We start from the raw sequence: 70246 nt of genomic DNA on the forward strand, positions 1-70246 counted from the left end.
GCGAGTTTGAGCCCCACGTTGCGCAAAAAGAGGTTTGGACTAGATGACCCTCCTACGCTACGATTCTTTGATTCTAGGTAGGCACAAAAATGTGCATGCTTGTTCTACGCTAAAAAAACATTAAACCTGTGTTTGAAAACATCTGTGGTTGCGGTCCCACTTGTTCTTGCAGGCATTTTAGAGGCATACAGGGCTGTCTGTGGACTGCGCATATTGCAGTGTGTGCCAGGTAATGTGTGAACAGGGGACAGGTTGTGGCTCAGTGCTGGAGCGTCAACAGGTTGTGTGCAGAAGGTCCTTGGTTCAGTCTCTGGCTTCCCCAGCAAAGACTTGCAGCCGTAAACATCAGAGGGCTTTGCTTTCCTTCTGAGACTCAGCGGCGCAGCCCCTGTTTTGTCTGGTGCTGGGTTCAAGTCTCCCCATCTCCAGCTGAGACTGGCTACCTATTATCTATTAAATAAAGCAAGAAACAAAAATATAGAGAGACAGCTTGCACTTTGGTTACAGTTTCTTCCAGGCAATCACCAGCGACTATGGGATCATTATTTCCCGTTTCAGATGGGTGTGTGTGTGTGTGTCTCTGTGTCCAAAGGTCTTTTTACGAGATTCTCCAGTCTCAGCGCTTTCTGCTGAATCACCCAAGCAAGGAAACAAACCAGTTGATCCTTAAAAACAACACAGCAGGCTGAGGGGGAGTCAGGAACAGAGCTAATTTTTCTGGCCTTCCATTTCAGGAGTGATTTTCCTTTGGGTGCGCGGGTTTAATTTTTTAGAATTCTAGAACGGGCACACTTTTCAGACTCTCCGCTTGAGCCTCACACCCTAGAGACCCCGCAGCCGGCCACAGCAGGCAGTCCTGAGCTCCAGCAACATTTTTTAAAAATGTTGTACATCGCCCTGGGATCTTTAGATAAAGGGCAATATATAAATTGTATTAATGCAGCAGCGCAGTAACTCCAACTCTGTCGAAGGCAGCTCCTCCAGGCTCTGCCCATCCGTCCTGGCAGGGTGTGGGGTTGTGGGAACCAGGAGAGCCAAAAGCCCCCGGCGCGCCCTGCCGGCTGGGTGGCGACGCAGCCCTCTGCGCGCGCTCAGAGACCCTCTGGCGCGCCTCGGGGCTGGGCAGGAAGCGGCGGGCGAGAGGGAGGCGGCCTCGGCAGGCGGGCCGGCCGGCGGAAGGGGAGGGCCGGCGAGGGAGGAGCGAGCCAGCAGCCAGGCACGGAGCGAGCGAGCGAGCGAGCGCCGCCGCGCCAGCCGCTCCAAGTCCTTCCTCGCCGGGGCCTGAACTTTGCGCGCCGCCGCGATGCGCTAAGGCATTTTTGCGCACGGCGGGCGCCCCCTTGGCAGCCTCCCCGGCCACAGATCGGCGCCCCCCGGCTCTTCGAAGGAGACCAGCCCCCCACCTGGAGCCCCCGAGAAGCCCCCGCACCGCTTCGCGTCGCGCTCGCCCGCCATGGCCGCCGGGGAGCCCCGGAGCGCCCCCAACCCTCTCCGGAGCGCGCCAGGCAGGGCCCCCCAACCCTCTCCGCACGGGCGACCCTCCTGAAATCCCGCCCCGGAAAAAACTTGCCTGGCTTTTTTCTTTTCCCCATTTTCCTCTTTCCTCCCCTCCCCTGTTCTAGTTTCTTTCCAGGACCCCCTTTTTAACAAAACCTTTCCAAAACTTGGATACCCCCAACCCCTCTCCAACACGTTCCCCCCTCGATCTGCAAAACAACTTTGGGGAGGGTGTCTTTTTTCAGGGTCCCAGTTCTCCCTCTCCTAAGACTCCCCCCAAACGTCATCCCCTTCTCTCCCCCCCCCATTTTAAGGAATATTTTTTACCAGCCCGAAGTGACCTGGATTTAACTTTTTTATCTTTTTCTTTTTTTACGCTTTCCACCTTGAGCCCCCTAACCTGGGCGCCAGGCTGGTGACCGCTGGCTCCCTCCTCCCACGAAATTGCCCCCCTGAAATTGCCCTTGGGGGGGGGGAAGCCAAGGCTTAATAACAACAATAATCATAATGCTGGTGGTGATCTATTAAGGAGACATTTTTGTGCCTGACTTCGCCGCCGCCGCCGCCGCCTGGAAGGAGAGAGCGCCCCCAACCCGCGGCTGGCGGCCGGAGCCGTGCTGGGCCCCCACCCCGACCCCTCCGGCCCCCCACCACGGACACCCCCACCGCACCCCTCTCCCCCCCTCCGGGGCGCTATGGCCATGGTGACCGGGGAATGGGGCGACCCTAACGGAGGCGAGGCCAACGGCTTGGAGAAGGGCTACCCCCGGCACTCGGAGGACGACTCGGCCTCCCCCCAGGGGGGCACCAGCGACCAGGAGCCCCTCGACGACGACAAGCCGGGCATCCAGGTGGACTGCGTGGTGTGCGGGGACAAATCCAGCGGGAAGCACTACGGCGTCTTCACCTGCGAGGGCTGCAAGAGTTTCTTCAAGCGCAGCATCCGCAGGAACCTCAGCTACACTTGCAGGTGGGCCTGGGATTTTGATTTAAAATAAAATAAAATTTGGGGGGTGGGGTGGCTGGGGAGTGGGGGAAATGGGGCGCACCTGGGCATCACCTCCATCCACCCCTTTATTTAACATCACGTTTCTCTCTGAATCCCCCCTAAACCCCCCTTTCTGTCCGGCCTGGCCTTTCCGGAGAAGTCAAGAAGTAGGGGTGCTTTTCCACGCATGAGACTGGGAGAAGGGGTGCCGCTGCACCCATGGGTGAGAGAGGGTGGTCTGCCTGTTTGTGAGATGGGGCGGGGTGCTCTGTCTGTTAGAGGGGGTGCTGTGCCCATGGGTGAGAAGGGGTGCCCTTTCTGTTGGTGAGAAGGGGGTGCCCTCTCCATCTCTCCATGGGTGAGGAGGGGTGCTGTGCCTTTCCGTTTATGAGAAGGGCATCCTCTGTCCATTTGTGGGGAGAGGGTGCTGTGTCTGAGAAGGGGCGCTGGCTGACCCCCTGTTCCGCCTCTGGGGAGTCGGGGCCTTCTCTGCTCTCTGGACTTACAGCCTTGGAGTCGCCTCAAAATCCAGGCCGCCTTCGGGGTCTGCTCCTCTGCCTGCTCCTCCTCGGATTGGGGCTTTTTGCTTTGAGACGGAGTCAGGGACGTCTTTCGATTCCCATTGTTGGCGTCGCTGGAGGTGGGTGGCAGGAAACGTGCCCCCATCTCCTGTGCACCCCCCTCACTGCCAACCCCCCCCCCAAATTATTTCGGATTTCCTTTCCCAAGTCCGCCTCTGTATCCTATGTCATTTCCTTCGCTTGTATCCACCCCCTTCCTTCAAGGAGCTTGAGGCGGTGGGCACGATTCTCTCCCTCCCTATGCAATCCTTACAACAAGCTACAAGGTTGGAAGATGGGCACATGGTGGAATTTGAACCTTGGTCTCCAAGGCCCTAGCCTAGCCCGACACTCAAGGCTCTGGTGAACCTGTGTAGTCAGTTCCTGGTGAAAACTGGCTTTCCGCCTTGAGAACGCAGCTTGGCTCGCTGACTCGAGATGTCTGGATTTGTGAGTGTGACTTGCTGTCTAGTTTTGCGGTGCCCTGAGATGTTTTGCTGTTGCAGGCGAGCTGGTCAGGGGGTGCCCCTCTCAAGTGCCACCCCTGTCTCCTTGACACCCCTAAATACATCATTGCTTCTGGCGGCTGTGGCCTTCGCTGCAGCATATAAACACTTAAGCAGGTGTGTGGTTTAGAGTTGAGGCTCTGTCATACTTTGGGTGTCCCCTTTTGAGAGGAGAGGTGGCGACAAGAACATTTTAACAATGCACAGCACTTGTGTGTATGCAGGAGACCAAATGCAGTTCCTTCTGATGTTATGTGGCAATCATATCATAGAATCGTACAGTTGGGACCCCAGGGTCATCTAGTCCAACCCGCTGCGGTCATTCCTTTGCTTGATGTTTCTGCAGGCGGATTGGGTTTAATGCAGCAGTCTTGCATTTTAAGAGTCATAGAATCGCAGAATTTTAGAGTTGGAAGGGACCCTGAGGGTTATATAGTATTGTGTCCTGTTCATTCTTATTTTAAAAAATGGATTTTCCAGTGTTAGAAACTCAAATATATAAGCTAGGGGCCAAGTGACTCCATCAACCAAGCTTGCCAAAGCCAAAACACAATGCCTGGTTGCGCTTTTGGGAAAGACGGCTCTAAAGTCTTATTTTCCAAATGATGGACTGACTGTGATGGATTCTCAGTTAAACATCTGGCTAGTTCAGAGGACAGCCTTGGGCTGGTTAAGAGCTTTGAGAATTTAAAAGAAGGAAAGTCACTTAATTCAGGGACAGACTGCACATCTATTGGCCTATTCCGACCTCTTTTTCTTAATGCGAACACAGACCATTCGTAACATAGGGCTATTCTTCCTAAATCTGAGCAGGGCAATGGGGGAAGCAAAGACAAGTGACAACAATTCACTATGATGCTCTTCACTGCTGCTGCTCAGGCTGCACAGAAAAAGGCTTTTGGTTCCTGAAATTCATTCCGATTGTGCAGATAAAATATAACTGATAGAATTTTACAGGATGGAGCCTTAGTGTGTGAAAACAGGTCCAGATCCAAGGATCCGCAGATGGGGGAGAGGTCAGGTGCCATCCTGGCTCCAAGGCATCTTCACTTGGTCACGAGTGACCGATAGCCAGGTGCAAAAAGCGCCTGGCTAATTTCGAACACTGGCTGGAGTGTGTCGAATCCCTCGCTTTACCTGAAGAGAGAAAGAGAGATATTGTGTGTGTGTGTGTGTGTGTGTGTAGAAATCAGCAACTTTTAAAAAATATGTATTTTATTAGTTTTTTTAACATATCATTTCGAACAATCATATAACATAACTTCTTAACTTATACAATGTTTTAGACTTCTGTCAACACCTCTGATGATTTTCCGTTCTTTATCACCTTATCCTGCATTTCTTAATTTCTCTGTTACACTTAATTATCTCAACTCATAATTTTCCTCATGGTCTTCCATGCAATATTTCAAAAAGTCCCCCTTACAAAACTTCTTGCAATCCTACTAGCGTAATCTGTTCATTACAATTGCTTTTCAAATAGTTTGTATATTTACTCCAGTCTTCTGAGAATCTCTGGTCCCGCAGGTTTCGAACCCTTCCTGTTAGTTTATCCAGTTCTGCATAGTCCATAGAAATCAGCAACTTTTTCCTGGCTTTGTTGTCTCCTCAACAAAGGTGAGAGCCCCTTCTGTCGCCCCCCCCTCCACTTTTTGCCCCTGGTCCTGCTCACCAGGACCCCCCCCCCTCCGCGAGGTCCCCCCCCCCCTTCCCTCGGTCCCGGGTGTCAGTGAAACCGGCTAGCCGCAGATTCCCTCAGTCCTCCTTAAGAGATTCAGCTTTGAAATGGGACTGGGAATGAGAGCCGGCAGTGGGGATAGTGGTTAGAGCGTTGGACCAATACTTAACATGGGAAACCAGGGTTCAAATCTTGCTGCCCAGCCCATGAAGCTCAGTGGGTAACCTCGGGACAGTCGCTCCCAAGGACTCCCCTTCCTAGCAGAGGTCAGTTAGGGGTTCATTGCCTGCCGTTCCTGCATTTCAAGGGGTTGGACTAGATGACCCTTAGGGGTGTCTTCCAACTCTACAATGCTAGGATTCTGCAAGGATGCTAATGGTCTGTCTTGCAGGACTGCTGTTGCAAAGATTTCAAACAAACCCCTGTGTTGCAAAACGTCAACAATGTTTAGGCAACACGATGACATACGTAATAGACAATCTTTATAGAATTCCTTCAGCATGGTGGGAAAATATAGAATTGTTTCGTAAACCCATCTTATATATTCAAATGAATATATGTGAATGAAAATATCAAATGCTGTGGAGCAGCGCTGACGAAGATCTACGAAACAGCAGTCAATATCCGGAATCTCTGTTCAGTGTTGGACATTATATTTGCTGAATACACAAAGCTACACAGCTTATCTTTCGTCGTACAAAGTTTGGTACCTCGCTTCATTTAAAGATTTTCAGAGACTAAGATTTCATTTTGAACTTGTTACTGTTTGAAGGGATTCTATAAAGATTGTCTATTATGTATGCATATGGTCATCGTTGTTGCCTAAACGTTGCTGACGTTGCAAAGATTTCAGCAGTCCTTGGAGTGATGAGGAAGCGTTCGGAATCAAAACCAGGATTTGTTCTTTTCTCAGCTCTGCTTTCCAGGAATCCTTGGAATGAGATTTATTGCAAGAACTCTGGGACGGATCCTGAACTGGGGGTGTGTGGTGTGGTGTGTGCCTCGTCATCCCCTTTGTGACACCCGTGAGAGGTAGTCAAGCCAGGGCTTGTGTGAATCGCCCATGTTGGGGCTTGTGGTGCTGTTGTGATAACCTTGGATTTTTGCTCCGTTCAAAACAAGCGCTCAAGTTACAAGCCCTCAAGGCTGTTGAGAGTTGGCCGCCTCCACCGCACTCGGTGCTCTGCCCTTCCCCGTGAGTGGGAAAAAGCAGACGATGCCGTTGCCAAATCCTTGCCAAATTTGCTGCAGCCCTCAGGGAAGAGGGGTTGGGTGTGAAATATTGGCTGCCTCCTTTAACACCTGGCCAGTTTTCTCACTGGGAGTCGGGTGTTTAATCCTGCGGCTTGGGGATTTGGCGTGTACGTATAAATCCTCCTTTGGGGGTTTGTGGCGTGAACTTCCTGCGATCCGGAGTCGTGCCTAGCAGGTGATTCGAATCCAGGACCAGAGATTGACAGGTGCTTTCCCTTAGTTTGGGGCAGCCCATGTTTCCCCCCCCCCATCCTGAAGTTGGACTAGATTTCCCTGGAGGTTCCTTCACTTCTATGTTTCTGTGATTCGGATCTAACATTTCTCTAGCAGTTGCAAATAGGCTACCAGACAGTGTTAGAAACTAAGATATATAATAAGCTACGGGCCTACCCGAAGGGACGCGGGTGGGGCTGTGGGTTAAACCACAGAGCCTAGGACTTGCCGATCAGAAGGTCGGCGGTTCAAATCCCCGCAATGACGGGGTGAGCTCCCGTTGCTCAGTCCCTGCTCCTGCCAACCTAGCAGTTCGAAAGCACGTCAAAGTGCAAGTAGATAAATAGGTACCGCTCCGGCGGGAAGGTAAATGGTGTTTCCGTGCGCTGCTCTGGTTCGCCAGAAGCGGCTTAGTCATGCTGGCCACATGACCCGGAAGCTGTACGCCGGCTCCCTCAGCCAATAAAGCGAGATGAGCGTCGCAACCCCAGAGTCGGTCACGACTGGACCTAATGGTCAGGGGTCCCTTTACCTAGGCTCCAAATGGCTCTTTAAACCAAAGTTGCTGGTGCCAAAACGGAAAGCCTAGTTACCCTAAAGTCTTACTTTCCTAATGATGGACTGACTGTGATGGATTCTCAGTTAAAACGTCTGGCTAATTCAGAGGACAGCCTTGAGCCAGGTTAAGAACTTTGAGAACTGAAAGAAGGAAAGTCCCTTGATCCAGGGACAGTCCACAAATATTGCCTTATTCCAGCCTCTTTTTATCAACAGTGACATGGATCATTCATCACGTAGGAATATTCTTCCCAACTCTGAGCAGGGCAGTGGGGGAACTGAAGACAAGCAACAACAGTTCGCTATAACGCTCTTCACTGCTCCTTCTCAGGCTGCACAGAAAAAGCGTTTTGGTTCCTGAAATTCATTCTGATTGTGCCGATCAAATATGGCAGGATGGGGCCTTAGTGTGTGAAAAGGGTCCAGACCCAAGGATCCCCAGATGGGGGAGACGTCAGGCGTCATCCCGGCAGCCAGACATCTTCACATAACTGTCAAGCGTCCCTTATTTGGCGGGACAGTCCCTTATCCCAGCGCCATGTCCGGCTGCTGTCCCTTATTGATGATGTCCCTTAAATAAGCTACTGAAGGTAATGGGGCCCTTTCTATGTCCAGCTGTCCTTTGTCAACAACAAATTGTTGCTGTTTTTTTGTGTTGAATATATGCCATATGGTAATTTATGGACCTAATAGGTATCTAAAGCCATTTGCACGCAACAAAATATGTATTTTATCAAAGTAATTGTTGATCCCTTATTTTGGCTGCTGATCCCTTATTTTCGAGGCTGCTGGTCCCTTATTTTCAAATCTGTAAGTTGACAGCTACGGATCTTCACTTGGTCGCAGGTGGCCAATAGCCAGGTGCAAAAAGCGCCTTGCACCTGGCAAATTTCGAACACTGCTGCCATCCAGGTTTGAGTCATCAAGAGTCATAGAATTGTAGAGTTGGAAGGGACCCAACTCCCTGTAACGCAAGGTTCTTGCATTAATCCACAAAGCCCAAAGTACCTGCAGGACCACCTTATTTATTCCGGCCCATATTTACTGGCATCTGAGCCTTGTGCCCTGTGTAACTCACTGCCACTGGAGGCTGGGAAGGAATTGTACCTGCCTTTTTCGTTTTTGTTTTTTTACATCTCCTAAAAGCTGCTTTAGTCAGATGGGCCTTCTCACTGTGGATTTTCTTTCTTACCAACCTGTACTTATTTGTTTATTGGGGGGGGGGCTTATTTAACCAAATGTATACAGTCGTACCTTGGAATTTGAACAGCTCAGTTCTCAAACGTTTTCACTCTTGAACATCACAAACTTCCTGCAGCCAATCAGAAGCCACGCTTTGGTTTTCGAATGTTTTGGAAGTTGAACGGATTTCCGGAACGGATTCCGTAACAAAACCTCTTATTGATTTCAGGGGGTGGGGAGGAACTATCAGTAGAAACAGTTAAAAGTTAGTATTTTAAAAAATCCAAAAGACAGTTGTTGTTGTTGTTGTTGTTGTTGTTGTTGTTGTTGTTGTTGTTGTTGTTGTTGTTGTTGTAATTTGTATACCACCCTGTACCTGCAAATCTCAGGGCAGTTCACAGGATAAAATAATGATTTAAAAACACGAAAAGCATAGTCAAAATAAAAACAAATAAAAAAGAAACCCAATAACTCACGAAAAGGATAAGATTAGCGACAAAAAAGCAGTTTCCAACAGGTATTTTAAAAAACATTCAGGAGGTATCTAAAAATCAACAGTGTATTTATTTAAAGAACAAAATATCATGAAAAAGCAGTTAAAACTGGTATTTTTTATTTGATCAAATGATAAGTACAATTGGTATTTATTTAGCATAATTCTAAGCCCTTCGCTGATGTTTTTATTGATCTGATTGCGGTTTTATTTGCTGTGTGCCGCATATACCACGCCACAGCCAATCAACCACCACCACCATCTCATTTTTTGGTTTTTCTTTAAGCGCTTGGACTTTCCATTGTGATGACCGTAACCCAGGCTTAAGGTTGCCATTTGGCGATTAGCTTATACACCTGAGTTTCTAACACTGCCTGGGAGTATTCCCTCCCTCCAGGTCTGACCTTCTGCACTCAAAGCAGGTGTCCTAACCCCGGGGTTCCCTAGTTTTCTTTTGGGCCAAACCACCACCTCGCCTCCATAAACGTATCCCCGGTGTCCTCCGTTACAAAAAGCAACAGTCGCAAAGAGATTGCCAGCAATTAATTGCGCGCTTATTCCAAATCCAATTAAAACCCCTTCGTTAAATTAATGCAGCAAGACGCAGGGACTCGCACCCGGTCCCCGGCAGCGAGGCCCTTTGTGTGACATTAGGAGGACTTGCGACTGCCTCTCTCTGTGCCTCACGCTCTTTGTGGCCGGAGTAATTGAACCCGTAATTTATTTATTTCCCTTGTATAAAACGGGGTGTGTTTGTGTCTCCGTCGCCTCCACAAGGGAGCTTTTCATGCCTTTTACGTTCCAACAGTTGGACGGTGCCCAAAGCCTTCCTTATTTGCCTGTTTAACACACGCTCCACTTTGGTGGCAAATTAACTGGCCCCCTAATGACATAATTAGCGGGACCATCGCCCGGCCCATCAGACCTCATTCACATGGGCATTGGTATCCGTACTCAGAAGCTGATTTCTCTAATTTGCAGATTTCTCTTACAGTGGTACCTCGGGTTACAGACGCTTCAGGTTACACACTCCGCTAACCCAGAAATAGTACCTCGGGTTAAGAACTTTGCTTCAGGATGAGAACAGAAATCATGGTCTAGCGGCGCAGCGGCAGCGGGAGGCCCCATTAGCTAAAGTGGTGCTTCAGGTTAAGAACAGTTTCAGGTTAAGAACGGACCTCCGGAACGAATTAAGTACGGTACTTAACCCGAGGTACCACTGTATTTGCTGAACGTTGGGAGATTCAGGGTAGATTTTTCCTCTTTTAATTAAAAAAGCACACCCTCCTCTTCATTTGGCACATGGTTAAACTGTGGAACTCTCTCCCACTGGAGGCAACTGAGATGGCTTTAAAATAGGATCTGTCACATTCATGAAAGAGGAGGAGGAGGAAGGGAGGGCTATCGACTCACCACGATGGCTACCCAGACCCTCAGCTTAGTGTCTTCAGATGACAAGAAAGGAAAGTTTGATAGCGAAACGGACTTCTTTGGAGGGTGGCGGAGTCTCCTTCCTTGCAGTTTTTAAAGCAGAGTTTGGATGGCCAGTCTGGTCAGGGATTCTTGAGCATTGCTGGGGGGGCAGGGTTGGACTAGATGAGCTTTGGGGGTCCCTTCCAGCTCCACGTTTCCGGGAAAGAAAAGGGGAAAGTGCAGAAGGAAGTGTGGAAAAGGCTGTTGCTTAAGGCACATCTGCATTCCCAAACTTGAATCTTCAGATTGTATGGGTCTTTTGCCTTTTGCAGGTTTGATGAGCGCGGCCCGATGTCTGCAAAGGGTCCATGGGGCTGGGGGCTTTTGCGCCTTCACCTTTGCTCTGCCCCTTGTATCGCGTAGACTTTGGACCCGGCTGTTTAGAATCATAGAATCATAGAGTTGGAAGAGACCACAAGGGCCATCGAGTCCAACCCCCTGCCAAGCAGGAAACACCATCAGAGCACTCCTGACATATGGTTGTCAAGCCTCTGCTTAAAGACCTCCAAAGACGGAGACTCCACCACACTCCTTGGCAGCAAATTCCACTGTCAAACAGCTCTTACTGTCAGGAAGTTCTTCCTAATGTTTAGGTGGAATCTTCTTTCTTGTAGTTTGGAACCATTGCTCCGTGTCCGCTTCTCTGGAGCAGCAGAAAACAACCTTTCTCCCTCCTCTATGTGACATCCTTTTATATATTTGAACATGGCTATCATATCACCCCTTAACCTCCTCTTCTCCAGGCTAAACATGCCCAGCTCCCTTAGCCGTTCCTCATAAGGCATCGTTTCCAGGCCTTTGACCATTTTGGTTGCCCTCCTCTGGACCCGTTCCAGTTTGTCCGTGTCCTTCTTGAACTGTGGTGCCCAGAACTGGACACAGTACTCCAGGTGAGGTCTGACCAGAGCAGAATACAGTGGCACTATTACTTCCCTTGATCTAGATGCTATACTCCTATTGATGCAGCCCAGAATTGCATTGGCTTTTTTAGCTGCCGCGTCACACTGTTGGCTCATGTCACGTTTGTGGTCAACCAAGACTCCTAGATCCTTTTCACATGTACTGCTCTCAAGCCAGGTGTCACCCATCTTGTATTTGTGCCTCTCATTTTTTTTGCCCAAGTGCAATACTTTACATTTCTCCCTGTTAAAATTCATCTTGTTTGTTTACACCCCCCCCCCAAACTTTGTTCCAATGTGTGTAGAGGAGCCCTCTCCTGTCTCCCTGGCTTTTTCTGCATATAAAATATATTTCTGTTTATGGCATTTATAGGTGTCGAGGGCTCTTGCTTTTGCCGCCTCTGCAAACCCGGAGTTTGCAGAAGTTTTTTTGCTTTTAAGCAAATAAGTAAAAAATACAGACATGGCATGTGAGGGAAAAGGGAGGGCAAAAGACGATGGAGGTGTTGGTGCTGACCTTGAAAGCCCTAAATGGCCTCGGTCCTGTATACCCGAAGGAGCGTCTCCACCCCCATTGTCCATCCCGGGCACTGAGGTCCAGCTTTGAGGGCTTTTTGGCTGTTCCCTCCCTGCGAGAAGTGAGGTTACAGGGAACCAGGCAGAGGGCCTTCTTGGTAGTGGCGCCCGCCCTGTGGAACGTCCTCCCCCCAGATGTCAAGGAAATAAACAACTATGATTTTTAGAAGACATCTGAAGGCAGCCCTGATTAAGGAAGTTTTTAATGTTTGATGTTTTATTGTGCTTTTAATTGTGTTGGGGAAACCCAGCCAGATGGGTTGGGTATAAATGATAAATTATTACTACTACAGTGGTACCTTGGTTCACGTACGTCTTGGATTACAAACGCGTCAAACTTGGAAGTGCATATCCCGGTTTGCAACCTTTTTCTGTATTACAACCCATTTCTTTTGGATTGCAAACAATTTTTGGGGGGGAGGCCCCATTGGTGAAAGCGCGCCTTGGGTTACAACCTGTTTTGGTTTACAAACAGACCTCCGGAACGGATTATGCTTGTTAACCAAGGTACCTCGCGTTAAGAACTTAATTCGTTCCAGAGGTCCGTTCTTAACCTGAAACTGTTCTTAGCCTGAGGTACCACTTTAGCTAATGGGGCCTCCCGCTGCTGCCGCCGCACAATTTCTGTTCTCATCCTGAAGCAAAGTTTATATATATATATATATATATATATATATATATATATATATATTAATTTAAAATAAATACATTTATGAGAAAACAGACGTACATACAAGTAAACAAACATACAATCAAGCAAATAACAGAAAAATCAAACAAGCCACCACACTATAAGATACAAGATTAATATAATTAGCATCATATATACTCCTGATACTGAACACAATTATAAAACTTACAGAGAAAGAATTTAAAACTGACTTCCAATTAATCTCACTGTACTTTATCTGTCCATTACTTTATACTGCACAGTTACATATTTCTTATATAATTTCTTTTTACCTCCCTACAAACTTATATTTATACAATACAGGGATCAGTCTAATTCTGCCAAGATGTTTCCTTTAATTCCATAGTTTTCTAAATATTCTTTAAAGATTCCCCAATCCTTATAGACCTTTTGTTTCGGTTGGCCTCTTACTCTTCCTGTCGCTTTCGCTAGTTGCAAAGCAAAGTTCTTAACCCGAGGTACTATTTCTGGGTTAGTGGAGTCTGTAACCTGAAGCGCCTGTAACCTGAAGCGCCTGTAACCCGAGGTACCACTGTACTATGAAGGAATGGAATAACCCACATGTAAAATGTTGGGCCAAGGTTGCTCTCGTTGGGGCAAGGCAGCCTGTGGTGTGGGGCGGTGGTTGTCCCAGTTTGTTACTGGTGCTCAAGAGCTGACAGCGCGACTGAGGTTTCCACTGCTGCCGGATCTGGCTTGGTGGACAATGAGGACTGGAATCTTAGCTTACCTTTAGGAGAAAGGTTGTACAACTCAGTAGCGGAACAGGGCAGAAGGTCACTGTGTGCAATTCCTGGCTTCTTCTTAGAGGGTTGGGGATAAATCCTTTTTGGACCTCAGTCCCTGGGGAGACACTGCCGGTCAGAAAAGGAGGTGCTGAGGAAGATGGACCAATGGTCTGACTTGGAAGGAAGCAGTTTCTTGTGTTAGCTGCTTACACCAGTCCTTTATTCCCAGCCACAGAGACTGTGATCTTGCCGTATTTCTAAGCTCCATGGCAGAGCATTTTCTTGGAATGCAGAAAGTCCCACATTCACTCTCTGTTGTTGTTGTTTTTTATGTACATTTTTATTGTTTTTTTATCATATCAGTTCCAACAGTCATACGACATATCTTCTCATCTTATACAATGTTTTAGATTTCTGTCAACACCTCTAATGATTTTCCGTTCTTTATCATTTATTCTTCATTTCTATATTGCATTTAATTATCCTTAACTAATAATTCTTTCCGTAGTCTTTCTTGCAATTTTTCAAATAGTCCACCTTACAAAACTTCTTGCAGTCCTACTAGCGTAATCTGTTCATTACAAGTACTTTTCGAATAGTTCATATATTTACTCCAGTCCTCTTAAGAATCTCTGATCCCGCAGGTTTCGAATCCTTCCTATTCATTTATCTTCTTCTGCAGAATTATGCCCACATTCACTCTCTGATGTCTCCAGGTACAGCTGGGGAAGACCCTGGCTGAAACCCTGGAGAGCATCTCATGCCGCTCAGTGCAGAATTACAGAGCTCGAAGAGACTATAGAATAGTAGCGTTGGATGTCCTTTTATTGAAAATGCATCTCTGGGTTAATTATTTTAGGTCTGCCTGGTGTTGTTACATGAGTAGAATGTGTGCTTTTATTTAAAACACATCTCTGGGTTATTTGTGGAGCATAGGAATTACCGTATTTTTCGCCCCATAGGACGCACTTTCCCCCCCTCCAAAAATGAAGGGGAAATGTGTGTGCGTCCTATGGGGCGAATGCAGGCTTTCGCTGAAGCCTGGAGAGCGAGAAGCGTCGGTGCGCACCGACCCCTCTCGCTCTCCAGGCTTCAGGAAGCTATCTGCAAGCCTTGCGCGCCCGGCGGGAGTTCCTGCGGGCTCTCCAGGCTTGTGGGCGGCAGCTTGAAGCCCGGAGCATGGAGCGCCCTCCGGACGACGCCCCGTGCTTCGCGCAGGTGTCCGCAAGCCTTGCACGCCCGGGGGGAGTTCCTGCGGGCTCGCAAGGCTTGCGGATAGCAGCCTGTTCTGGCGGCTGGGGTCAGGGGAATTTTTTTTATTCATTTCCCCCCCCAAAAAACGAGGTGCGTCCTATGGGCCAGTGCACCCTATAGGGCGAAAAATACGGTAGTTCATTATTTTTTTCAAAATACAGTGGTGCCTCTGGTTGTGAACGGGATCCGTTCTGGAGCCCCCTTCGCCAACCTGAGAGGAACACAACCCGCCCCTGTGCGGCTACGCATGTGCTAGGTCGCGATTCGTCACTTCTGCACATGCGTGTGGCGTCATTTTGCGCGTCTGCGCATGCACGAGAAGCGAAACCTGGAAGTAACCCTTTCTGGTACTTCCGGGTCGCCGCGGGACGCAACCTGAAAAGACATAACTTGAACCGAACGTAACAAGAGGTATGACTGTATATTCCGGCCCACCACATGGTCTGAGGGACGGTGGACCGGCCCGCGGCTGAAAAAGGTTGCTGACCCCTGCCTTGGAGAGTCGCTGAGCTTCAATGGACCAGCGTTGTGATGCGGCATAAAACGTCTTTCCGGAGATACTGAGGCAGTCCCGCCTGCCTGCCTGCCTTATCCCTCCTGCCCTAGCAACCCTCTCCTCAGAGCCCCTTGTCCGGGGAGGAGGGAATTTTTGGGATTCCTGACTCCTTTGCCTGCTCATGCGCGTTGACCTGATGGGCCCCAAAGAGAGAAATGGTCTGTGTGCATTTGGAGAAGCCAGAGGGTTTCAGTTCTTTGCTGGTACAGAAGGCAAGTGGGATGGGAATTGGTAGAGGTTCGTCACAACCTATGCAGAATCCAGAATTCTCTTCTCCCCATGGTTAGAAACTCGGATATATAAGCCAATCGCCAAATGGCACCTTAAACCCAGGTTATAGTTGCCACAATAGAAAGTGGGACGACGACGATGATGATTTCTATACCACTTGATATTTTAAAGAGAAAAAAACCCTCAAAGTCATTTACAACACATTAAAATATACAGTCAACATAGACACCGAGAGACAACAGGACTGCTCAAGGTGCCCCGACTATAAAACTGGAGAAATTGAGAGATATATAGCTGCACTGGCAGCACATCTCTTCTTTCTCGTATCCAAAAATGCAAGAAGGGCTTTTACACTCGCCGGAAGCTTGACTCTGCCCTCGCCGGTCCTGGTAGGAGCCTTTAAAAAAGTCCCATATGCTCAGAGACTTTGCGCCTGTTCATTGGGGGAGATAGGAATCCCAGAGCACTTGTTCTTTAGATGTCCCTTTTATGAAGAGGCACAGAGTGAGACCATTGATCCCCTGCTGGTGCGGCTCGCTGACCTCCCGGAAAAGCAAAAAATTGACATTTTCCTGTTAGGCAAAGATCATAAGACGACCCGGATGGTCGCCAGATTCTGTGTACAGATCTGTAGGCGCAGACCATCCCCTGACTCAAACTAGTTCGTTAAGAAAATCCCCAAACTTGGTTCCATGGGTGATTCTGGGTCATCTCTCTGCGGTAGCTTATCTTAAAGTTTTAATTGTCTATATGCGTATCACATTTATAAATTTTAGATTTACTGTTGTACATGCTTTTAAATGTTTGTTTTCCCTCTGGGATTGTACCCCCAAGTGTGTTTTATAAGCTGGTCTCTGACAGTAATAAATTTTCTATCTTTCTATATCCTGTCAATCCAGAATAAAACGAATTCAAGCTTCCGGGGAAATATTTCTGATTCTTCTCTAAGTGACATTTTGATTCCCATTTACTTACTTACTTATTTACATACCTAAAAGGTAAATTAAAGGGACCCCTGAGCATTAGGTCCAGTCATGGCCGACTCTGGGGTTGCGGCGCTCATCTCGCTTTATTGGCCGAGGGAGCCGGCGTACAGCTTCCGGGTCATGTGGCCAGCAGGACTAAGCCGCTTCTGGTGAACCAGAGCAGCGCACAGAAACGCCATTTACCTTCCCACCAGAGTGGTACCTATTTATCTACTTGCACTTTGATGTGCTTTCGAACTGCTAGGTGGGCAGGAGCAGGGACCGAGCAACGGGAGCTCACCCCGTCGTGGGGATTCGAACCACCGACCTTCTGATCGGCAAGTCCTAGGCTCAGTGGTTTAACCCGCAGTGCCACCCGCGTCCCTTACTTACTTACCTATCTACCTGCTTAATATATAGAGGCTCCCCCTAGCAGACGTGCTCTAGGAAGGCAGGGTGGCGTAGTGGTGAGAATGGCAGACTAGGACCCGGGAGACCAGGGTTCCAGAGTTCAAATCCCCACTCAGCCCTGAAGCTCACTGGGTGACCCTGGAGTCAGTCCCAGCCTCTTGGCCCACCTCACAGGGTCGTTGTAGGGATTAACTGAGGAGGGGGGTGAACCGTGTAGTCCTTGGAGAAAAAGGTGGGAGATAAAAGCAATAAATCAGCTCTTGTGCTTGTCTGCTTAAGGAAGCTGGAGGGGCCAGCCAGGTGGAGATGTCAGTGGCCAGCCTTGGCACCCAGAGATCTCCACGTGGTTGCAATGGGACCCACGCCAGTTGCAAAACGCGCCTGGCACCTGGCTAATTTCTAACAGTGTTCCAAGGTAGGAATAGGGAAGATTCCCCAAGTCCGAAACCCCGGAGAGCCACTTCCACTCAGTTTATTTTCCCGTGGCTGTTTGGCCAACGTTGCTAATGTCGTTTTACAGATTATAAATGCTGCATTGGTGTGTCAATCATATAACACAACCTTTGCTTGAATTGTAGTGCTTAGCTTATTTTTTTCGTGGCTGCTGCTTTGTTAACGGTTGCAAAATGCGCCTGGGGAATTTGTAGCACTGGGTGGCTTAGGGAGAGGTTCATCTTTTATTTTTATTTTTTAACAATATGTGCATTTCCTCAAAGAGACGGGACGGCCGTGTGTGTAAACGGGAGGAAGGAGGCAGCTTTTCTCAGGATTTCTGTTTTAACCTAGGTCGAACCGCGACTGCCAGATCGACCAGCACCACCGCAATCAATGCCAGTATTGCCGTCTGAAAAAGTGCTTCCGTGTCGGGATGAGGAAAGAAGGTACTCTCCAGTTCTGGGGTGTGTGTGTGTGTGTGTGATATTTGGAGAGATACAAACTCCAAAGAGGACGACACATATGTCTGTTAACCGAGGTCCCTTGCAGGACCTCAAAAGCTGCCGAATTTATTTCGCGCTATATCACACAACTCATGTCATCAGGTGTATCACTTATTTTGGGGTTTATTTTCATCCTCGTGTTTCTGAATCCCATCTTTCCTCCCCTCCTCTCCATCCCCCCCCCCAAGATCTTTATTGAAACGTAACATAGATGCATAATAACCAAAATTCCCAATGATTCCCTCACATAAAATATAATACAATGGTACCTCGGGTTAAGTACTTAATTCATTCCGGAGGTCTGTACTTAACCTGAAATTGTTCTTAACCTGAAGCACCACTTTAGCTAATGGGGCCTCCTGCTGCTGCCGCGCCGCCGGAGCACGATTTCTGTTCTCATCCTGAAGCAAAGTTCTTAACCTGAAGCACTATTTCAGGGTTAGCGGAGTCTGTAACCTGAAGCGTATGTAACCCGAGGTACCACTGTACCTAGATTAAATCAGCTACTTAATTATGCACTTAATTATAAAACCCACCACCCACCCTCTACTTCCCTCCACAGCAATTCGACTTCTATGTATTTCTTTCTACCTTTTCCCCTTGCATTCTATAATAAAATATTTTTGTTACATTCTGATTTTTCCTTCCTTCTTTATTGGTTTTGTTATTGCTTACATTTTTTTATTCTAAGCCTATTAGCGTGTCATTTTTAGAACAGTATTTTGACATACAATCTTCAAAATACTTCCACGCCATTCTTAACTTTTGATTTGATTGATATCTTATAATTGAAGTTAATTTTGCCAATTTTATATACTCAATTTACAAATCCACTTTTTCTTGGGTGGTTTGTCCTGAGATTTCCATTTAGTGGCAATTGCTACCCTGGCAGCTGTTGTTGCATATAAAAAGTCCCCCCCCCCCCTATATGTGGTATGTCTTTGCCCACCAACCTTAACAGATAAGCTTGGGATTTTTTATCCTCTCCTCTCCATTTTTATCCTTACATCAACCCTGTGAGGTAGGTTAGGCTGAGAGGCAGCTGCTGGTCCCCAAGGAGAAAGCAAGAGAAAAGGAAAAGAAGGAAAAAACAAAAAAAGTTTTTGTTGTTTAGTCATGTCCGACTCTTCGTGACCCCCTGGACCAGAGCACGCCAGGCCCTCCTGTCTTCCACTGCCTCCCGCAGTTTGGTTGGAGTCATGTTTGTAGCTTCAAGAACACTGTCCCACCATCTCATCCTCTGCCGTCCCCTTCTCCTTGTGCCCTCCATCTTCCCCAACATCAGGGTCTTTTCCAGGGAGTCTTCTCTTCTCATGAGGTGGCCAAAGTCTTGGAGCCTCAGCTTCAGGATCTGTCCTTCCAGTGAGCACTCAGGGCTGATTTCCTTCAGAATGGAGAGGTTTGATCTTCTTGCAGTCCATGGGACTCTCAAGGGTCTCCTCCAGCACCAGAATTCAAAAGCATCCATTCTTCGGCGATCAGCCTTCTTGATGGTCCAGTAGAGTAAAAGGACTCCTGGCTCTCTGCAGCTACATATGATGTTCATACTTTAAGTTCCAACCATTCGGTCTTCTATAATCTATTTTTAAATTTTTGTTCCGCTGAGCGTCTGGCGCAGCTGGCACCCAGTACCCGCTGGATGGCAGAAGGGGACTCAACTGGCAGGACTCAACTTTGCAGACGGTCTGACCTTTGGTGAAATCTGCCAGCCACCCACAGACCCGACCTGAAAGAGAGTTGTGTCAGGGAATCAATGCTTAGGAGCTGCCGTACGTCAGCAATGCAAAGGGGTCAAAGGTCCGACACTGGCACGGATAACCCTGGGTCAAAGTGCCTGGCGCCAGCTGGAACACCGCAGAACCAGGGTTCAAAATAAGCCAGGAGCCAAATGCATTTTGCACCTGACTATCAGCCATTTGAGGGACGCGGGTGGCGCTGTGGGTTAAACCACAAAGCCTAGTACTTGCCGATCAGAAGGTCGGCGGTTCGAATCCCCGCGACGGGGTGAGCTCCCGTTGCTCGGTCCCTGCTCCTGCCCATCTAGCAGTTTGAAAGCATGTCAAAGTGCAAGTAGATAAATAGGTACCACTCCGGCGGGAAGGTAAACGCCGTTTACCTTCTCGCCGGAGCGGTACCTATTTATCTACTTGCACTGGCGTGCTTTCGAACTGCTAGGTTGGCAGGAGCAGGGACCGAGCAACGGGAGCTTACTCCGCCGCGGGGCTTCAAACCGCCGACCTTCTGATCAGCAAGCCCAGAGCAAAGGGGAAGCTGAGGTCTAGCAGCGTGAGATGGCTGGGCAGGCAGGTTAACGTGGGACCTGGTGTGGAGTCAAGAGGCCCTGGCTTTTGTGGAGTGAGCTGCTTGCCTTCAAGGCTGCCGGAGGGCCCAGCGGGTCGCTGTCAAACCGGTAAAACAGGTGGTGTTTGTTTGGAGAGCGCAGGATTTTACAGGCGGGTGAGGAAAGGAGCCTGCAGGCTGGCAGGTCATATGACTCAGTAGCAGTAAAGGTCACAGCTGGAGAGCCAAATACCATCTTGAGAGTGAGCAAGCACCAAATTATTCCTTTGTTTGGGTTTTTGGCCCCGTTTCCACAGGTCTCGTGATTGTGTCCCTCACTCGCCACCCTCTCGGGTTTCTAAGGTCTCCAGGGGAGATCGTGGCCTCGGATCCTGCTTACAAGCCCCTCCCTTCATTGGGAATGGGATAGAGTCACAGAATGGTAGCGTTGGAGAGGGTCCCCACAGGTCATCTAGTCGAACCCGCCCTGCGATGCATTTGGAGAACCTTTCGCTGCCTTTGCTGGATCAGACCCCAGAAAGTTCCCTTTGGCCCAGAGGATCCTGCTGAGCCAAAGATTCTGGCATTTGCAGGGGGGTGGGGGTGGGCAGGATGACCTCAGGGTCCCTTCCAACTTTACAACACTGTGATTCTGTGGTTCCTGGGAAGGGTAGCTACTGCTTTAGAACACCCTGAAACGAGAAGTAATCGACTATATAGTTAAATTAAATGACAAAAATAAAAAAGTTTAAGGAATATGTTAATCTAGAATTAAACAAAGACTTAACGAGATGCCGGATACAAAACTCGTTTCACTGAACTTTCAAGACTGGTGTTATGTGGTCTCGGCGGCCGCCCCCAGTCCCCAGTCTAGCTGCCACATTCTGGATTAGTTGTAGTTTCCGGGGCACCTTCAAAGGTAGCCCCACGTAGAGCGCATTGCAGTAGTCCAAGCGGGAGATAACCAGAGCATGTACCACTCTGGCGAGACAGTCCGCAGGCAGATAGGGTCTCAGCCTACGTACCAGATGGAGCTGGTAAACAGCTGCCCTGGACACAGATTTGACCTGTGCCTCCATGGACAGCTGTGAGTCCAGAATGACTCCCAGGGTGCGCACCTGGTCCTTCAGGGGCACAGTTACCCCATTCAGGACCAGGGAGTCCTCCACACCTGCCCGCCCCCTGTCCCCCAACAACAGTATTTCTGCCTTGTCAGGATTCAACCTCAATCTGTTAGCCGCCATCCATCCTCCAACCGCTTCCAGACACTCACACAGGACCTTCACCGCCTTCACTGGTTCTGATTTAAGAGAGAGGTAGATTAGTTGGAGTTTCCGGGTCACCTTCAAAGGTAGCCCCACGTAGAGCGCATTGCAGTAGTCCAGGCGGGAGATAACCAGAGCATGTACCACTCTGGCCTTAACCAGCTCTCTCTGCTTGCTTCCCTCAGCTGTCCAGAGGGGCCGGATCCCTCCCACCCACTCCAGCGCCAGCCCCAACGCCCTGCCCAGCGGCGAATACTACAACGGGCAGCCCGTCTCGGAGCTGATTTCGCAGCTCCTCCGCGCCGAGCCCTACCCGACCGCACGCTTCAGCTCCCAGTACGCCCAGCAAGGCAGCGTGATGGGCATTGATAACATCTGCGAGTTGGCGGCGCGGCTCCTCTTCAGCACGGTGGAGTGGGCGCGAAACATCCCCTTCTTCCCCGACCTGCCCGTCTCGGACCAGGTGGCGCTGCTGAGACTCAGCTGGAGCGAGCTCTTCGTCCTCAACGCCGCGCAGTCTGCTCTGCCGCTGCACATGGCGCCGCTGCTGGCTGCCGCCGGTTTCCACGCGGCTCCCATGTCGGCCGACCGCGTGGTCTCCTTCATGGACCAGATCCGCATCTTCCAGGACCAGGTGGAGAAGCTCAACCGGCTGCAGGTGGACCTGGCGGAGTACAGCTGCCTCAAAGCTATCGCCCTCTTCACCCCAGGTGAGCACACCGGCCGGAGCCATTCCCGGCTGTATGGAGGCGGCTCGAGCGAGTGAGCCAAGCCGCGTGTTTGGCTACTGCAGAATTGCCCCTGTTTTTCCCTGAATTTGGAGGGTTTTCTCTCTCTGGATGAAAATGCTTTGTTGAAGTAAATCAAAGTGGCATAAAATCACAGAAGTACTAAGAAGCAGAGCAGTAACAACAACAGTTTTATTGTACAGCATTATTATTATTATTATATAATTATTATCTTATAACTTTTCATAATTGTGCAATTAGTTATAAATATTAGGTAATAATTATATAATAGTTGTTTAAGATATTATTTGATTATTTCTTTAAAAAATTTAAATGAACTTTTCAATTTTTGGAAATTATTTTAAACCTCTAAACAAATCTCTCATATCCTTTGACTTCCATTCCGTGGAGTTCTTTCCTTTCCTCATTAAGCGGCTATATGACTTACATTTTACCCATTGGATACATTAATTCTAAATGATTAACCTACCAATTCTCTCATGTGCTGCAATACTTCAAATCCTACATACGTTTTCATATAACCATGATATTTTTTTTCAAATACAGTGGTACCTTGGTTCTCAAAACGGCTTAGTTGCCGAACAAATCAGCTCCCAAACGCCGCAAACCCGGAAGTGAGTGTTCTGGTTTGCGAATGTTTTTCGGAAGCCGAATGTCTGACATGGCCTCTCGCTTGAAGTGCAGCCAATTGGAAGCCACGCCTTGGTTTTCGAACGGTTTTGGGAGTCAAACGGATTCCTAGAACGGATTAAGTTCAAAAACCAAGGTGCCGCTGTATTCCACAAAATATTTCCAAAGACTCCTTATTTCCAAAAAGGACCAGAGGAGGTGGTCTAATTATAATTATAATTATAATTTAATTATTTATACCCCACCCATCCAGCTGGGTTGTCCCAGCCACTCTGGGCAGCTCCCAGCACATCTGGAAACAACAATAACAACAATAAAATTTATCATTTATACCCCGCCCATCTGGCTGGGTTTCCCCAGCCACTCTGGGCGGCTTCCAACAGAACACTAAAATACAATAACCTATTAAACATTAAAAGCTTCCCTAAACAGGGCTGCCTTCAGATGTCTTCTAAAAGTCTGGTAGTTGTTCTTCTCTTTGACATCTGGTGGGAGGGCGTTCCACAGGGCGGGTGCCACTGAAGGATAAAATAAAATAATGAGACCACGAATGAACTATTAGTAATAAATTATTATTACTATTATTGGATATAAATTATACGACTTTCTGTAGACCTCCGAAGGCAGTCCTGCATCACGAAGCTTTTAATGTGTGACCATAGAATCCTAAGAGTTGGAAGGGACCCTGATGGTCATCTAGCCCAACCCACCCGCAGTGCAGGAATCTTGCGCCCAACGTGGGTCTCAAACCCACAACCCTGAGAATAACAATCTCAGCGACCGGTGTTTTGAGGTGTTCTTGATTGGAAGGCACCAGAGCGACTGGGGTCATGGTGAGTTTGCTGCCTGCAGCTCCGCTTTTGCAAAGCTTTTTGCATCGCCGGCTCCCTGGCTTTGGCAAAATCCCGGTGCTTAGATGACCGTTATGGAAGCTGCAAGGATGCTGAGGAGCAATGGGACCCTCTGCCGGCCACAGAGCTTGCGATTCATGCTCCCTCTTTGCCATTTCTCGTCTGTGAGTGGCGCGCATGGAGGCAGTGCCACCTTGTGGCGAGGCAGAGTGCGAGCCTGCATGCCCAGTGGCAGTCTATCTGGGTTCCTAAGGGTAATTGTGTTGTTGTTGTTTAGTTGTTGAGTCGTGTCTGACTCTGGACCAGAGCACGCCAGGCACTCCTGTCTTCCGCTGCCTCCCGCAGTTTGGTCAAACTCATGTTCGTAGCTTTGAGAACACTGTCCCACCATCTCATCCTCTGTCGTCCCCTTCTCCTTGCGCCCTCCATCTTTCCCAACATCAGGGTCTTTTCCAGGGAGTCTTCTCTTCTCATGAGGTGGCCAAAGTCTTGGAGCCTCAGCTTCAGGATCTGTCCTTCCAGTGAGCACTCAGGGCTGATTTCCTTCAGAATGGAGAGGTTTGATCTTCTTGCAGTCCATGGGACTCTCAAGAGTCTCCTCCAGCACCAGAATTCAAAAGCATCCATTCTTCGGCGATCAGCCTTCTTTATGGTCCAGCTCTCACTTCCATACATCACTACTGGGAAAACCATAGCTTTAACTATACGGACCTTTGTTGGCAAGGTGATGTCTCTGCTTTTTTTAATAAAAAAAATAATATTTATTAAGAGTTTAAAGATTACAAAAAGAAAAAGAATTAAACAAATCAATATAATACAATACAAATACAAAAACAAAAACACTACGTAGAACATTAAATTAACAAAACAAAACAAGAACAATTAAAAACACTTCCAATATTTTCAAACTTAACTTTCATTCACTTGTTTCATTGACTTCCTCACGCCTCCCTTTTTGTATTCCACTTCAAGTGATGTCTCTGCTTTTTAAGATGCTGTGGGTAACTGCACACTGTGCAAAAAGGATTCCAGATTAGATGGGCCGCTCTCTTTGGCTTGATCCAGCGGCCAGCCTCTTCTGGTATCTTTGTGGAACCTTTACGTCCAGAGGCAGTCTATCTCGGTTCCTAGTTTCTCAGGGGTATTCAGCCACTGTGAGGACAGGATCATAGAATTGTAGCATTGGAAGGGCCCCAAGGGTCATCTAGCTTAACCCCCGGCAGTGCGGGAATCTCTTACCCAACGTAGGGCTTGAACCCGCCACCATGAGAGAGTCTCTACTGTCGGAGCTTATCAGGAGTAGAGATGTGTCTGTATCCCCCCCTCACACTTTGACTTTTTTTTAAAAAAATAATAATCATTTTTTCAATACAAACAACAACTGCAAAAAAACACATACAACAAAAACCATAATAACACAATTTAACAGTTCAGATTTGAAGACTGATATACCTATGACTACACCTTTTTAACAATATTTCCCCACCTCTCACTCCTCCTTCTACTTCCCACCACCATCCGCCTTATCGCTTAAATATTCCTTCCAGATTTCTTCATATTTATCCATTCTTAATTTGCGTCGACATGCAGTTCGTTCGTATGTAGCTAGTCTATCCATATTGTCAATCCATGTGCTCAATGGAATCTTTTTGCGGCTCTTCCAATTCATCAAAACAAGTTTTTTTGCTTCTAATATGGCAAGGTACATCCATTTTATTTTTTTTTTGACCCCTTGTAATCTCCCACGTTTCCAGAATATAATTTAGAATTAAATTCAATTCGCCTAAATAACAATTTCTTTTTATTACTCTTGCTATAAATGTCCTCATCTTGCACCAAAATGACCTTATCATCGGGCAGTTAATCAACATATATACCAAGTTCGCACTTTTACTCCCATATCTCTAGCAGTCGTCTGCACTTGTTATTTTCCTCTGGTAGAGTTTTTGCTGGAGTCCAGTGGACTCTGAATATTATTTTCTGCTGAATAAGTCTTAGTCTTAGATCCACAGAGGCTATTTCTGTTGATTTTATACTTGACTCCCATATATCATTTGTTATATGTGCCCCTAACTCTTCACTCCATTTCTGTCCATCATATTCTAAATCATATTTCTTCCTGTTGGTCACACACTTTGGCTTGATCCAGCAGCCAGCCCTGTCCTTGTTGAGCCTCCAGGCCTATGGGCAGTCTATCTGCGTCCCTCGGTTCTCAGAGTTATTTGGGGACAGGATGGGGCTCTCGCGAACGCTAAGGAGGATGGATGACGGCTAATGGATTGAGGCTGAATGCTGACAAGACAGAAGTACTGTTTTTGGGGGACAGGGGGTGGGCTGGTGTGGAGGACCCCTTGGTCCTGAATGGGGTAACTGTGCCCCTGAAGGACCAGGTGTGCAGCCTGGGAGTCATTCTGGACTCACAGCTGTCCATGGAGGCACAGGTCAATTCTGTATCCAGGGCAGCTGTCCACCAGCTCTACCTGGTACGCAGGCTGAGACCCTCCCTGCCCGCAGACTGTCTCGCCAGAGTGGTGCATGCTCTGGTTATCTCTTGCTTGGACTACTGCAATGCGCTCTACGTGGGGCTACCTTTGAAGGTGACCCAGAAACTACAACTAATCCAGAATGCGGCAGCTAGACTGGTGACTGGGAGCGGCCGCCGAGACCATATAACACCGGTCTTGAAAGACCTACATTGGCTCCCAGTACGTTTCCGAGCACAATTCAAAGTGTTGGTGCTGACCTTTAAAGCCCTAAATGGCCTCGGTTCAGTATACCTGAAGGAGCGTCTCCACCCCCATCATTCTGCCCGGACGCTGAGGTCCAGCGCTGAGGGCCTTCTGGCGGTTCCCTCATTGTGAGAAGCAAATCTACTGGGAACCAGGCAGAGGGCCTTCTCAGTAGTGGCACCCGCCCTGTAGAGCACCCTCCCACCAGATGTCAAAGAGAAAAACAACTACCTGACATTCAGAAGACATCTTAAGGCAGCCCTGTTCAGGGAAGTTTTTAATGTGTGACATTTTAGTGTATTTTTTGTCTCTGTGGAAGCCGCCCAGAGTGGCTGGGGAAACCCAGCCAGATGGGCGGAGTACAAATAATAAATTATTATTATTATTTTAACCGTCTCCTCTGTTTCAGACGCCTGCGGCCTCTCGGACCCTGCTCACGTGGAGAGCCTGCAGGAGAAAGCGCAGGTGGCGCTGACGGAGTACGTCCGCTCGCAGTACCCCTCGCAGCCCCAGCGCTTCGGCAGACTCTTGCTGCGCCTCCCTGCGCTGCGGGCCGTCCCTGCCTCCCTCATCTCGCAGCTCTTCTTCATGAGACTGGTGGGCAAGACCCCCATTGAGACGCTTATCAGGGACATGCTCCTCTCGGGAAGCACCTTCAACTGGCCCTATGGGACGGGGCAGTGAGGAGACAACGAGCGCGCGGAGTTGCCGGGACCTGCCTTCCTGCCCCACATCTGCCCTGTCCATTCCCGCGGCCGCCGCACCGACAGCCTGGATGTCCCCCGGCACCACCCAATTCCCCCGGATCGAGGCGGCGAACTCTGTGCAATTTTTTTTCCGTTTCAGGGGGTGGGGTGGGGGGGTCACCCTCCCTGCTGTGACTGCCTCTACCCCCCACCCCAGTGCCAAGAGAGGGGCAGGGCGTCCGTCCGTTGGGAAGGTCTCCTTTTCCGTTGTGGGCGCGGGAAATGTAGCGTCCTTGCTTTTGTTTTCCTGGTTTCGTTTATTCACTCCAGCTTCGAGCAGACGGATGGTTCCCCTGGAGGCTTTGCTGGGGGGCTTATGCCCCCCAACGTCCTTGATACTTGGGTCTCATGAGAAGGGGGGGAGCCTGACCCCCTCTCCCAACCTCCCCTCTCACCCCCATTTCTCTCGATCCGCCTTCTGCCGCCTGATGCCCCTCCCCAGATGTTGTGTGACACCCCACCCCCCAACCAGTGTGGCCAAGGGGTCTGGGGTGACGGGGAGCCCCAAAGCAGCCGTGAACCGAGACCGAGGTGGATTGGGTCCCCAGTGCGAATTTGCAAGCCTGGAAGCAAGCCAGATTTTTGCTTACTTCGAAGCGGGGAGGTATTTTGAGAGAAAAAACTTTTTGTTGCAATGGGGTGAGGTGCGGGGGCGTTAGTTTGGGGTGCACCTAACGTTCAAACTTCCCAGATGTCAGGGTGCAACCCTGCGTGGAACCAAGGCAGATAGGAGAATTTTCTTTCCCGCAAGCAGAGAGCGCCCCTAGGCGTGTGCAGAAGGCACCAGGTCCAGCCTCTGGCATGTTCAGCTTAAAGGACCTTTGGGCAGATGACCCAGGCAGTTGTTCCCCCAGGTTACGTGGACTCAGTATAATTTCCTGTGCTCCTATTTGGATCTGCCTGCAGTTCAGACTCATGTGGACCAGAGTCTTGATTCACTGCCAGTAACACTAGAACTAGAATCTTGCATTACTGCCCGGGTACTGCCAGCCTTCCAGGGTGGGGGCACAGCTCAGTGATTGGGCACCCCCTCTGCACCCGGAATAATAATAATTTATTACTTATACCCCGCCCATCCGGCCAGGCCTCCCCAGCCGCTCTGGGCGGCTTCCAACAGGATATTAAAAATAGAATAAAACATATAAACTTCCCTAACAAGGGCTGCCTTCAGATGTCTTCTAAAAGTCAGGTAGTTGTTGTTGACATCTGACAGGAGGGTGTTCCACAGGGCGGGTGCCACCACCAAGAAGGCCCTTTGCCTGGTTCCCTGTAACATCACTTCTTGCAGAGAGGGAACCGCCAGAAGGCCCTCGGAGCTGGACCTCTGTGTCTGGGATGAACGATGGGGGTGGAGACGCTCCTTCAGGTATACTGGGCCGAGGCCATTTAGGGCTTTCAAGGTCAGCACCAACACTTTGAATTGTGCCCGGAAACGTCCTGGGAGCCAAAGTAGGTCTTTCAAGACCGGTGTTATGTGGTCTCGGCAGCCGCTCCCAGTCCCCAGTCTAGCTGCCGCATTCTGGATTAGTTGTAGTTTCTGGGTCACCTTCAAAGGCAGCCCCACGTAGAGCGCATGGCAGTGGTCCAGATAACCAGAGCATGCACCACTCTGGCGAGACAGTCCGTGGGCTGGTAGGGTCTCATCCTGTGTACCAGATGGAGCTGGTAAACAGCTGCCCTGGACACAGAATTGACCTGCGCCTCCATGGACAGCTGTGAGTCCAGAATGACTCCCAGGCTGCGCACCTGGTCCTTCGGGGGCACAGTTACCCCATTCAGGTCCAGGGAGTCCCCCACACCTGCCCACCCCCTGTCCCCCCAAAACAGTACTTCTGTCTTGTCAGGATTCAACCTCAATCTGCTAGCCGCCATCCATCCTCCAACCACCTCCAGGCACTCACACAGTGTCTAGCTCCTCTAGGTCGGCCTGCAAATGACCCCCTGCCCCCGAACCCTGGAGAGAAGCTGCCAGCCAGTGTAAGGCAACATAGCCCTGGGTGTGGCTCAGAGAAAGACATCTCCAATTGCTCCTGCTTTTACAGATCGGCTCTTGATTTAGACTCCATGAGGACTAGAATTTTACATTAGGGGCAAGGACCAAAACTCAGAAAGACCCAGGGGTCTCAAACGGGGTGTGTGCTGCGAGCCGCCTCTTCTCAGGGGCTCCCGGACAGAGCGTAAAACACCAGGCTGGATAAACAAGCTGCTTGGACAACAAACCTGCAGAGGTGGACTTGGTCGCTAGCAGGTTTCCGTCCACCACAAACACGAGACACATTTCGACATGCACAGCACCGCTGCCCCCGTACTTGTGATGGAAGCTGCCTGCCCCACTTCTCCGTCCGCAGTGGGGGAAATCTGCCTCGGCTGGGGGGCGCTCCCTCCATGTTTGTTGAAGATGCTATGCAAAATAATTTTGAGCTGCATGCAATTTGAAATATACTGACGGCTTTGAAAAAAACAGCGATCTCCCTCTTTTTGCAACTGGATTCCAGCTTCCTTTGCCGGTCAGATCAGTTTCGACTGAGACACTAAAAAACGAAAACACGCCCCCCCCCCGCTGCTATTTTTCTCATGGATCATTCTTTTCCCTCCCGCCTGCAGACCTGCTCTAAGGATCTCCGCTTGGCTTGTGTGTCCTCTCAGTGATACGCCAGTATGAATTGCCCTCAAACCCATTTTCCGGATGGGGAAAACTGAGGCCAGAGGACTATTCCCCCCTGCATTCTACAAGTCCATGGGAGTGATGTGCCTCTAACTCAGGTCTCCCAGATCCAAAGTACCGGTTGTAATCTATGCAATCTATCCCCAAATTCTGCATCAAGGAAATTCAGATTCTGCGCTTGGAATAAAATTCTGTTTTTGTGTTTTTTTTAAAAAAAAATAATGGTGAAAATCGGATGTGCTTTTTTTAAAAAAATCCCAGTTTTATGATGTGAGGTTCCTGAAGAACATCCTGGGTCGGGAAGGACACAGGTGAGGTGTAAAGAAATTTGCTTTTTTCATAGAATTGTAGGGTTGGCAGGCAACCAAAGGGCAATCTAGTCCAACCCCTGCAATGCAATAATTGCAGCTAACCCGAGCAGAGCTAGGCCCGGCCCGGCTGGGTGTGTTGAATCTGCCACCTGACCCACACTGGCCAATCCCGTGCCCCCGAGCATCAGAGGTAGACTGCGCTTCAAACTGGAGGCTCCACTGAACTACCATGGCTTAGAGCTGCTACTGTATTGCCCATCTTATTCTTCAAGCCCCGTTTGAAAGCAAATTTCTTAAGAGGAAGTTTTGCCAGTGGCTCGGTGAAGAAATTGCCTGGTCCGGTCTCCGAAGAGGGTGGGCACAGAGCTGCTGCCTGCCTGTGTTCAGTTGTGAACCAGCCCTTAGCCCAGAACCATGAGGTCTATAAACTTAATGGTCTCTTTTGAGAAAAAGGCCAGAGCATGGGCTCTGTATAGCAAAAAGTTTCCAGGTCCCCCCCTCCCCCAGTTCCATTAAATCCCAGGTTTATTCTCTGTCTGAAACTCACGGACAGTAAGTGGGCCCAATTTAAAACAAAAAACTATGCACTTTGAGGTCTCTCTGATTTCTGTGGGAGTTTGGGTATACCGCTCTTCATTAAAAGCCATAGAGAGAGAAATGTCCCCCCAAAGTTTCGATTCAGTGGGGCCGTGACCAGCATCTGTGGCTAGTGGTCCCGGGTTCAAGGTCCCTTGGACACAAATCCTGCTCATTAATTAACCCCCTCCCCCCCGCTCGTGGAAGCCGGATTTGGGTGGATGGATGGATGGAGTTGTGCCAACCAAAATGTCGAAAAGAGGGGAAGAAACGGCCGGCGGGTTTGATTTTGTTGCAGACGCCTTTTTTGATTTGATGCACAGCCAATGAAACAATAAATACTGTTTTTTTTAGGGGAAAAAAAAAGGATGGCAGTGGTTGGTTTGTGTTTATTGGAGGGAAAGGGTTTGGAGGGGGTGGGGAGAAGTGATGTCATTGTTTTAAGACAATTCACAGGTAAAGTCCTTCCTGCGGCACAAAGTTAAACTGTGGAACTCCCTCACACAGGAAGCAGCCGAGATGGCTTTTAAAAGAGGATCGGACAAATTCACGGAGGAGAAAGCTATTTGGAGACAGCGATGTTTCTGAACAACCAGCGCTCCCACTTGCAAATTTTAATCCAAAGAAAGCCGACATCTTTCGGGGATCCTCCGTAATTACAGGGTGGGGGTTGGTCTGGATGACCCCTGGGGGGCCCTTTCAGCTCTGCAATTCGATCTCAAACCGCTACAAAACACACCTGGATCTCCACAGCTTTCCCCACTTTTATTAAAGGAACGATTAAAAACACACAGACACACACAACTGGTTACCCCCCCCTCCCCAGCCCCTCTGAAACCCCCAGCTGCCCCACACTCAAATCGATAAACCCCCCAAACATGCATAAATGGGGTCGTATATTTACAGGGCTGAATGAGTCAGTAGATGGGTCACTGGACGGTTGGTTTTGAACCTGCATCAATGGGAGTGAATATTCGGGCGTCTGCCGCCTGATAGCTGGGGGTGTCTCTCTGTTTTGGAATCGGATGCCCCCCTACCCCCTAGTCACACTTTGACTTCTCTATATTTTTACTCTTGTGTGTGCCAATTAATTCCCCCGGTCTGAGAGTTTTTCTCGCCGTTCGCTGCCCTGCCTTGCCAAAACCCGATCTTCCCCCGCTGAGTTGAAACTTGGCTAAGCAAAGCCCCTCTCTGGATTTTCTGTGCATGTGAAATTGCAACGCCACTCTGCGTTTCGGACATGCGTCAAGGACGTCCCGTTCCCCCCAAAAAAGTTTTATCAGCAGGTATATTGGCGTACGGAGGTAATGATGAAACTGCCAAGATGTTTGGGAATTTCATAAAGAAGACCGGTGATGGGTTTCTCAGTACAGCGGCTTCACTTGTGAAGGGAGAACAAATTTTATGAAAACCCGGCAGGAATGCTGGCGAAAAAATTCAGAATTATTATTGGCTGCTGTTTACACCCTTTGACGCTCAGGGAAGTACAAAGCACACAATGGCATGAAATCCTATTTGGGGTGGGTTGGATTCAAGATTCAGCTAATGTTGAGCTGGAAGGGACCCCTAGGGTCATCTAGTCCAACCCGCATCAATGCAAGGATCTTTTGCCCAACATAGGGCTCGAACCCACGAACCCATGTTCTTATCAATTGATAACCCAGGCATGGAAGATCGGTGAGCCTCCATCTTCACTCCTGGGCTGCGTTGTGCACAAGCAGTGCATCGGTAGCTATGCAACCCTTGTTTAAAGTAATTTGGTACAGTGCTTTTTAAAGGTTCAGGGTTGTGTCCAGCTATGCCTCCTTCGTGAAAGGGATGGGCATGGCTGATGTAGGGCCATTGATTTCAGTGGGTCTAATCTGAATACGTGGGCGATGGGAAAGGGTTGTGGCTCAAAGTTGGAGCACGTGCTTTTCATGCACAAAGTGTACAAGGTAAAGGTAAAGGTAAAGGTAAAGTCAGTGTACAAGGTAAAGGTAAAGGGACCCCTGACCATTAGGTCCAGTTGCAGACGACTCTGGGGTTGCGGCGCTCATCTCGCTTTATTGGCCAAGGGAGCCGGCGTACAGCTTCCGGGTCATGTGGCCAGCATGGTCATTCTGGCAAACCAGAGCAGCGCACGGAAACGCCGTTTACCTTCCCGCCGGAGCGGTACCTATTTATCTACTTGCACTTCATGCTTTCGAACTGCTAGGTTGGCAGGAGCGGGGACCGAGCAACGGGAAATCACCCCATTGCGGGGATTGGAACTGCCAACCTTCTGATCGGCAACCCCTAGGCTCTGTGGTTTAACCCACAGCGCTGCCCACGTCCCTTGCCAGTCAGTGTAGGCTACACTAGATGGGCAGCAGTGGCTTGGCTCACGATAAGGTAGCTCCCACAAGAAACTTGCTTGCTTTTATAGGAAGGGCTACCTCTTACGTTACAGAGCACCCACTTTGCCTGCAGAGGGTCCGGGTTCAATTCCCGGCATCCCCAGGCACCTGCCTAAACGCCTGGAGAGCTGCTGCCAGTCAGAGTAGGCAATACTAAACTAGATGTACTCCCATGGCCTGACTTGGGGCGGGGGGTGGGAAGGCAGCGCCCGATGTTCCTTGGGCTTAGCTGGGTACAACCCATGGTTTTTAAAAAATCTCTTTGGCACCCAAAATAAGAAAGTGCTCTATTTAAATGAAGATTTGTAAGTTCTGTTTCGTCTATTTCCTGGCTCCCCCCCCCCTCCCCATGCATGTTCAGAGTTCCAGGGTCCCAAGAAAACAGTTGTTTTTTTAAAAAATGGTTTTGCAAAATTGGCACGGGAATGGATAAAATAAGTCATCTTGACATATATACAGCTGAAAGAAAGCATCCCTGCTTGATTTGTTTTTCGGGGGTCAAATTCTGCAGAAAACGGGAGCGTTGATCTGTCCCCGCAGCTGCCTGCCTGGTCCCCCCTGTCCAGATTATGCCCGACTCTTGTCATAGTCGCTGACCATCCGCTTGATGTGGAAGAGCTTGTTCCGCAGAGACTTGGTGTCCATTTTCTTGCTCTGGTAGTCGGGAGTCTGCGGCGTGAATTTGAGAGGAAAACGTGTTAGAAAACAAAACACAATTCACAGTATTCTCGCTCGGGGCGCAGATTAAAATATATTTCTCAACCCAGCTTTTCACAGAATGGTAGAGTTGGAAGAGACCTTTGTAGTGCCATAGAATTGTAGCGTTGGAAGGGACCCCGAGGGTCATCCAGTCCAACCCCCTGGCAATGCAGGAATCTCAGCTAAAGCACCTGTAAAACCAAATTCCAGGAGGCCACCAACTTGGGTGGATTCAGTTTCTTAGGAGTATTTGGCCACTGTGGGTGCTGGCCTATTGTGGGAGCTGGATCCAGCAGCCTTCTGTCGTTCTAATGGAACCTCCAGGTCCCGGTGCAGTCTACCTGGATTCCTAGGTTCTTTGGGGTATTTGGCCACTGTGAGGACAAAAACAAAGGCTCTGTCTTTCCCCAAACCTCCTTTAGTGCACAAGGGGCCTGTGGGTGTTTAGGGGCCACGCACAAATCTGGATTTGGCCCTAAGAAGCATAGATCAGGAGTGGTGAAGCCACTGTCCTCCTGGTATTGCTGGCTTCCACCACTCTGCCATCGACGCTGACCATTGGGCATGCTGGCCGCTCCAACATGCAGAGAGCCGCAGCTCTTTCCCCGACCCCTTTTGGGAGGCAGGAAAACGTGTCACTTACGCGCTTCAGGTCCTTCAGCCGGTTGTATTCTTCAGCCACCCCCTGCGGGAGAAAGATGTCAAAGTCAGGAGAGTCCTGTATGTGGAACCTCCCTGTTCATGAGCAGTCTATCTCAGGGTATCCCTGGTAATGCACTCTCAGTCTCTCTCTGTTTTCACCCTCCTAAGTTCAGCTCTCCACATTTCCACATCAGTCTGCAATCATTATTATTCTAAAGCAGGCATAGGCAAACGTGGCCCTCCAGATGTTTTGGGACTACAATTCCCATCATCCCTGACCACTGGTCCTGTTAGCTAAGGATGATGGGAGTTGTAGTCCCAAAACTTATGGAGGGCCGAGTTTGCCTATGCCTGTTCTAAAAGAAGCCCTGGTGGGAAGGTGTCGGGTCCCAGTATCCCTGGTAGAGCACGAGACTCTTAATCTCAGAGTTGTGGGTTCAAGCCCCATTAAGATTCCTGCATTGCAGGGGGTTAGACTGGATGACCCTTGTGGTCCCTTTTAGCGCTACAATTCCTCCCGCTCCACACATTTCTGCAAAGCAATTTCACCCAACAGACCCTGTTGCACAAGGCAACCTGCCCCAGTATAATCCACCTTTGCCGTTTTCACGAATATACAAATTTATTCCTTGTCTGCATTTACCGTATTTTTTGCTCTATAAGACTCACTTTTCCCCTCCTAAAAAGTAAGGGGAAATGTGTCTGCGTCTTATGGAGCGAATGCAGGCTGCGCCAGAAGCCAGAAGCCAGAACAGCAAGAGGGATTGCTGCTTTCGCTGCGCAGCGATCCCTCTTGCAGTTCTGGCTTCTGAGATTCAGAATATTTTTTTTCTTGTTTTCCTCCTCCCAAAACGAGGTGCGTCTTGTGGTCTGGTGTGTCTTATGGAGCGAGAAATACGGTATATCCCTACATTTTCTGTCTCCGCAGAGATGAGTGCTTGCCCATATTGCCTTTCTTCCTTATTTCTATCCACAATCCTTTGCTCCGGGTGCCGGGGGGAGGGGGGGACAAATTACCTGGTACTGCAGGCTGTCTTCGGGCAGATGGTCCAGCTGTTTGCTCAGCTGGTTGATCTGGTCATTGATGGCGTCCATCTCGGCACACAGCACCTTGTACCGCTTGAGGTCGGCGTCAAACTCTTGCTTGTAGTCCTGGCGGATGCTGTCCGACGTGATTGGCGGATACAGGCTATCGGGGGATGGAGGAGAAACCCACACGTTGTGGTGGTGTTAGTGAGGAATGCCTTGCTTTTAAAACATACAGTGGTGCCTCGCAAGACGAAATTAATCCGTTCCGTGAGGCTCTTCGTATAGCGGTTTTTTCGTCTTGCGAAGCAAGCCCATTGACAGCTTAGCGGATTAGCGCTATTAGTGGCTTAGCGGCTTTTAGTGGATCAGCTGATAAGCGGCTTAGGAAAAGGGGGGGAAAGGGGGGGAAACCCGCAGGAACTCGCAAGACATTTCGTCTTGCGAAGCAAGCCCATAGGGAAATTCGTTTTGCGAAGCGCCTCCAAAGCGGAAAACCCTTTCGTCTAGCGGGTTTTCCGTCTTGCGAGGCGTTCGTCTTGCGGGGCACCACTGTACACATGGCCCTATTGTGGTGTGGCAGCCCTTTGGGAACAGCAAAGTCTTTGCCAGCGCAGAGGAAAACTTTAATTTAGTGCAGGGGTCAGCAAACTTTTTCAGCTGGGGGCCGGTCCACTGTCGCTCAGACCTTGTGAGGGGCCGGACTATATTCTGAAGGGGGGGGGGGAGGAACAAATTCCTATGCCCCACAAATAACCCAGAGATGCATTTTAAATAAAAGGACACATTCTACTCATGTAAACACACACTGATTCTTGGACCGTCTGCGGGCCGGATTGAGAAGACGATTGGGCCGGATCCAGCCCCCGGGCCTTAGTTTGCCTACCCATGATTCAGTGCCTTCCTCCCCTTGATGGGGGCAAACCACTACTAATTTTATTATTTGTAGCCTGCCCACCTGACTGGGTTGCCCCAGCCACTCTGGGCAGCTTCCAACACGTATAAAAACATCAAGAATTCAGCTTTATAAGCTTCTCCAAAAGGCCTCAGGCTCAGTCCCCAGTGGTAGGGCTGGGAGCTGCTTCCAGTTAGCGTAGACAATATTGAGCTGGTTGAACCTGTACTCTAACAGCTTCCTATGTTCATCTGAAGAGCAGAAAGCGCTCAGCACATCATGGCTAGTACCTGTAACATCACCAACCCAACCTTCTCTCACCCACCTTGACCTCCAGAGCAATTTTGTCACTGGTGGAATAGAGGGCAAAGGTGCGCAATGAACAACCGTTCATATAACTGGAGATGGTAATAATAATAATAATAATAATAATAATAATAATAATAATAATACCCCGCCCACCGGTTGGTGGAAGGGATTCAGGTCGGAGCGAAACAATACAAACTTAAAGCTTTTGCAGATGACCTAGTTTTGACCCTGCAGGAGCCAGAATCTAGTACGAAAAGAGTATTACAATTGATTCAGGACTTTGGTCGGGTGGCGGGATTTAAATTAAACAAACAGAAAACCAAGGTGCTGGGAAAAAATTTGACAGATACAGAGTCAGAACGGTTTCAGAGAGAAACAGAACTAACTATGGTTAAAAAGGTAAAGTACCTAGGGGTAAACATAACAGCAAAAAATCTGAGTCTATTTAAGGATAACTATGAAAAATGTTGGTCTGAAATTAAGAGAGACTTGGACAGTTGGACAAAACTGAAGCTTTCTTTGTTAGGCCGAATTGCTGCTATTAAGATGAATGTATTGCCAAAAATGTTGTTTTTGTTTCAAACACTACAGATTGTGGACAAGACGGAGTGCTTCCGGAAGTGGCAGAAAGATATATCTAAATTTGTCTGGCAGGGCAAAAAGCCCAGAATTAAGTTTAAGATATTAACAGATGCGAAAGAAAGAGGGGGCTTTGCCCTGCCAGACTTAAAGTTGTACTATGAAGCCGCAGCTTTCTGCTGGCTAAAAGACTGGCTACTTCTCGAAGACACTGATGTATTGGACTTGGAAGGTTTTAACAATGCTTTTGGTTGGCATGCATACTTATGGTATGACAAAGTTAAGATCAATAAGGCCTTTAAGAACCATATTGTCAGGAAAGCAGTGTTCAATGTCTGGACAAAATATAAAGACTTATTGGAAAATAAAACTCCAAGGTGGCTATCACCTCTGGAAGCTAAGGCCCGAAAAAGACCCAATATGGAAGCCAAATGGCCAAAATATTGGGAAATATTAGAAAAAGATGGAGACAACTGGAAATTGCAGAGTTTGGAGAAAATGAAGGATAAGGTGCGAGACTGGTTACATTACGCTCAGATTAAAGAAGTTTTTAAAAATGACAAAAAGTTAGGGTTCCAGGTGGAGAAATCGAAGTTAGAAACAGAATTGTTAGAACCAAAGACTAAGGTACTATCTAGAATGTATAACTTGCTGTTAAAATGGAATACACAAGACGAAATGGTTAAATCGGCTATGATAAAGTGGGCGCAGGATATTGGGCATAACATTATGTTTGAGGATTGGGAAAGGTTGTGGACCACTGGGCTGAACTTCAACGCATGTAATGCTTTGAAGGAAAATGTAATGAAAATGATATATAGATGGTACATGACCCCAGTTAAACTTGCCAAAATATACCATTCGTCTGATAATAAATGTTGGAAATGTAAAGAAAATGAAGGAACATTCTTTCACCTCTGGTGGACATGCCCTAGGGTGAAGGCCTTCTGGGAAATGATATATAATGAGCTGAAAAAGGTATTTAAGTATACCTTCACTAAGAAACCAGAGGCCTTCCTTCTGGGTATTGTCGGCCAGAAGGTGTTAAAGAAGGATCGAACATTCTTTATGTATGCAACAACGGCAGCAAGGATACTCATCGCAAAAAACTGGAAAACTCAAGATCTACCCACACTGGAAGAGTGGCAGATGCAGCTGATGGACTATATGCAACTGGCCGAGATGACTGGCAGAATCCGAGACCTGGGAGAAGAGAAGATGGAGGAAGACTGGAAGAAATTTAAGATGTATCTACAAAAACATTGTAATTTGGTTGAATGTTAAGAAGGATGCTAGATTATAAAAAATTGGCCACCACTAAATTAGATTTAAATTTGATGATAAGTGAGACTAAAGAAAATATAATTTTTTGGGGAAGAATTGCTAGATTATATTTGAATGAGTGGATATGAGATTGTAAACAAGTTGATAATTTGTTTGGAAAAAAAACTTTTAACGATGTAAATGGGAGCGGGAGACGCGAGGGAGTCCAAAGAAGTGATGAAACTATGTTTGTGACAGAAGTAAGATTGTTTATTATTTGTGCATTTATATTTAAAAACTTTAATAAATATTTATTTTTTTTAAAAAAAAAATTATACCCCGCCCATCTGGCTGGGTTTCCCCAGCCGCTCCGGGCAGCGTACAGCATAATCTAAAAACAATAAAAACAGCAAGCATAAAAAACCTCCTGATAATACTGGGCTGCCTTCAGAAGTCTTCTAAAGGTTGGGTAGATACTCATCTCCTTGACATCTGACAGGAGGGCATTCCACAGGGCGGGCGCCACCACCGAGAAGGCCCCTGGTAGCTTCACTTCTGCCAGTGAAGGAACTGACAGAAGGCCCTCAGAGACGGACTCTGGTTTCCGGGGTGGAGACGCTCCTTCGGGTATACAGGGCCAAAGGTGTTTAGGGCAGGGGTTGGCAAACCACAGCCGGGGGGCCGGATGCAGCCCCCCAGGCTCGCAAATCCAGCCCGCGGACCCTGCCGCCCGCTCAGTCAGTCCCCACATGCTGCAGACGCCTCACTGCGCAGGGACTGACTTCCACTATGCTAGCATGGCTTCTGGGCGGGCGGCGATGCTGGCACAGCTTCAGATTCGAAGCTGCAGCGTTTGGATTTGCATGCAGGGGAGGTGACGGCGTGGAGCAGAGCGGAGGCGGTGCGCGGAGCATGCAAAGTGGAGGGGATGATCGTCGCGAGAAGATTTGTGTGGCGCTTGCACGGAGCTGGCGATTACGCAGAGACCTTGCCACAATATTGTTGTGACCGCTGCATGGTGCGTACATACCCAGGAGTTGTTGCGCGCTGTCGGGATGTGATGTCAACTTAACTTTTACGCAGAGGGCAGGCCCATTGGAATGAACGGACCTGGGTTAGGCATGGCCACTCATGTCAACGGGTCTACCCTTGAGTAAAAAAACAGGGGAGCAACTTCCGTGTAAATACATATTTTTAAAAAACTATAGTCCGGCCCCCGGCAGTGTTTGAGGGACAGTGAACTGGCCCCCTGTTTAAAAAGTTCGAGGACTTCTGGTTTAGGGCTTTAAAGGTCAACACCAACACTTTGAATTGTGCCTGGAAATGTACTGGGCGGAAACATCACTAGAAGTCAGCAATGACTTGGAACGGAAGTCTAGAGGCAGGTGAAGTTTGGCATCGTGCTGGGTGCTGCTGGAATTCGGAAGGCCCAAACCCACCCCTGGGTGCCACACCCTTTCAGAACCGCTGAAGCAAATAGATATTGTGGCTCACCTCTTCCAGTCATCCTGATCCCGCTCATCTCCAGACTCCACGGCCGTGGTGTAGTCGGTCTCGTACTGCGATTCCTCGAGTTCGGGGTTCCTCCTCCGCCTACGCCCTTTGCGGCCGGAGGGCTTGCTGGCGCTCTCCTTGGCGTTCCCTTCCAGCGTGCTGGAGCTGAAAGTCCAGGCGGGGTTGGCGGTCGGCGTGTAGGAAGGCGGGCTGGAGAGGAGACCCCAAGGTTACACATGAGTAGAGCTCGAGTCAGCTGGGAAACGGTGGCTGCCCTTTGGGGACTCATAGGGCAGGAGGAAGGGAGCTCGACAGCAGGGGGCGCCAGAGCTTACGAGAGGCTTGCTAGCAATTTCACTCCTTCGAGGCTGCATTTTGTGATTAGTGGAAATCTGTCTGTCTGAGAGGAAGCGTGAGAACCGGATATAGTCCTATCTGTATGTATTATGGGATGCACTTTCACTTTTGCCTGTTCTCTGAGCTGGATGAGAGAGCACCGTGATTCTGTGTCTGTGTAATACAGTGGTACCTTGGGTTACAGACGCTTCAGGTTACAGACTCCGCTAACCCAGAAATAGCACCTCGGATTAAGAAGTTTGCTTCAGGATGAGAACATAAATCGCACAGTGGTGGCGCAGCGGCAGCGGAAGGCCCCCTTAGCTAAAGTGGTGCTTCAGGTTAAGAGCAGTTTCAGGTTAAGTACGGACCTCCAGAACGAATTAAGTTCTTAACCTGAGGTACCACTGTATAGTGTAAATAAAGAGTAGTTTAGAAATGATGACTGCCCTTTGGGGACTCCCCCTTTGGGGACGCGGGTGGCGCTGTGGGTTAAACCACAGAGCCAAGGGCTTGCAGATCAGAAGGTCGGTGGTTCGAATCCCCGCGAGAGGGTGAGCTCCCGTTGCTCGGTCCCTGCTCCTGCCAACCTAGCAGTTCGAAAGCACGTCAAAGTGCAAGTAGATAAATAGGTACCGCTCCGGTGGGAAGGTAAATGGCATTTCCGTGCGCTGCTCTGGTTCGCCAGGAGCGGCTTAGTCATGCTGGCCACATAACCCGGAAGCTGTACGCCGGCTTCCTCGGCCAGTAAAGCGAGATGAGCGCCGCAACCCCAGAGTCGGCCACGACTGGACCTAATGCTCAGGGGTCCCTTTACCTTTAGGGCAGAAGGAAGGGAGCTCAACAGCAGGGGGCTTACGACAGGCTGAGCCAATTTAATTCTGCTCTCTTTCCCATCCCATACCCTTCAAGTGTCCCCATTTTCCAGGCACAGTATCAGAATTACAGAAGCTGTTCTGGTTTGTGATTTGATCCAGGAATGTCCCGGTTTTCCTTTCTCGTCCCCTCCACATCTTGGAAAGCAATAAAAAGTGGGGGAGAGATCAGATCGCCCCCTCCTGTCCTTTCTGGAAACAGGAGTCTTTGGTGTATATGTGTGCGTGTGTGCAGGTGCAGAAACATAGTCTTATTTATAATAGAATCATAGAATCCTAGAATCATCGAGTTGGAAGAGACCACAAGGGCCATCGAGTCCAACCCCCTGCCAAGCAGGAAACACCATCAGAGCACTCCTGACATATGGTTGTCAAGCCTCTGCTTAAAGACCTCCAAAGAAGGAGACTCCACCACACTCCTGGGCAGCAAATTCCACTGTCAAACAGCTCTTACTGTCAGGAAGTTCTTCCTAATGTTTAGGTGGAATCTTCTTTCTTGTAGTTTGGAACCATTGCTCCGTGTCCGCTTCTCTGGAGCAGCAGAAAACAACCTTTCTCCCTCCTCTATGTGACATCCTTTTATATATTGGAACATGGCTATCATATCACCCCTTAACCTCCTCTTCTCCAGGCTAAACATGCCCAGCTCCCTTAGCCGTTCCTCATAAGGCATCGTTTCCAGGCCTTGGACCATTTTGGTTGCCCTCCTCTGGACACGTTCCAGTTTGTCAGTGTCCTTCTTGAACTGTGGTGCCCAGAACTGGACACAGTACTCCAGGTGAGGTCTGACCAGAGCAGAATACAGTGGCCCTATTACTTCCCTTGATCTAGATGCTATACTCCTATTGATGCAGCCCAGAATGATAATGAAATCCCTGCACCAAATGAAGTAAATGTTTAAGCTGGCATACGAAGTCCTTCCTATAATTTTGAAGGAACACTGAAACAAACCCACTGGACACATTTCATTGCAGTGCTTCCGTAGCCAGCCAATTATTAGGAAACATGTGGAGTGTTGATCCCTTTATCGCAAATGGAGCCTCACGCTGCCTACTCAGAAGTAAGTCCCACTGTATTCAATGGAGCTTACTCCCTGGTAGGGGTGTGGGTGGTGCTGTGGGTTAAACCACAAAGCCTAGGGCTTCCTGATCAGAAGGTCGGCGGTTCGAATCCCCACGACGGAGTGAGCTCTTGTTACTCGGTCCTTGCTCCTGCCAACCTAGCAGTTCGAAAGCACGTCAAAGTGCAAGTAGATAAATAGGTACTGCTCCGGCGGGAAGGTAAATGGCGTTTCCGTGCGCTGTTCTGGTTCGCCAGAAGCGGCTTAGTCCTGCTGGCCACATGACCCGGAAGCTGGACGCTGGCTCCCTCGGCCAATAAAGTGAGATGAGCGCCGCAAGCCCAGAGTCGTCCGTGACTGGACCTAATGGTCAGGGGTCCCCTTTACCTCCCTTTACCTTTACTCCCAGGTAACTGGGTAAAGACTGTGATGCCATTCAAACCATTTTTATTCAGGACTCCTCTAAGTCCCGCTGAGTTCAATAGGATTTACTCTCAGGTATGTACCTGATCATTCTCACAATTTCCGTTGTTCTTGATATCGTAGAATCGTACAGCCAGAAGGGACCACGAGGGTCATCTATCCCAACCCCCTGCAATGCAGGATTATTTTGCCCAACGAGAGGCTCAAACCCTGAGATTAAGAGTCTCGTGCTCTACCCACTGAGCCACCCAGCTAATAACAATAACAAATCCTACAAGCGTTTTTTAAGCGCAGAGTTAAACGGCAAGCGGGACCTGAACCCAAGACCTGAACACACTCCCTTCCTGTGCCTGCGATTCAGAAGTGTCGCTGCTGCCAGATGAGGCAACGGAGCCATCCTGGTTACTGGCTTTTGATAGCCCCCTCCCCCCCCCATGACTTTGTCCTATCCACTTTTACAGCCATCAAGATCGGGGACGGTTGCTGCCTCCTGTGGCAGAGAGTTCCACAGTTTAACAATACATGTTTAACCCCGTTATTCCGCCGCAAATCTAGCATTATGCAAGAGGGAGAAAAACAACCTCTTTTCTTCACAATGCACCACTCAAAACAACTCCGTTTTCTCTGCTCACCTGCTCTGGTTTTCACCTGGGTAGTAGCCATTCCCGGAGACCTTGTAGTCGTAGGGGCTGGCTGGGGCATGGGTGGGGCTCATCGGCTTTTCAGAGTAGTTCAGGGTTGCTGTCTCATCATGGGTGCTGGCCCCGTCAGTGACATTCTTCACCTGCGAAAGGAACAAAAGGCGTTGTTTTGGTGCCGGCTGAAACCTTCCCCTGGATCGGGGCCCTTCTGGGACGTGGTGTTGCCGACAAACTTGACATGAGCCAACAGTGTGACGCGGCAGCTAAAAAAGCCAATGCAATTCTGGGCTGCATCAATAGGAGTATTGCTTCTAGATCAAGGGAAGTAATAGTGCCACTGTATTCTGCTCTGGTCAGACCTCACCTGGAGTACTGTGTCCAGTTCTGGGCACCACAGTTCAAGAAGGACACGGACAAACTGGAACGGGTCCAGAGGAGGGCAACCAAAATGGTCAAAGGCCTGGAAACGATGCCTTATGAGGAACGGCTAAGGGAGCTGGGCATGTTTAGCCTGGAGAAGAGGAGGTTAAGGGGTGATATGATAGCCATGTTCAAATATATAAAAGGATGTCACATAGAGGAGGGAGAAAGGTTGTTTTCTGCTGCTCCAGAGAAGCGGACACGGAGCAATGGTTCCAAACTACAAGAAAGAAGATTCCACCTAAACATTAGGAGGAACTTCCTGACAGTAAGAGCTGTTTGACAGTGGAATTTGCTGCCAAGGAGAGTGGTGGAGTCTCCTTCTTTGGAGGTCTTTAAGCAGAGGCTTGACAACCATATGTCAGGAGTGCTCTGATGGTGTTTCCTGCTTGGCAGGGGGTTGGACTCGATGGCCCTTGTGGTCTCTTCCAACTCTAGGATTCTAGGATTCTATGATTCTATGATTCTAGGTAAGGATGGGCGAATAATTCCAAATTTTCACCTTTCCCTGCCACATCCTGGTTAGAGCGTTGGACTAAGGAGCTGGCAAACCATGGTTTGAATCCTTACTCTGCCATGAAGCCCCCCGGGTGACCTGGTGGTTGTTTGTGGGGATCAAGTGAGGAAGGGGGAAGCCATGATATAAATGCAACAAATAAATAAAATAAAATTACCGCCACTGCTTCTGGTTTGTTTTTTAATAAAAAGTTGTCATGAAAATTCACCAGAATTTGGGTGCAGAGTTCTCTGTATCCAGACCCTTGTTTGTTTGTTTTTCCTTTTGGCAAAGCAAGTTCCCTAATACAATGCATATTTTTTTAAAAAAATGTTTAGAAATGCATTCTTTGACACACTTCCCCTCAGTGTATGCATTTCCGTACAGATTACTTGGCTGTGGAACCGCATGACAAAATCTGGAGAGGTGTAGATTTGCCTGTTCTCAACAACCCTGCAAGTTGGGTTAAAGGTGACAGGGACTAGTTTGCATGGTCCAACTCTGTCAGGGATTCTTTAGCTGCAGTGCCCGCAGTGCAGGGGGGTGGAATGGATGACCCTTGAGGGTCCCTTTTTTTCTTCCTGCTTTTTAGCTGCTTCTTCCATGTGAAATAAAAAATGTAAGGTCATATATATACACACCGTATTTTTCGCCCTATAGGACGCACTTTTTCCCCTCCGAAAATGAAGGGGAAATGTGTGTGCGTCCTATGGGGCGAATGCAGGCTTTCGCTGAAGGCCGGAGAGTGAGAGGGGTTGGTGCGCACCGACCCCTCTCACTCTCCAGCCTTCAAGAAGCTCTGCACAAGTCGTGGGAGAGCTGCGTAACTTCGCGCAGCTCTCCCACGTCTTTTGGAGTGCTGCCTGCACCCCGAAGCCGGGGGGGGCGCTGAGCTCAGCGCCCCCCCAGGCTTCGGGCTTCGCGCAGCTCTCCCACGGCTTGTGGAGAGCTGCCTGTTCTGGGGGCTTGGGCTTCCCCCACCCCAGCCCCACGCCTGGGGGGGAAATAATTCCCCCCCTTTATTTCCCCCCCCAAAAACTAGGTGCGTCCTATGGGCCGGTGCGTCCTATGGGCCGAAAAATACGGTATATTAAATGTTCATAAATGTACCAACCAAGCGCATACATAGATGTGTGGACCACAGGTCTGGATCAGCACAGGAGGACCGCCCTGAAACCATTTTGACTCCCAAACTGACCAAATGTTTTCTCTGCAAGGAGGGAGGGAGGGAGGGAGGGAGGGAACCTTCCCATTGTCTCAGGAGTTGGATAATCACCATCTCAAAAGAATGGGCAGACTACCAGGAAAGGCAATTGGATAAGGGATTATCAGATAACCTAGCAGACAGGAAAAACAACAACACACTCAAATTTCTGTTGTTGACCGCCTTTTCTGTGATGTAGGTATGATGTTTGTGGGGGGTGGTCTGGAGCTCCAGGGCGGGCAATTTAAAATGTCTATATAAGGGCAGGCACACCAGGGTTCTGGGTCCTCCCATTTTCCTGCGTGTGAGGGGAGCACCCTGTTGCAACAGCTTTAATAAAGATAAAGCTTACAAGCTGCTTTGCTTCTCAATATTCTCTGGTTGGCCTCTGTTATTCTCTCCGACCGATGGAGAACCTACAAAGGGCTCTATAAGGGCTCTTGTGTCCCCTATAAGGGAATACAGTGGATGCCCGGGTTGTGAACGTGATCCGTGCGGGATGCACGTTCACAACCTGCAGCGTTTGTAACCCACATCTGTGCATCTGCACACTCGTGGGTTGCAATTTGTTGCTTCTGCGCATGTGCAAAGCGCAATTTAGCGCCTCTGCGCATGCGCGACCGCCAGAAGTAACCCGTTCTAGTACTTCCGGGTTTGGGCGGTCCGTAACCTGAAAAAAGGGACGCGGGTGGCGCTGTGGGTTAAACCACAGAGCCTAGGACTTGCCGATCGCATGGTCGGCGGTTCAAATCCCCGCGGCGGGGTGAGCTCCCGTCGTTCGGTCCCAGCTCCTGCCAGCCTAGCAGTTCGAAAGCACCCCCGGGTGCAAGTAGATAAATAGGTACCACTTTATAGCGGGAAGGTAAACGGCGTTTCCGTGTGCTGCCCTGGTGCTGGCTCGCCACAGCAGCTTCGTCACACTGGCCACGTGACCCGGAAGTGTCTCCGGACAGCGCTGGCCCCCGGCCTCTTAAGTGAGATGGGCGCACAACCCTAGAGTCTGTCAAGACTGGCCCGTACGGGAAGGGGTACCTTTACCTTTAAGCTTTCGTGTGCATGCACACTTCTTCCGATGCATGCACACGAAAGCTTATACCCAGAAAAAAACTTGAAGGGGCTGTAAGCCGAGGTATGACTGTACTGTAAGGGCAGACTTTTGTTTATTACACATGCCAGGGTTTTTGCTGGGAAACCTGCAGGCCGGATCACACCCGTGGCATTTCCTCACGAGGAACGGCCTGGGCTGGGGGGAGGCGTGGGTGCATTTCAAGTCTCGTGCTGGACTTCCCTGACCAGGCAGAGATCTGCATCTGGGGGGCAGACTATTTGCTCAGCAATGACTTCAACTGGGGCCAGAGGGTGCAGCTGCTTCTCTCCCCCCCCCCAAGCCTTTCCTCCTTTCCTTCCGGGCTTTTTTACAGAGCCACGACCACCTGGGGCTCTAGAGGCTTCAAACGATCTCCTGCCACTCTAAGGAAGCCATCTGTCAAAGCAAAATAATGTTGCAGAGAAGACCCAGCGGAACCGACAGACATTATTCAGGCCCCACCTGCCCTACTGCATTTAAAGAAGCATTGTACCACTTTAAACATGGCTCCCCCCTCCCCGCAAACAATCTTGGGAACTGTAGTTTCCTTAAAGGGTGCTAGAAGACTTCTCTTCTGCCTCCCAGAGCTACAGTTTCCAGAACGGTTCAACCACTGCTTTTTTTCTAAAAAAAATAAATATATGTTTAGGGGTTACTCTCATTTCGACTCAAGAGCACCACCGTTTTATAGTTCAGATTGGGAAAATAGGGAAGCTTTTAATGTTTAATAGGTTATTGCATTTTAGTGTTTTTTTGGAAGCCGCCCAGAGTGGCTGGGGAAACCCAGCCAGATGGGTGGGGTATAAATAAATTATAAAATAAATACAGTGAATGGACAAAAGTACAAAGGTTCACAAAAAGTTTAGGGGTATGCGTACCCCTGTGTCTCCCCCCCCCCAAAAAGCACTGGGTTCAACCATCAATCCCTCTCCTTAGGGAGCTCTGGGAATTGGGTGAAGAGGCCGGATAGCTCAGTCGGTCAGAGCGTGGTGCTGGTAACGCCAAGGTTGCAGGTTTGATCCCCGTATGGGACAGCTGCATATTCCTGCCTTGCAGGGGGTTCAGCTAGATGATCCTCAGGGTCCCTTCCAGCTCCACAGTTCTGGGATACTATGAGAATTCAAGCCAGAGGTACATTTTCAAAGGCCGCAGATCATAGAATCATAGAATTGGAAGAGACCACAAGAGCCATCGAGTCCAACCCCCTGCCAAGCAGGAAACACCAGCAATTTCTCATCCAGCAATTTCTCATCCAGCAATTTGCTGCAAGGATCTCAACAACCGGGGGGGGGGGTCCTTCTGCCTCCCCACCCCTCCTGAAATTGGGCAAAGGTTTCTCGGACTTGCTCTCTGCTTTGGGGGTGCCCCAAACCGTAGGGTGTTTGGCAGGCGTGAATTCTCAGAGCATGAAATTGTGTGTCAAGTGTGCACCAGGGCCTGGTTAATCATTGACGCAACCGAAACCAGAGGGTATCGCAAGCAAATAGCGCAGAGCGAGAGTCTTTTTCAGTCACACACAGATTTCCCTCCCTGTTGAACTTCGCAGGCCGAAATCCCACCAGGTGACGCCTTTGCAATACAATTTAACAAGAGGTAGTGACAATTTCACAAGAGGCCAGCGACTTGCGTGGTTTTTAAAAAGGATTGGCTTTCATAGAGGGAGTCTTGGGGGTTAAACATGGGACCTTGTGCACGATTGGCTGTGGAGCTGTAACCCTATGTTAAAACAATATAAGCTTCTAGTCCCCATAGGAAATTTAATAGGAACAGTGGCCAGTTCCGCCAATGGATCTATCTGGCTCAGCCTCGCTGATGAAAGCCGTCGAATGAGCTTTCCAGAGGTCACACGCCACTGGTGGGCGGGGAGAGAAGGGGAAATGGGCGGAGCAATGAAGCTGGGCTGGGGAGGGGTGTGGTCTGAGGAGAGAGGGTGTGGCCTGAGGAGAGGGGGTGTGGCCTGAGGAGAGGGGGTGTGGCTGGAGGGGGTTTCTGAGGGCCAGATGGAGAGATCAGGAGGGCCACATTTTAAAGAGCAAAAGAGCCGCCCTCCTAAGAATGCTGCTATGGCGGAATGGGTCAGTGCGCCTTGCTGCTGACCAGAAGGTTGGTGGTTTGAGCCCACCCAGGAATGGCTGTGGGTAGGATTCCTGCCTTCCAGAGGGTTGGACTAGATGACCCTTGTGGGTCCCTTCCAAATATTATTGTAACTCGCTCTACGTGGGGCTGCCCTTGAAGCTGACCCAGAAACTCCAGCGGGTGCAGAATGCTGCGGTGAGACTCCTTACGGGGTCCTCGCTGCGAGATCACATTCACCCGGTGCTATACCAGCTGCACTGGCTCCCGGTGGAGTACAGGATCAGGTTTAAGGTGCTGGTTTTAACCTTCAAAGCCCTATAGGACCCTCGGACCTACGGGACCGCCTCTCCTGGTATGCCCCACAGAGGAACTTACGGTCTTCAAACAAAAACATCTTGAAGGTCCCTGGCCACAGAGAAGTTAGGCTGGCCTCAACCAGAGCCAGGGCCTTTTCGGTTGTGGCCCCGATCTGGTGGAATGCTCTGCCCCAAGAGACTAGGGCCCTGCAGGACTTGACATCTTTCCGCAGGGCCTGCAAGACGGAGCTGTTCCACCAGGCCTTTGGCCAGGGCACAGCCTGACTCCCTCCTTTGGCAATCCTCACAGAACTTCTAGCCCAATGGTTGCCATTAATTTGATTGGAATTAATTTTATAATGAAATCATTTTGGAATGTTTTATTGTTTTAGTGTTGTTAGCCGCTCTGAGCCCGGCTTCGGCTGGGGAGGGCGGGATATAAATAAATTATTATTATTATTATTATTATTATTATTATTATTATTATTATTATACAATTCTATGGTTCCTCTCCAGCTTTTCTCCACTTGAATTCTCCACTGTCTTTTGGAAGAGGAAGGAGAGAGAGATAGAGGAGGGGAATGCCTGGACTGGATCGTGGGGTTGTGGAAGAGCTCCTCCGCCCCAAACACAGCCCCACACTCACCCATTCCTCCACGTTGGGTCCTTCCTGGAAGGCCAAGGGCTTGTCCCAGTAGACGTTGGGCTTTCCGTACTGCCAGATCTTCTGACGCGTCTTGTGGGCGAAGAAACAGATGACACACAGGAGAATCACGAGGAGGAAGCCACAGACAATGGCGATCGCCTGGTGTGTGTTTTTTGTGGGGTGGGGAAAAAAAGTGTGTATAAGCATCAAACACCAAGGTTCTCAGGCCTGGGAGATATAACAGCACATTGGTCTCTGAGCATGTGCAGAGCGCATTTCACCCCCCCCATATTTGGGATGCACATAGATGTGACTATTCTTTTACTTTTCCCTCCCACTCTTTCTTTTTCCCCTTCCTTCTCCTCCTGCGATGAGGCTACATTTTAATATTTTAATGTTTCAATATTTTAATGTTGTATTTTAATTTTGTTTTCAAGTTGTAATCATTCAACTTGTTTTGATTATTGCTTGTAAGCCGCTCTGAGCCCGGCCTTGGCTGGGGAGGGCGGGGTATAAATAAAAATTATTATTATTATTATTATTATTATTACTTGCTAAAATGTACTCCCCACTTGATTGTGAAAAAACAAAGCAAATCTCAAAGCAGCGCTCAAAAAAAAATGCAATTAAAACATCAATAATAATAATAATAATAATGACCTAAGACTTTCAGGAAGTTGAGATGACAATAAACTAAAAACAGATTAGAACTCACATCAGCTTCTCTGAATAGGCTTTTCTAAGCAAGAATGTTTTCAGGCGCTGAAAGGAGCACAGCGAAGATGCTTGCCTGAAATCAATCGGCAGGGAGTTTCAAAGTTTGGCTACTGCTGTACTCAGTGGCCGAGTGCTTACAATTGTGAAACAGGTATTTTATATGGCACCAATAATAGGGTTGGTTCGGCAGAATGAAGTGGCCAAGGGGGCAAATATGGGGCAAGGTGACCTCGCAGGTAAACAAAATGAGGTCGTGTCTCATGGGAATGTGAGAAGCTCTGACTGGACCAGAGTGTGGCTGGTACCCTCTGCGATTGGGAGGATGGAAAAGGATGGCAAAGGAGCCCAATACTAGGCGGAGCCAGAGTCAATGAAAGGCGGAGCCAGAGCCTGTGAAGGGCGGAGCCAAATGACACTCATTTTCTCCCACTCACTCCCAAGTCCTCCCAGGCTGAAGAGGAGGGAGCTGATTGGCTGAGAGCAGACTTATGGTTCAGCTCCATCTGGACTGTGCGAAACCACTGGGCAACTCACGAGTCCCCCCATGGCCATTCGCCCTGCTTTGGGTGCGGATCGTACCCAGGCGTTCTTATCTTATCTGCCCCGCTGGGCAGTTTCTGGGTGTGTCCAGTTTAATGGACCGATTGTTTTGCTGCTCAGCCCTGAAACCGACCTCTCCGATTTGTCCTTTCGCTTTGAAACAAAATAGGTTCCTGGTGTTTGCTTTTGAACCAGCCTGGCTCTTTTTCCTGGGGCCAGCACCTCTGAGCAATGCAGAAAAGCCACAGAGCAGAGGCAGCTGGGGCAGAAGGTATCAAGGCCCCCCCACATACCCAACTCCCCCCCCCCATCCTTCCTCCCTGGGAATCTTCCTCCAGCCAGAAAAATGGGCTTCTGGAATCCTACAGGGGCCATCCAAGCTCTCATGAGGTCTAGCAACTTGCCAAGACGAGCACCAAAAGGCTGAGGAGAATGAATGGAGGGGGAACCAGCAGCCCCAGGGATCATAGAATCATAGAATCATCGAGTTGGAAGAGACCACAAGGGCCATCGAGTCCAACCCCCTGCCAAGCAGGAAACACCATCAGAGCACTCCTGACATATGGTTGTCAAGCCTCTGCTTAAAGACCTCCAAAGAAGGAGACTCCACCACACTCCTTGGCAGCAAATTCCACTGTCAAACAGCTCTTACTGTCAGGAAGTTCTTCCTAATGTTTAGGTGGAATCTTCTTTCTTGTAGTTTGGATCCATTGCTCCGTGTCCGCTTCTCTGGAGCAGCAGAAAACAACCTTTCTCCCTCCTCTATGTGACATCCTTTTATATATGTGAACATGGCTATCATATCACCCCTTAACCTCCTCTTCTCCAGGCTAAACGTGTCCAGCTCCCTTAGCCGTTCCTCATAAGGCATCGTTTCCAGGCCTTTGACCATTTTGGTGGCCCTCCTCTGGACACGTTCCAGTTTGTCAGTGTCCTTCTTGAACTGTGGTGCCCAGAACTGGACACTGAACTCCAGGTGAGGTCTGACCAGAGCAGAATACAGTGGCACTATTACTTCCCTTGATCTAGATGCTATACTCCTATGGATGCAGCCCAGAATTGGATTGGCTTTTTTAGCTGCCGCGTCACATTGTTGGCTCATGTCAAGTTTGTGGTCAACCAAGACTCCTAGATCCTTTTCACATGTACTGCTCTCAAGCCAGGTGTCCCCCATCTTGTATTTGTGCCTCTCGTTTTTTTTGCCCAAGTGCAATACTTTACATTTCTCCCTGTTAAAATTCATCTTGTTTGTTTTGGCCCAGTTCTCTAATCTGTCAAGGTCGTTTTGAAGTGTGATCCTGTCCTCTGGGGTGTTAGCCACCCCTCCCAGTTTGGTGACATCTGCAAATTTGATCAGGATGCCCTTGAGTCCTGCAAATTAGATCAGGATGCTGTTGGACTCCAACTCCCAGAAGCCCCAGGCAGCTGTCCCCAGGGGTCAGGCATGATGGAAGAAGTCCAGGCATATCTGAAGTTTGCTTAGAGCAGGGATGGAGGCTCCCTGGACTACAAGTCCCAGAAACCCCTGGGTCCAGCATGGCTAGTAATCCTGGACGAGGTAATCCTCCATGAGCCAAATTGGATCCCCTCTCTGTCTGTTGCTTACACCAGCTCATTCTGCTGGAAAGTATAATTACTGTTCTTAGCTAATTTTATTGGTTGCTGCTTCTGCTTCTTGTTTTGCCATGGTGACTCACAGAACGACTTACGAAACAACAACAACATACACACCTTAAAAGTGGGGGTGGGTGGGAATACATCAAAACAGCCCACCCACTCTAAAGGGCCATGTAGATAGCTAAAAGCCCAAGGCCGGTGTGAAATGGAAGGATTTTGTTAGGTGCTTGAAGATATCTAGCATTGTGTCAGGGCTGGCTGGATGAGGGGTGGGAGGCACCAGCTGGGGAACCCCCAAGGGAACCCCCAGGAGAAGAAGGCTCAGAGCCAGGGGATTTGTGGTGGGACAACGACGAGTGGTCAGAGGTGGGTTAAACCACAGAGCCTAGGGCTTGCCGATCAGAAGGTCGGCGGTTCAAATCCTCACGACGGGGTGAGCTCCTGTTGCCCAGTCCCTGCTCCTGCCAACCTAGCAGTTCGAAAGCACGTCAAAGGTGCAAGTAGATAAATAGGTACCACTCCGGCGGGAAGGTAAACAGCGTTTCCGTGCGCTGCTCTGGTTCGCCAGAAGCGGCTTAGTCCTGCTGGCCACATGACCCGGAAGCTGGACGCCGGCTCCCTCGGCCAGTAAAGCGAGATGAGCGCCACAACCCCAGAGTCGGCCACGACTGGACCTAATGGTCAGGGGTCCCTTTACCTTTAAAGATGAGGTAAATAATGTTTAGGAAAAATAAGGATAAGACAAGAATTTGTTTGTATTGTTTGTTTTTCTGCCTGTGTGGTTTAGTTGTATTATAAAATGAATAAAAAATTGGGGGTGGGGGAAACAGCTCTTACTATCAGAAGGTTCTTCCCGATGTTTAGTGGGAATCTCCATTCTTGTAATTTGAAGCCACGGGTTCGAGTCCTACCCTCCACATGACCCGGAAGCTGTACACCGGCTCCCTCAGCCAGTAAAGCGAGATGAGCGCCGCAACCCCAGAGTCGGTCATGACTGGACCTAATGGTCAGGGCTCCCTTTACCTTTACAGGGGGAGAAGGTGTCAGAAGCTGAAAGGGTAACAGGGTTTCGTGAGCAGGGAGAGTTGGTAGCAGAGAGAAGTCTAGAATCAGAGTCAGGTTGGAGAGGCCAGAGATGAGACAAGCTGTCAAAGAAGTTAGGGGGTCTCCCCCTCCTGCTGCAACCAGCTCCCCTCCCCTCCCCTCTGCTCTCCCAGAACCAGAAGAGGCATGAAAAGAGCGGAGGAGAGATTAGCAAGGTGAAGAAGTCTCAGATTGCTTCGGAAAGACCCAGGAGAGGAGGAGGAGAAGACTTAGACAGTGGTGGGAAGGCAGGGACCTTCAGTTCTTGCAGCTGACCTATTGGGAAGAGATGCTGTGATCACTAGGCCTGCACCGTTTTGGTTTATTTGAATGAAAGAGTTCACTTCACTGTTTTTTTTAATTGCTGGCCTGACTCTGGCTGCTGATAGGATGGCGCCAGGCAAGCCACTCCGGGGAGTGTCCCACAAGTGGGGAACCTCCACAGGAAAGGCCCTGTTTCCATGTTGCCGCCCTCTGGACCTCCCTTACCTCCTGAGGGTCCACCATGCAGTAGTGGTAGAGGTATTGGTTGGCGTAGACCCCCGTGGAGTACACCGAGTTGCACATGGCCAGCATGGGGTTGACGTAGTAGCTGCTGGACATCTGAGCCCGCGGGTTGACCCCCACGACGTAGACGATGGAGGCGATCAGCATGACGAATGCCATGACGGCACACAACACCAGCACCACCAGGTAGAACCTCCGGGAGCGAGAGCCGCTGGACTTGGTGAGGCTGGTGATGGCGAGAGCCAGCAGGGCGATGAAACAGAGGATCGACATGGCGAGCATGAAGCCGTTGGCCGAGCGCGGGTTGGCCATGCCTCCGTAGTACCCCATGCCCATCCCGCCGTAGCTGCTCCCGCCGTAGACTCCCATGCCTCCGCCGTAGTAGCCGCCCATTGAGCCCCCGTAGAGATTGCCATAGCCGTAGCCGTACTCCCAGGACAGGGTGGAGGCCACGCAGGCAAAGATGGCGACGCAGAGGAGGACCCCCACACCCTCCAGGATCCTCACGATCCCAGGGGGAGAGTTCCACTTGTAGAAGTGCTGTGGGACGTCTTCGATGTAGTAGGAGCCTGGTGGAGGGGAGTGGATGTAATAGCCGTAGTCCTCGCCGGGGGGCCCATAACCGGTGGGCGGGCTGTTGTAGGGCTTCTTGGTGCTATACATGCTTCAGAGGGGGGCGGACTGGCGGCCAGAGTGTCACGGACCTCCGGGAAGGACCTTTGAGGAGGAGAAGACCTGGAGAGGAACACAAAGGGATATGCTGAGCATCTCTGAGAGCTTTTCATTTGCGCAAGTGAAGGCAGTTACCAAGGCATACAGTCATACCTCGGGTTACACACGCTTCAGGTTCCGTTTTTTCGGGATACAGACTGCCGAAACCCGGAAGTACCGGAACGGGTTACTTCCGGGTTTCAGCAGTTGCACATGCGCAGAAGTGCCGAATTGCAACCCGCGTGTGCGCAGCTGCGGGTTGCGAATGCTGTGGGTTGGAAGAATAATGGCAATCAGTTACAAAAGTGTATTTGAATACACAGCCTAATATTAATAATAGATCTTTCCCAGCAGGAACTCGCTGGAACTCAGCTGGGTGCCATTGCCATTATAAGAGAACAAGGGAGGCATTCATGGTGAGTTGCAGCACCTCTACAAAATAATAATAATAATAATAATAATAATAATAATAATAATAATAATAATAATATGCCACCCATCTGGCTGGGTAGCCCCAGCCACTCTGGAAGGCTCCCCATGATATATATACCGTATTTTGCGTCCCATAGGACGCACCGGCCCATAGGACGCACCTAGTTTTTTGGGGGGGAAATAAAGGGAAAAAAAATTATTTCCCCCCAAGGTGCGGGGCTGGAAGAAGCAGGTCGGGGAACAGCGGGAAGGCGCACTCCACCTCCCCGCTGTCCCCCGAGCTTGTGGGGCTGGCAATGGGGAGAAGTGCACTGAGCCCAGGACTGGAGGCAGCTCTGCGCAGCCATCGGGAGCCGGGCGGGACTTCGCGCCCCGCTCCCGATGGCTGCGCAGAGCTGTGCTGAGCCCGAGACTGCAGGCAGCTTTGCGCAACCCTCGAAGCCGGTCTCCCGAGGGTTGCGCAGAGCTTCCTGAAGCCTGGACAGCGAGAGGGCTCGGTGCACACCGACCCCTCTCGCTCTCCAGGCTTCAGCGAAAGCCTGCATTCGCCCCATAGGACACACACACATTTCCCCTTCATTTTTGGAGGGGAAAATGTGCGTCCTATAGGGCGAAAAATACGGTATATATTAAAAGGTGGTGGATTGATTATTTATTATTTGTTCCCTGGTGCAGTGGGGTCATCAAGGTTTGAGCTCCCCCAGGGCAGGATCCCTGCACGGGTTGAGCGAGATGATCCTCTGGATCCCTTACACCTCTACAATCCTATGTTTCTATTAAGAAAAAAAAACCACGAACCGATGTGGAAACGTGGGTAGCTGAACTTTCATGAGGGAAAAACACCCTTATGGAAATTCATCCGCATTTTAGCATATGCATCTAGATTCAGGTAGGTAGCCATGTTGGTCTGATGCAGTCAATATAAAATAAAATAAAAAAATTGTCCAGTAGCACCTTAGAGACCAACTAAGTTTTTTTCTGGGTATCAGCTTTCGTGGGCATGCATCGGAAGAAGTGTGCATGCACACGAAAGCTTAAAGGTAAAGGTACCCCTGCCCGTACGGGCCAGTCTTGACAGACTCTAGGGTTGTGCGCTCATCTCACTCTAGAGGCCGGGATCCAGCGCTGTCCGCAGACACTTCCGGGTCACATGGCCAGCGTGACAAGCTGCATCTGGCGAGCCAGCGCAGCACACGGAACGCCGTTTACCTTCCCGCTAGTAAGCAGTCCCTATTTATCTACTTGCACCCGGGGGTGCTTTCGAACTGCTAGGTGGGCAGGTGCTGGGACCGAACGACGGGAGCTCACCCCGTCACGGGGATTCGAACCGCCGACCATACGATCGGCAAGTCCTAGGCGCTGAGGTTTTACCCACAGCGCCACCTGCTTACACCAGAACAAACTTAGTTGGTCTCTAAGGTGCTGCTGGGCAATTTTTTATTTTAGCATATGCAATTTTGCTTGGCGAACACGTTGGGGTTTTTTTTGCAAGGCAGTTCCCTACTACTCTAATTCATCTTTCAGCTTCACTCATCATCATCATCATCAACCTTTTATTCGACCGTCAGTCAGGAAAAAAAAACAAATACATTTGTCAATACACAGTTAAAAACATCCAAGAAGATTTTAGAGCTTAGCCAACACTAAAAGGGCTAAACAGATAGCCCCATGTCAATACAGTCAATTATGGTCTTGCGACGCTTAAAGGCTAAAAAAAGAAATTTGGCCACCAAGAAAGGTATAGCTCTAGTGACATTATTCAGCAAGTGTAAAACCTGGTTTTCTCCGGGTAGGAAGCTAAGTTGAGATAGGAGTGGGTCTATAAAGTTTTGTCTAAGCTCTGCATAAGAAGGGCAAGTCAAGAGAATATGTTCGGTGGACTCAACCACACCGATAGCACAATGACAGGTTCTCTGGGCGTATGGTACTCCCCTGTACCTTCCCCACAATATCGCAGAGTCAAGGACATTTAATCTAGCCGCTGTAAGAAGTCTGCGGTATTCCACATAGTGGATTTCTGCAAGGTAGGGGGCTGGTATGGTCCGATAAATCTGGTCCCCTAGGAACGTCCCTGGTTTTACCTGGGCTATGTCCTCTTGTCTGGCAATATCACTCAGTCTCTGGGAGATCACATCTCTAGCTTGATTGTATATATATCCTCTCTCTCTCTCTCTGTGCGTGTACATACATATACATACGATGCATTTTTCTACACCTCGCTTTGCTGCAAATTTGGAGAGGCGCAACTTCTCAACGACAGTCGTGTTGCTGTTTGCGTATTCTTTCAAAAACGAGGTGAGTTGGCGGCCCTTTGAATGCGAACTGAATCTGGTCCCTCCTCCCACCCCCAAATCATAGAATCATAGAATCCTAGAGTTGGAAGAGACCACAAGGGCCATTGAGTCCAACCCCCTGCCAAGCAGGAAACGCCATCAGAGCACTCCTGACATATGGTTGTCAAGCCTCTGCTTAAAGACCTCCAAAGAAGGAGACTCCACCACACTCCTTGGCAGCAAATTCCACTGTCAAACAGCTCTTACTGTCAGGAAGTTCTTCCTAATGTTTAGGTGGAATCTTCTTTCTTGTAGTTTGGAGCCATTGCTCCGTGTCCGCTTCTCTGGAGCAGCAGAAAACAACCTTTCTCCCTCCTCTATGTGACATCCTTTTATATATCTGAACATGGCTATCATATCACCCCTTAACCTCCTCTTCTCCAGGCTAAACATGCCCAGCTCCCTTAGCCGTTCCTCATAAGGCATCGTTTCCAGGCCTTTGACCATTTTGGTTGCCGTCCTTGGAGATGCCAGAGATCGAACTCAGGACCCTTTCCTCCTCCAAGACCCTTCAGACACTGGCCATTGCCTCCCCCCACCCCCACAACAGACTAAGACCAGGGAGACCAGGGTTCAAAACGTCTCGCTTGGCCATGAACCTCACTGGGTCACAGCGCCTCTCACAGCCTAACCTACCTCACAGGATTGTTGTGGAGAGGAGAAAGCCACGTCCAGCCCAGCCCAACTTCTTGGAAAGAGAGAAAAAGGGGGGAATACAGACGCCGCAAAGAACTGAACCGAAATCCCGACCACTGAGCCTGATGGTTGCAAGAAGGGGGTCGATTTCCCCCCCTGCGGCAGCTCAGAGCTCTCCAGCCTCACAAAAGAGCTGTTTGCAGTCTCTCTTACCCCTGCCAGCCGTCCCGCCGGCGACCTCAGCCCCAGAGCGCCAGTCGGGCCGCCCCCCTCGGGGTCCCTTTCCTTCCTCTCTCTCCGCCACCTGGATCTCAAGGCCGTTTCTTGCGAAGACAAAGCCAGACACCGGAGCCCGGCTCTCGCCTTTCGCCTGCTAAATAAATGATCCCCTTGCTCTTGTTTGCGTCCCCCGCTGTCGTCCGCTCAGCGCATGCCAGGACAGGGCTTCCTCCCTAGGGACTAGCGGCCGGAGACACCTCCCAGCATTCAGAAGTTCCTTCCTTCCTTCTTTCCTCTCTCTCTCTCTCTCTCTCCCAACCCTTCGCCAATGGACGGAGGCACAACGGCGGCCTTCCACCGACCGAATCCTCGAATTCAGCCCCCAGACAATTCGTCTTCCGGGGCCTGATTTTCGTCAAGCGAGGCTGTACAATTGAAGGCCATTCGCAAAACTGTAGCCATCAACCTCGGTCACCTTGAGCCAATGGTAACCTCGCCGCCTCACCTACCTTGCAGGGTTGTCGCAAAGGAAAAAATAATAACGTGCAAGGGAAGGGATTCTGTGCAACGCCTCCCTCAGATAAACAGAATTGGAATAAATTTTTAGCCGTAAGCTGAGTCCCCATCAAGGAAAAAGGCGGGAAATAATAATAATAATAATAATAATAATAATAATAATAATAATAATACTACAGTGGTACCTCGGGTTACATACGCTTCAGGTTACATACGCTTCAGGTTACAGACTCCGCTAACCCAGAAATAGTACCTCGGGTTAAGAACTTTGCTTCAGGATGAGTGAATAGATTGGAAAATTTTCAGATGTGATTGATGGAAGTAAAAAAAAAAATGATACAGTGGTACCTCGGGTTACATACGCTTCAGGTTACATACACTTCAGGTTACAGACTCCGCTAACCCAGAAATAGTACCTCGGGTTAAGCACTTTGCTTCAGGATGAGAACAGAGATTGCATGGTGGTGGCACGGTGGCAGCAGGAGGCCCCATTAGCTAAAGTGGTGCTTCAGGTTAAGAACAGTTTCAGGTTAAGAACAGACCTCAAGAACGAATTAAGTACTTAACCCGAGGTACCACTGTAATGACGGAAATTCTGAGAATGACCAGGAACATACCAGAGAAAGAGGGCAGAGATCCTGAAGGTGAGGGGTGAGTGTGTCTCACTTTGCCTGCCCGAAATGTTAGAGGGTATGTGAATTTGTCTATTCCTCTTTTAATGCCGCCCAGGCCATCACTGCCTCCACAGTTTAACCACGCTCTGCATGCGCTTTCTTTCACAGCCTTGATTCTTCCAACATTAGATGCCCACCAGCTCTGGTCTTATGAGAGAGGGAGAAAAACTCTCCCCTATTTGCTTTCTCCAGGCCACACACAATTTTGCATACTTCTATCATGGTCATGGGGAGACGGGTGGCACTGTGGGTTAAACCACAGAGCCTAGGACTTGCCGATCAGAAGGTCGGTGGTTTGAATCCCTGCGACGGGATGAGCTCCCGTTGCTCGGTCCCAGCTCCTGCCAACCTAGCAGTTCAAAAGCACGTCAAAGTTCAAGTAGATAAATAGGTACCGCTCTGGCGGGAAGGTAAACGGCGTTTCCGTGTGCTGCTCTGGTTCGCCAGAAGCGGCTTAGTCCTGCTGGCCACATGACCCAGAAGCTGTACGGCGGCTCCCTCGGCCAATAAAGCGAGATGAGCGCCGCAACCCGAGTCAGCCATGACTGGACAAAACGGTCAGGGCTCCCTTACCTTTACCTTTACCATGTTCCCACTCACCTTTTGTCTAAAACAAAAACACTGCCAACTTTCTTCACCGGGGAGTCTCTCCATTGCTGCCTAAGAACAAGCCTCACTGAATTAAATATGATTTACTCCGGAGTAGACATGGTTAGTGCTTAAGATGGCTCTGTCGCTTTCGGCTCTCCCAGTTCCAAAGGCCACATTTCTCTCCCAGCCTTGAGACTTCTAATTTACTGGTGTTCACAATTTTTCAGTTTGAGAGAGAGAGAGAGAGAGCGCAGAACATTTCCTCTACGAATGCAAACTGGCGATAAGGAATGTTTCTTTTCAGACCTTGCAAGCTGGGCTCTCCCCGGCCGCCTGGCTGAGACCCGAGGTCCCAAAAGGCAACAATCATTGCTCAGAGAAGGGAGCAATTTGCCAAACATTGGGTGCATTTCTGGGAGCTTGAGATACGCTCCCTGAGCTTGTTTGAAAGCTGCATTCTTTGCAGTTGCAAGGAATTTTCCTTGTGTATATGCATGCATGGGTTTTTAAATTTAATTGTTTTTAAAAGATGCCTCCCGTTCTCCTTTGTGGCCCTTGGATTTCTGAGCCGCTTTGTGGTTCAGCATCAAGTTTGGGAAAAGGAAATGAGAAAAGGATAATCAAAACTCCCCAGTTTAAAAAGTCGGTCAGAGCGAAGAAGGGACAAAATCGGGTTTTGGGTGGCTGCAGCTCAGAGTGTGGGTGCTCTGTTTGGGGATTGTATAAAGCACTTTCCCTGATTACTTTCAAGCTGGAGTCTCTCCCACTGATCTAGGGTCCTTCGCCCTGAAGAGAAATCAAGATTCTAGTCCTCGTTGAGTTTAAATAGGGCTCTTTGCCCTCCTACACAGCAGCTTTCCAGCATTTCAGACTCAGATTGTGATATATTTGTGTAAGTCATTGTGAAAACTCAACGGCATTTTTCAAAGCACGAACTGTTCCTAACATACACATTTGGGATGCAATTTCTGCCCCATAGACATGTTTTTGCAAAGCAATTCCCTTAATAGAATGAATTCGAATGCTTTTTAAAAAATAAAATAAAAAATGATTTGGTGCATTTTGCCCTCATATACACATTTTTATATGCATTACTCAGCTGGAGAAGGAAAACTCTGGTCCTCAGCCTCGGCTGCCTTGCAGGATTTCGTCAGAAAAATAGAAGGCAAAGGATTAAACCCCCACAAATCCAGAGTGGAGTCCCTAAAGTGTTTAGATGGTGCCTTGCATGCCTCCTTCCAGCAACTCCTGCAGCCAAACTGGTGCCAAATGTCTTGCTCTGCTTTCCTTTGGACCCCGTCAGCGAAGCCGAGAGGGGGGTCTTTTCACCTGGGCAGCCCAGGACCTCCAGACACGCTGCCCAGACTTGTGCCCCAGGGACATCACTTGAGTGGTTTGAATTCACCCCCGGAGACGCACTCCATTGTCTCTCAGATGCCAACAACAGCAAGAACTCAGCTGGAGAACTGCATTGCAAAATTCGGAGGTGTGAAAATTTTTTTGCAGGCAATTAATGTGGGCCCATCAACCTTAGTACTTCCTGCACTGACTGGCAGCCGCTCTCGAGGGTTTCAGACAGAAAGTCTCCCCCAGCCCTATCTGGGGATTTGAACTCGGGACCATGCGAAACAGGTGTTCTGCTTACTTCCCATCAGTCTGACCACTAGGGATGGGTGAGGAATCTAAGTTTGCATTTAAACAGGAACCTACTGAATTTTCGCTTTCTTAAAAAAATGCCTGAACCGAATCACAGCTGCCCTTCAAAATTTAAAAACCAAATTTTGCAATGCGGCTCTCTGGCCAAGGAATGTGCCCCCCCCCCGCCCCCAAAGGCATATAGGAGCTTATACATCTACATGCATATATTAGTGAAAGCAATATACCCAAATGCCATTGTCTATGGGTGCTCTACCACTAAAAAATAAAGCAAGGTCCTAGTCCTCATTGTTCTAAACAAAGAGCTGGTTTGAATAGGAACCGAGGAGGTTTCCTTCTACTGAGACAAACCCTCGGTCCATCTAACCCAACCTTGTCCACACTGGCTAAGATACACCCTTATTCAAAAGCGTCTACTCTGAGTAGGGCTTAATGGCACACACCCCTCTGTGCACCAGGACCCGCAAGGTTTTCGCTGCAAAAAGCAAACCCTCCCTTTCTGGATCATTTCATCAAGGGTGAGGAGGGCAGGAGGGGCACCCACAACACAAGTGATTTCTCTCTCTCTTACCTTGATTTTCGTCCCTCCTGGATCCCTGGACGTCTCCTATTTCCTTGCCTCCGGGGAGCTCATGATTGCAAAGGTTACCTTAATCACCACAACTTCCTGTTACCTTTGGAGCAGTGAGTCATGTGACCCTCTTTCCCCCCCCAACCAGAAGGTGTTGGCTACAGAGGTGCCCCCACCCTGCCCGCTCCCCGAAGCACACACCTTTCTATTTATTTTCTGCCCCTTCCTTCGCTCCTCCGAAAAGGAACAGATTAATCATTGCCAGCTCTGTGCAGTTGTTAAATCTGTTCCCGTGTGTGTACAACAACACCCCCCCCTTCTCCCTCCCCAGAAACACTCCTTGCCTGCTTCCTCAAGCTCCAAGCCAACTTTTCAGACTCCAAGTCGTGCTTGGTACAAGACTGGGCGCAGAAAGGCCTGCTGTCAAAGGGATTTAAATCTCCACTCCCTCTCCAGACTGTTTTCCAGGGCCCAGTGCCAATTCACTGGGTTCTGCTTCAACTGCTTAAGGTGACCCTGGAGACCCGATTCCACCTTTCTGTCTCTGCAAATCGGTCATGGCAAAAAATGTGAGCCGAAGGTCTGCCAAACCACTGCCCGGTTATCGTTATTTTTCTTCCTTTTTTTCCAAAAAGGTGTTATCGAATAATGCGACTGGATTCCAGGCTTCTTAATCCCCTGAATGCTTGTTCCTTGCAAGCCTTCAACACCATGACAGGCCGGTGGGGTCCCGGAAACCTGCGTCAACCGGAGCAATTTGTACGCTTAACATTTAAGTGCCCAAAAATTGCAGCCTGGGATTCGGGAGACTCTCCAGGTGCAAGAAGCGGTATCAGGATTGGATTGGATCGGATTTGTTTTCTTTCATGGCACATAGCTTGTTTATTTTTTGCTTTTTGTTTTAAATGGTTTACCAAAAGGAGACTATCACAATAATTTGAAATGAACAAGAATAATTTCATGGCGTTTGAAAAGTTTAAATGACCCCTTTGCTTTGGTCAGCGGAAACGGGCACTTTTACTGTTGATACACACAACTGCATAAGTAAGAACTCGATAGTTCAGTTTAGCAGCAATGTAGAGCATGAGATGTGGGACGCGGGTGGCGCTGTGGGTTAAACCACAGACCCTAGGACTTGCTGATCAGAAGATCGGTGGTTCGAATCCCTGTGATGGGGTGAGCTCCCGTTGCTCGGTCCTTGCTCCTGCCAACCTAGCAGTTCGAAAGCACATCAAAGTGCAAGTAGATAAATAGGTACCGCTCCGGCGGGAAGGTAAACGGCGTTTCCGTGCGCTGCTCTGGTTCGCCAGAAGCAGCTTAGTCATGCTGGCCACATGACCCGGAAGCTGTACGCCGGCTCCCTCGGCCAATAAAGCGAGATGAGCGCCGCAACCCCAGAGTCGGCCACGACTGGACCTAATGGTCAGGGGTCCCTTTAATTTTACTTTTACCTATACCTTTAGAGCATGAGATCTCGGTGAAAAGCTTCTGGGAAATGATATATAATGAGATGAAAAAGATGTTGAAATATACATTCATAAAAAAACCCAGAAGCATTTTTACTTGGCGTTGTAGGGGAGGATATTAACAGACAGGATAATTAACTGTTTTTATATGCAACAACGGCAGCAAGAGTACTATTGGCACAGATATGGAAACAAGAAGAACTACCAACGAAAGAAGAATGGCAGGTGAAATTAATGGACTATGCAGAATTAGATAAGATGACAGGAAGGATTCGAAACCTACGGGATCAGAGATTCTCAGAGGACTGGAGTAAATATGTGAATTATTTGAAAAGCAATTGTAATCAACAGATTACGCTGGTAGGATTGCAAGAAGTTTTGTAAGGAGGACTATCTGAAATATTGCAGAGGAAAGTATGAAGAGAACTATTAGTGAAGGACTATTAAAAGTATTAGTGAAATTAATGAAACGCAGATTAATTGATAAAGAGTGAAAAATCTTCAGATGTGGTTGATGGAAGTCCAAAACATTGTATAAGATAAGAAAGTGTGTGTGTGTGTGTGTGTGTGTGTGTGTGTGTGTGTGTGTGTGATCTTGGGGTCATGGGTTCGAGCCCCACGGTGGGTGAGAGATTCCTGTCTTGCGGGGGCTGGACTAAATGACCCTCAGACCCCCCCTTCCAACTCTACAATTCTACAATTCTATAACATCAGGCAACCACCTTCCCTATATTCCTTTTGGTGCCTGCTGAAGACGTTTTTATATAGACAAGCCTTCCCAGATATCTAGAAATCCAGCCCGTGGCTGGTCCCGGAATCAGCGTGTTTTTACATGAGTAGAATGTGTCCTTTTAATTAAAATGCATCTCTGGGTTATTTGTGGGGCATAGGAATTTGTTCAATTTCCCCCCAAAATATATTTCCGCCCCCACAAGGTCTGGGGGATGGGGGACCGGCCCATGGCTGAAAAAGTTTGCTGCCCCCTGCATTAAAGCATAATGAAATAATAATAATAATAATAATAATAATAATAATAATAAATAATAATAATAATACATTATTATTATTGGTCTGAAACTGCAGCGGATTTCCCCCTTCCAATAACGGCGGCTTCACAGCCAACATGGGAGCAGGGCTCCACTGACTGAGGCCCCTTTTTCAGGAAGGAGGCCCCCAGGGCCTTTGCCAAGATAATTCCCGCCCCGTAAGCTCTGTGACTTCAAGGCTGGAATGTACCTTCTCTGTGGGGCACCAGCTTTGAAGATAGAGAGAGAAATTTGGCATTGACCCTGCCAGGGCTCTCCGCCAAGGAAGATGGCGGCATTCTGTTTCCCAAAGGCTAGAGAGGTAGCTTTTAGCTTTTAGCTTTTAGCCCTTCCCACGATTCCTGAGACAGCCTCTCTCCTGAACAAATGCCAGCCAAACCTTCCCTTCAAAACGAAGCCCCCACAAATAAAGATGCTCGGTTCTGAATCACATACTGTGCCATGATTTAAGAAGGATGTCGGCAAGCTGGAAGGTGTGTAGAGGAGGCAAGCAAGACGATCGTGCGATGTGTGATGATGTGTTGAAGGAGCTGGGAATGTTCAGCTTGGAAAAGGGGAGACTGAGAGGAGATAGGAAAGCCATCTTCAGATATCTCAAGGGCTGCCATGTGGAAGAGGGAGAAAGCTTTTCTCCTGCTCCGGAGGGGAGGACTCGAACTCATGGCTTCATGTCACAAGAATGGAGATTCCCACTAAACATCAGGAAGAACCTTTTGACAGTAAGAGCTGTTGGACAATGGACCCAACTCCCTCAGGAATGGATTCTCTTGTGGAGTCTCCAGTAGTGGTTTAATCCTGCTGGCCACATGACCCAGAAAGCTGTCTGTGGACAAACGCCGGCTCCCTTTGTCTGAAAAGCGAGATGAGCACCTCACCCCATAGTCAACTTTGACTGGACTTAACCATCCAGGGATCCTGTACCTCTTACCTTACCTTCCTTGAAGGTTTTTAAGCAGAGGTTGGATGGCATTATCTGTCATGGATGCTCTAGCAGAAATCGTTGCATTGGGGTTGGACTGGATGACCTTTGGGGTCCCTTCCAACTCTACGATTCTATGATCCCCAGAAATAATAATAATAATAATAATAATAATAATAATAATAATAATAGAAAGGGAGAGAGGGAGAAAGGTTGTTTTCTGCTGCTCCAGAGAAGCGGACACAGAGCAATGGTTCCAAACTACAAGAAAGAAGATTCCACCTAAACATTAGGAAGAACTTCCTGACAGTAAGAGCTGTTTGACAGTGGAATTTGCTGCCAAGGAGTGTGGTGGAGTCTCCTTCTTTGGAGGTCTTTAAGCAGAGGCTTGACAACCATATGTCAGGAGTGCTCTGATGGTGTTTCCTGCTTGGCAGGGGGTTGGACTCGATGGCCCTTGGGGTCTCTTCCAACTCTATGATTCCATGATTCTATGATTCTATGATTCTATGATTCTAATTTTTATTTATTTATACCCCACCCTTCCCGGTTCAAAAACCGGGCTCAGGGCAGCTAACCACAAATTAAAAACACTTAAATGTAAAAGCAGCATAAAATACAGTATAAAAACATGAATAGCAATAAAATTCAAAGTTCAGAAATCAATTTAGGGGAAATCCATCTAACAAGCATTAGATAATCCCCAGGGCTAGCTGGCTGAATTGGTCCCACTTGGGCCAGCGAGGAGGCCAGGGGAGAATTAGCTGTGGAATCTCAGAGCAGGTGATCTTCATAAAAGGGGAGGGAAGAGAAGGGAAATAAAAGATCAGGCTGAATTCAAATTAAAGGCCAAATTAAATTGCCATTCCTATTTGGAAAACCTCAGAGCAGGTGTTCACTTATTTTCCAGCAAAAACTTAGGGACGCTAACCAGTTCAGCCCTTGTTCCTCCTTGTGGAGTTTCGTGGTGTGTCCAGGGATTTTGCAAGAGACCAAGGAGGAGACCTTGACCACCCCTGTAAAAAAACCCAAGGGGTGCTGCCATTTCCTTGGAGAAGAAACTGCAAGTCAAAGATGCAGCTCGTAGGCATCTTCACACACTCTTTAGAAGTATACAGAGCCCTCGCTGGTCTTCTGGTCGTAGGCTTGGATCTGTGCCTTGATGTGGGCGAGCTTCCTCTTGAGGTATTCGCAGCGCTCTTGCTTCTCCAGGAAAGCCGGGTCCTGAAATTTGCAGGGTGGACAGAGAGATGGGGGAAACGGAAAGACGTCAAAATGCATTTGCAGTGTGAACCAAATACCCACCCAGTTTTCCAGGGACAGTGCCGGAGTTACGAAAGCCATCCCGACTCCTGATTTGATCCCAGAATGTCAGGTTTAAGGTGCTAAGCCCTTTGTGGCTTAGGGCCCTCGTATTTATTGGACTGCTTCTCCTGGTCTGCCCCACAGAGGACCTTAAGGTCCATGAATAACCATAGTTTAGAGGTCCCGGGCCCTAAGGAAGTCAGACTATCCTCCCCCAGGGCCAGGGCCTTCTCAGTGATGGCTCCGACCTGGTGGCATGCTCTGTCCCATGAGAGCCCTGCAGGATTTAACTTCTTCCACAGGGCCTGTAAGAGAGAGCTATTCCACCTGGCTTTCAATTTGAACTTAGCCTGATCTTTTATTCCCCTTCCTTTCCTTTTTATGATGATTGCCCGCTCTGGGATCCCACAGCTAATTCTCCCCTGGCCTCCTCGCTGGCCCAAACAGGACTAATTCAGCCAGCTTGCCCTGGTGATCATCTAATGTTTATTGGATGGATTTCCCCCCTAAATTGTTTTTGGAATTCTGAATTTACTGTTATTCACGTTTTATTCTGTATTTTATGCTGTTTTTTGTTGCATCAATGAAGTATTTTGGATTTGTTGTTAGCCGCCCTGAGCCTGGTTTTCTGAACTGGGAAGGGCGCGGAATAAATAAAAAAAATATTATTATGATTATTATTTCCCCCACCAGTGCCAAGCTTGCGGAGGAGGATGAGAAATCTGCGGCTGCGAGGGAGCACCCCCTTGTTTCTCTCCCCATGGCTGCTGCTGCCAGCCTCTCCCCTCGGGCAGCTCATACTCATGCTCCCCCCCCCAAATAATCCCGGGAACTATAGTAGGTCAGAGTCCTCTCACAGAACTACAATTCCCAGTGTTGCCCGGGAAAGTGGGATTGACTGTTAAACCACTATGGGAATCGTAGCTCTGGGAGGAGAAGTTGTCAGGACCTTGTTCTACACTCGAGTAGTACCCTGGCAGAGATACATGCTCGACTGGCATGTTTTCTCCCTCCTGGTCAATCGTTCGGGAGCTTCAAAAGCTTTCTTCAGCCCGAACATCACAGCGACCGATGCCAACCGACACCGGCACACTTAGGGATCCGCAGAGTTTGCGCAGTTGCGTCACAGACCTCAGCAACTCAGCATTTTGGTTAATCGGTTGCTTAATCGGTTGCCATTAATTTGATTTTAATTAATTTTTATTATGAAATATTTTTAGAATGTGTGATTATTTGATTGTTTGATTATTTGATTATTGTTAGCCGCCCTGAGCCCGGCTTCGGCTGGGGAGGGCGGGATATAAATAAATTTTATTATTATTATTATTATTATTATTATTATTATTATTATTAATCGACTTTATGTACATATAAACACACACGGAGCACTGCAACGTGGCTCCCTCTCTCTCTAGCACCAGACAGCAAAGAGAAAAAGAACAAAGGACAACAGTCCCACTTCACGGAACACAGGGACACAAACATCCTGTCTCCGTCACTTCCCACTCTGCGGAGTCAAAACATACACCGTCATGTGATAGACAACAATCCCATGACTGCAACCAGGGAGCAGGAATTCTAACAGAAATGAGGTGTCTCCTAGCAAATTGCAGCACCCTTAACAAACTACAGTTCCTAACAGGGCTGCTGACAGGGAGGAATGTACACATGTATAGGGCCCCGTTCCAGCAGGGGCCCCAAACGGATAGCTCAGTCAGTAGAGCATGAGTCTCTTAAACTCAGTGTTGTGGGTTCGAGGCCCACATTGGGCAAAAGATTCCTGCATTGCAGGAGGGTGGACTTGGTGACCCTTGTGGCCCCTTCCAATTCTACAATTCTACGATTATTATCTTTCAATCAAATACCTGAAGGGCTGTCCCATGGAAGATGGAACGAGCCTGCTTTCTCTTGCCCTGGAGGGGGGGACCTGAGCCAGTGGGTTCAAGTTACGAGGAAGGAGATTCTGAATAAAAATCTGGAAGAACTTTCTGGTGGTATGAGCTGTTCGACAATGGGACAGTTTACTTTGGATGGTGGCAGACTCCTTGGAGGTTTTTAAGCAGAGGTTGCATGGTCATCTGTCCTGTCAGGGAACTGCCATCAGAGCCAGAGGCGGAGGGAAGGCTCCAGAGGGATGCTGGAGAGGGTCCCAGCAGGGAGAGAGGCAGCCCATCTGCTGGGGAAGGAAATCAGCGTAGCACCAGTGGAGAAGGGGGGCAGATGGGGGAATCGGCGAGGGGGCTCCAGGACTTTTCGCTGGAGACCAGCGGGGAGAGCACGGGTCCTCCGCTGCCCACACCCTCCCTGCGCAGAAGACTTCCGCGCAGGGAGAGTAGGCAGAGAATTGGCGTCAAAGAGCTTATTTGCTGGAAGAAGTTCAAGAAACGCCCACTGACAGATTCTGCCAGCGATTGAGACAGCCATGGATGGGTGGCTGTCCGGACAGAAAGGGTTCACCCAGGTAACCCCGCCAGGTGTGGCGACAACCATTACATGTCCTGGATGCTTTAGCTGAGATTCCTGAATTGCAGGGGGTTGGTCTGGATGACCCTTGGTGTCCCTTCCAACTCTACAATTTTAAAGGTAAAGTAAAGGGTCCCCTGACCATTAGGTCCAGTCGTGACCGACTCTGGGGTTGTGGCGCTCATCTCGCTCTATAGGCCGAGGGAGCCGGCGTTTGTCTGCAATCAGCTTCTGGATCATGTGGCCAGCAGGACTAAGCCACTTCTGGCGAACCAGAGCAGCACACGGAAATGCCGTTTACCTTCCCGCCGGAGTGGTACCTATTTATCTACTTGCACTTTTGACGTGCTTTCGAACTGCTAGGTTGGCAGGAGCAGGGACCGAGCAATGGGAGTTCACCCCGTCGCAGGGATTCGAACCGCCGACCTTCTGATCGGCAAGTCCTGGGCTCTGTGGTTTAACCCACAACGCCACCCGTGTCTCTTGTCTATATTAATTAGACATTCCAAAAGAAAGTTATAAAACAAAAGGTGGAGAAAACACTAATGCTTTGGTACTTGGCAGGCAGCACCATTGGCATACGGTGTGCTGGGCTCAGGAAACCTGCTGCCACAACTGCTTCTCAGGATACTTTGAGGGAAGCCTTTGCTGTTTAAAATGGTGTGATAGGCTTTAAATAGGAGTTAGGGATCCATTTGCAGCCTTAGGGAAATCTTGAAACGACACTCACTTCTGACTTTTATTTACCTCCTTCTTGTTTTGGTAATCTCTCCAAACAGTGGAAACCCGGCTTTCCTGCTGCAGAGAGAAGAGAAGCATTTAAAACCCCTCACTGAAACAAGCCAGCAAAGGAACCTCTCAGAACCGTTGCTCCAAGCTAAGGATGGACAGATCTCTGAGTTTTGATTTTTCTTCCCCTCCACAAACTTAAATTCAGCTCTCCGCA

The 70246-nt window shown here is 49.1% G+C and overlaps 3 protein-coding genes across 6 annotated transcripts in view; 1 reads left to right on the forward strand and 2 right to left on the reverse strand.

Annotated features, from left to right (window-relative positions):
• The first annotated feature begins 1201 nt into the window (after window positions 1–1201).
• Window positions 1202–29773, forward strand: NR2F6 (nuclear receptor subfamily 2 group F member 6). Its single transcript, XM_081846351.1, has 4 exons — window positions 1202–2467; window positions 17500–17594; window positions 21382–21906; window positions 26565–29773. The coding sequence occupies exons 1-4, from the start codon at window positions 2193–2195 to the stop codon at window positions 26837–26839; spliced, it is 1170 nt and encodes a 389-aa protein (XP_081702477.1). The 5' UTR covers window positions 1202–2192; the 3' UTR covers window positions 26840–29773.
• A 2878-nt stretch (window positions 29774–32651) lies between these two features.
• On the reverse strand, window positions 32652–62254 carry LOC309332913 (occludin-like). The gene is made up of 8 exons (XM_081846270.1): window positions 62102–62254; window positions 53745–54497; window positions 49299–49457; window positions 43065–43216; window positions 39739–39948; window positions 35190–35361; window positions 34174–34215; window positions 32652–33500 (listed from the first exon to the last, which is right to left on the reverse strand). Exons 2-8 carry the CDS (start codon window positions 54423–54425, stop codon window positions 33399–33401), a joined length of 1518 nt encoding a protein of 505 aa, XP_081702396.1. The 5' UTR covers window positions 54426–54497; window positions 62102–62254; the 3' UTR covers window positions 32652–33398.
• A 3832-nt stretch (window positions 62255–66086) lies between these two features.
• The window catches only part of OCEL1 (occludin/ELL domain containing 1), a 10745-nt gene continuing 6585 nt past the window's right edge, over window positions 66087–70246 (reverse strand). The window contains exons 5-6 of one of the 4 annotated variants that reach the window (XM_081846188.1): window positions 70031–70098; window positions 66087–66756 (exon numbers count right to left, since the gene is read on the reverse strand). In XM_081846188.1, coding sequence (XP_081702314.1) covers window positions 66468–66756; window positions 70031–70098 — 357 coding nt within the window. In that variant the 3' untranslated portion in view covers window positions 66087–66467. The remainder of the gene's footprint in view (window positions 66757–70030; window positions 70099–70246) is intronic. The other 3 variants (XM_081846189.1, XM_081846190.1, XM_081846191.1) reach the window with 3 other exon arrangements.

The sequence above is a fragment of the Podarcis erhardii genome (assembly GCF_964252035.2).
Source record: "Podarcis erhardii genome assembly, chromosome: 18".
Classification (NCBI taxonomy): Eukaryota; Metazoa; Chordata; class Lepidosauria; order Squamata; family Lacertidae; genus Podarcis; species Podarcis erhardii.

Bases quoted from the DNA above. Each gene is read 5' to 3' on its own strand.
- NR2F6 (XM_081846351.1), top strand. From the start codon at position 2,193: ATGGCCATGGTGACCGGGGAATGGGGCGACCCTAACGGAGGCGAGGCC. The intron at 2,468-17,499 runs GTGGGCCTGGGA...GTTTTAACCTAG, and splicing joins AACCTCAGCTACACTTGCAG to GTCGAACCGCGACTGCCAGA. The intron at 17,595-21,381 runs GTACTCTCCAGT...TGCTTCCCTCAG, and splicing joins TGTCGGGATGAGGAAAGAAG to CTGTCCAGAGGGGCCGGATC.
- LOC309332913 (XM_081846270.1), bottom strand. From the start codon at position 54,425: ATGTATAGCACCAAGAAGCCCTACAACAGCCCGCCCACCGGTTATGGG. The intron at 49,458-53,744 runs GTAAGGGAGGTC...AACACACACCAG, and splicing joins GCATGGTGGACCCTCAGGAG to GCGATCGCCATTGTCTGTGG. The intron at 39,949-43,064 runs GTGAGCAGAGAA...TCTCCTCTCCAG, and splicing joins CCAGGTGAAAACCAGAGCAG to CCCGCCTTCCTACACGCCGA.